This window comes from Lachnellula hyalina (genome assembly GCF_007821495.1).
Source record: "Lachnellula hyalina strain CBS 185.66 chromosome Unknown contig00192, whole genome shotgun sequence".
NCBI classification, from domain to species: domain Eukaryota; kingdom Fungi; phylum Ascomycota; class Leotiomycetes; order Helotiales; family Lachnaceae; genus Lachnellula; species Lachnellula hyalina.
In genome coordinates, this window is record NW_022157306.1 from 1 (window position 1) to 55,625 (window position 55,625).

A 55,625-nucleotide genomic window follows, 5' to 3' on the forward strand; every position below is an offset into this window, starting at 1 on the left:
GGGGATAAAGTAATAACGAACGGAATCTCTAAGTATAGGGATACCTTGGGTCTTCATTTCAATTTGCTTTACGCGATCCTAGTTTATGTATGTAAGCATAGAGAGTTTGGCTCTTGTAGAACTATCAGAGGTAGTGCAGAGGTAGGGGTATATTATTCAATTTTTGTATTCACAGAATCACAGCGATAAAATCCACCCTAAGCTTGCCCTTAAAGGATTTGAAAGTGAATCTATCAATTGCTTTCAGCTCCGACTCCCGCATAGTATTGATTGAGAGGACGAGACTAAAGAAAACCAAGAAGTTTCATTTTCCCAGAGGCCATCTTATATTTGAAAGCAAGTTATACATACCTAAAGTACCTAGGTAAGTTTATGCGAGATTGAATAGCGGTTAGCGGTGTGAAGCGCTCCTAGCTATAAAATTTAATAACTTCAACCTGTCTTTCTATTACTTGAGTGCATGAGAATGACATCAGCTTTTTGACTATCCATGGACACCTTGCCATTCTGGGACGAGCTCACTACACTGTGGCATTCACATCTTGGTGTGGTGTTCACTTTTGCTCTGGCATTCACTATGTAAAAGACTGAATTGGTGTAATGGGGCTGAGATCTCCCGAATTGACTACGCTTTTACTTACAAATATTTTGTACTCTAATGGTAAAATTCTTTCTTTTCTTTAAACACTTTTAAGGACCACGTTAAAACATAACAACACCTGTCTGTACTAGAATATTGCTGGACCAGGATCAATTATGGCGACAGTTATCCAACTCATCATCAGCACTCTAGCTGCAATTGGTTTCCTTAAAACTTTCCTGGGCTTGGTACGTGGTACATTTGTTCCCGTCTTACGCCCTGAGATTTCAGTATCCATACCTAGAATTTCACTTTCAATATCCAGCTTTTAGGCCTGCTAATAGTTTATGCCAGACCGTTACTACATTTCTAGCGACGGCTGTATACAGAGTTACGCTCCACCCGCTTGCAAACATCCCTGGTCCTCGCCTCTGGGCAATAACCCGTCTTCCCTATTTCTACAACCTCGCAATCGGACGCCTCCACTTTCGAATACATGAACTCCACGAACAATATGGTCTGGTTGTTCGCGTCGCGCCTGGAGAAATAACTCTCATCACCGAGTCTTCATGGTCTGACATCTACCTGAAGCCTCCGGGAAAGCCAGAATTTCGGAAGGAGCTTGCACAGCATAGCCTAGCCATTCCAGGTTTGGTTCTCGAAGGTGATGATTTACATCATAGCCGCAAACGGTATGTGAACTCCTAAGCTTTGCAACAAGTATATAGTCTGATTCGAGAAGAAAAAACTTTGGAAGCGGCTTTACGGAACCTGCAATGCGACAGCAGGAGCCTACTGTTATCAAATACATTGACCAGTTTATTTTCTGTCTTCGTGAGAGAAGTAGCAAGGCTATTGAACTCAATGAGTGGTACTCTTTCCTTGTTTTCGATATCATGGGAGATATTATATTTGGCGAATCTTTCGATAGCTTAGAGACGGGTCAGACTAGCGTAAGTCGTCTTAATCTCTCACTACAATATTCCAATTTGCGGCCCAAGATCTTTCAACTTACAATCGACTTTAGGAATGGGCCAAAAGTACATTCTCGTACGCTGCCAATCTCATTATCGGTGGCGTTGTGCAAAAGCTTTGGCCTTTCCATAAGATACTAGGATACATGGTCCCCCCTTCCGTGAGGAGAGGTGCCGATGCCCATGAAGAATGCACCAAGGTAAAACTTGACCGACGACTGGCAAAATCCAATCCCAAACCCGACATGTTAGTATCCGTTTCCCTTGCAACGTTTCGCGCTGACCTTAAAGGATCACTCCTTTGCTAGAAACTCTAAACACACCATCGGGAGTGACCTACACAGAACTTCGCAAGGCAATCATTGACATAATCATCGGAGCCACCGACACAATTACTTTAGCCTTAGGCGCAATGGTATACTTCTTGTCGCACAACCAAGATGTGTTCACCCGACTGACCTACGAAATTCGTATGACTTTCTCGACAAGTGCTGATATCACCAATGACCATGTCAAGCAACTGCCTTACCTCAATGCCGCAATCACAGAAATGCTTCGCCTCTCCCCCCCTATTCCAGGATTCTTGCGCCGCATCGTCCCTCCCGCGGGCTGCTTCATTGGCGGCTCTTACGTTCCCCGCAATACAATCGTCAGCTATGATCTATGGGCAGGAGGGCACTCCGCAGAAAACTTCTTCCGACCTAACGAGTTCTTGCCCGAACGGTATCTTGCCAACCCTCCCGATGAATTCAAGAATGATAAGCGAAAGGGGTACCAACCTTTTTCGTTTGGGCCGCGAAACTGTATTGGCAAGAACTTGGCGCTCTTGGAGGTACGGTTGATTATTTCCAAGTAAGTGCTTCGAATGTTGGGTAGATAGCTCGTAGACTAGAGTGATACTAACATGGGTTATTCCTGTAGGTTGCTTTGGGAATTCAACTTGGAATTACAGGAAGAGAGTCGAGACTGGATACAGCACGGTGCATTTGACCGACCACCACTTATGGTCAAGCTTACTTCTGTTCGCAAATAGACCGTGGCGGTAAGAATTTTGTACTTGTTTCACAGAAACTCAACTGGTGTCATTTGCAGTGCAATAAGAGATAAATGGATTGAGACTTGATAGAGAGATAATCGAGTTTCACTCACTCTGTACCGTAGAAGGTTCAATGAACTCTGAATTCTGATACCTTAGCATGGCCCTTTATGCTCGTTTTTGGCATTCTTAGACCTCGTATTGTGTGAGCAAGTGTTCAGCAACGGACTCACATGTGACTAATGGGTCCAAACGTGCAGACAAGAACAGATTTAATACCACAAGGTAAATGAAAAACTAGAAAATAAAGGTCCGCGCTTTGTTTGAAACTAGGCTAACATTATAGTAGCTCGTTCCTTACATCCTCCTCCTTGATACGATATGGTCTCGGGAAAACTAAGACTCTAAATTGCCCTATATGCCAGGGGTGGAACGGGCTACCACTGAGCATTACTTGTTGGCCCCAAGGAAGAATCAGGCAGTTCCCAAGGAAAGCGCTACCACGTGAGAGAACGATTTGACCCTACTACGGGACGGAATCACTGGGAGTACCAAGGCCTCGATATCCCGATGCAACCAACAGGCCAGTTGCTTGTCCGCAACACTATCGCAAAGTTTGAAAATCCCAACCGGCTAGAGCAGGTTTCATCACGAGTGGGGCTAGTGCAGGATGCCCCGAACTGGAGATGCCGACACTGGGTCAGGCGCGGGGTGCTTGCACTCCAAACGGATGGAAAGTCTTTGGGAACAGCTCAGTTAGACTGGGACTACCTAGAACAGATGGCTAATTGGTTTGTTGGGCTGAAGAAAAGTCAGCATCATTTTGACGGGCAAGGAGTTTGGGACACGATGAAAGTTCCTACTTATGATGTCCTGGAGGGTAGAGAGACGACGGAGTAAATGATTGGATCTTGATTTGTATTATATGTATTAAGGTTTAATAATCTTCAATCAGAACTCTCCAAAGAATTTTCGTCTTAAGCCCTTCATTTCAAGTTCTTTAGGATGTGGATCCAAAAACTTGCTAATTTCCGACTTCCAAAAGTCGTCATATGGGTTGACATTCATCCCTGCGACATAGTCCCAATAGGAGGGCATAAATCCGCTGAATTCGAAGTCAATCATCGCGACCTTGTTCCCTACAACAGGGAAGTTCGAACTACATGGATCGCCGTGAGAAAATCATACTGTGTATTGATTCTCCTCTTGCATCTGTATCAATTGTTTGACCTCATCTGGGGTATTGTTTGAAATCGTAATATTGTCGCGAAGGAAGACGTGAAATTCTTTTGGACTCGAAAACGGCCCGAATGGTTCGGAAGAGATGCGATACTCGTATAACTTTCCCAAGTTTGCTGCTGCTACCATTCCAGGAATCGGATGTGGAATTCTTTGAAGCTCGATAAAACACTGACGTAGCTGAGACAGCAGATCTGCTTTTGACTCTGCTGTGCGACTATCCCAGTTCCTACCGATAGGAATCCCGTGGATTCGCTCCATGACGATATATGTTATGCCCTTCCTTAAGTGTACCGTTGTACCATATTTGACGCAAATTTTGGAATTGAGGAAGAGAATACGGCCTGAGCGCGGTCGAAAACGCTTGAGGAGGGCAACCGAGGTGATTGTCAAGCTTCGACGTAACCAGGTATTGTTGACCGTTTCAGTCATCTTGAGCTCTCAAAAATTTCCAAGGAAATCTAGGGTTGACTGGGAGAAATGATCCGCTGCTGGCGTATGGTAGGGAGAGGCCTGTCGTGCTTCGGACAGGTAATATACCTATCTAAAGGCTTTAGGTCACAGAAAATATTAAGAATGATGTGGAGGGACAACACAACCGCGGACTCTAGGCTAGGATCTGACTTATGGTTTTATCATTGTATAAATACATATATTAAATAATATGTATAAAAAAGTGTGTTGTAGAATGGGTGCTGGACTAAGTTTATCGAAGTGTCCGATTTTATAAGGTATGGTGCAGTGCTAGCTGCATACCCCACTTCACGTGACAGCTCGTTTTGTCCCCACCACAATATAGCTTTAGGTATCACGATAGAGATAACTCTATAGTGACTGTCATATCAAGTCTTCTTCCACGTCTAGTCCTACTGTGAGAACCATTTACTTTCTGTGAGAAGATGATAGGTCAATCACATGCCTAGCCTTGGCACCACCCCCTATTCTTTCAGCCTCGAGAAGTTTAGACGCAGCAATACACGCTCCATTTCACCCTGTGATACGCTAACCTTGCAAGCGCTTTTATCTATATCTTTAAACGTCCTAAAAGTCGAACCTTATGATCGGAAAATAGAAAAGTGGATTTCATTATCTTGGTCGTGGTCCGGCTCGATGAAGTGTATGATATTCAGGATTATAAGCAGCAAATAGGAAGAAGAATCATAAGCTACCATTTATAAAAACCTTTGAATAACCCTTAATAATGCATTATACACTTATTTAGAACAAGCCAGGACTTCGATTCAGAGGGTTATCTTGGCATGATTCAAGCTCCATCTACTTCATTTCGTACCTCCTGTCTCCCGCCAATATTCGATATGACTGTTTGCATGGAACATCTAATAACACCACGTCGACAATCATATCCGGTGCTCTGGTTACTCTTCGACTTGAAGGCTTCCCGCCGTGAATATAAAAGAAGCCTTGTTATTTCTTCTTTCTACTCTCCTAATTCTTGACATCCAATACTCTACTAAACACTATTCCTTGAACGCAAATCATGTTCAAAGCATATACACATAATATTCCAATCTAACACTACCTACACAGCTCAAATACCTCCACGTCAACATGGGATGGTGCGAAGGCTGCCTCAAGGAGGTAAAGGGCAACTTTTGCGTCAAATGTGAACGCAATACCGGGCCCATGCCGAAAGAGAGATTCGACCCTCAAAGAATGACTGACTACGAAGAGGGTGTCCAGGAACGGTCAGCCGATCCGGAAGTCGTTGAATCTGTTAAAACGACACCGGAGCTTGATGAGATTGATTGGCCTCATGAGGATTGGGAGGCTGAGGCCGGTTTAGAGAATGTGAAAACGGAGGAGGAAGATGTGGAGATGGAAGATACGGAGTCAATGCTAGCGCTTCAGGCGCAAGCCGCTGCTGAGGCGGATGCTGAAGAGTATGATCCGCAGCAATGGGAGCAATATAAAGAGGAAGAGGAAGAGGAAAAGGGAGAGTAGATTTGAGTGGAAGATAGAAGGATAGAGTTTCTTGTCTGCTTCTTGGATATAGAAGGCAATATAAGGCAGTATCGCAACTAAAATAGACTTCTGCTTGTAGGACTTAGCGACCAGTTTGCGAATATACTAGGACAGACATTTTATATCCGACTTCAAAAGTCGGAAGGCAAGTATTGGCACCGGTCTCTTTTGGCTACAACATTGCCTCACTTCAGCATTTTGTTATTAGTAGTAGCAGCTCCGATTATTCCCGCGGCCCTAATACTCTTTGTACTAGAGCCCAGATACTGCATGTGCTATTTTTCAAATGCAGTGTCAAAAATATGCGGGCTAAAGAGTTGTCTGAGAGGCAAGCTGGGGACATTTTGCTTGCTTTGATAGGTAATGATGGATTTATTAACGCATCTTAATTGGTTGGATAATGCTGAAATGATGGCCATTGATATAGAAGTTATCCGTCCTGGGCTTATGACGGTATTCGCTGCTCCTTCCACATTACTAAGCTTTAACTCAGTACTCTTAGCCGCATGCTCAAACACCCAGAATTCACGTGAAGGAAATGCATTAGTCTATCTTTGTGTGTTTGTGATTATCTTTGCTTCTGAGATATCTAATGCTGATGGGGTGGATGCAAGACTTTGCTGTCTCAAGATTCCATCTATACCATGCCGCTAGTTTTAGTATCAAAGCCCGCTATTCCAAAGCTCATGGGAGAAGCTAGCCTCATGCTATCTATTATGCCAGCACGTCTCCTTACAGCAAGAACGTTTCTTATCCTTTCTGGAGGACTACCACTCATTTGATTCCCTCCCAATCCTCCCGATCCTTCCTCTCCCTTGAGTTCGGCACCCAAGACTCAGCCCTTATACGGATCTCCCATTCACACCCACCCGCGGACTGCTCTTCTACAGTGTAGCCCCCGTAACCATGATCCTTGGCATCAGTTTCTTATCCCCCTCGTACCACCTCACCAAATCCGCGTCTGAAGGCTCCGCCTGTCCAGCTTGCATATATCGTTCTCTCACCCACACAATATCCGCAAGCACCTTCCTCTCCAACTCTTCCTCTGAAACCCAGATCCAGTCATAGTCTTTATGTTCCATGCCTTCCTTGAAGGCGAAGTTGAATCTGAGTTTGGAGCGGTAGAGTTGTTTTAGGAGGGCTTTGGCGGGGGAATGTAGGGAGGCGTTTGCGAGGGGTGCACGCGGGTCCCAGGTTTGGAGCAAGAGGGGTTTTGGGGGAATTTGGATTTGGGGTGGAGGGGGGAGTGAGGAGTAGGAGATCCTCCTTGGTTTTAGGCTTGAGGGTCTCGATTCTTGGCGCCCATCGGAACGCGACGAGTCGATATCGGTGTCGAAAAGCCTGATTGTATCATGTCTTGGGAGTTGGGGAAGGTGATATCTCTTTGCGGAGGGGCTGCGAAAGATAGTGGGAGGGTTTTTTAGGGTGAGGTTGATGGGGGCGGTCTTGACAGAGAACGTGGCGGATGGTCGACGGCGAGAGTCGGTGTCTAAAGGTGTATCGTCATGCTTTCGGGCCGAGAAGATACGTTTGAGGTTGAACATAATCGAGTCGGATGATGGAGATTGAGGGTTTTGCTATTGAGTTGAAGGTTGAAGGTAAAGAAACAATTGAACGGTAGAAGACATATAAACGAAACTTAACGAGACGTGACTTTTGTTGGACTAAGGCGGCGGGAAACCCTCGGCGGTCAAATATGAATATTTGAATGGAAAATTGGGGTGAATTACGGTGTGCTAATATGTTTAAAGTATAGTATCTTCAAGATCCACGAAATCACTGATTATGATGGCTTCACTGCAAACTAAGCTACATTTTTGGAAAGTAGTAAACGACTCGCAGAACTTGAATAAAGCAAGTCCCAGCTTTACTAAATTTAACGCTTATATACAATTTACACACAAAATGTACAACTCCAATATATGGTAGATAGCAAAGTGCATATAGCAGAACAGGAAAGGAAAAAATTAAGCAGTTTTCTAGTCCAGCGAAACCTAGCAAGTACCATTGGCACAACATGCAGGCGATTCTGGTGTACATCCGTCTTCATTGCAATTGCAATTTTTTGGGTCCGCTGGCAATGTAACGACTGCTGATGCGCTAGAAGTTGATGTAGGAGTGCTCGAGTCTTCATTTGGCGGGTCGACATAATCGCAAACCAGCGCACTAGCATCCGAAGTATCAAGTACTAGAGCTCCATGGCAGTTTGAAGGCCAGCTCGGGGTCGGCAAAGTTGCTGGATCTGTTTCTTCGTCTCCAAGATCGAGAGTATCTGCTTGTACATCGTCTTGTCTGACAATGAGGTTGAGGTCACGTCCGAGTGGTCTTCCTGGATAGGCATTGCCCGTGCCTGTCCATCCCCATTGACTTCCGTACATTTTGTCGACAAAGTACCAGACATAGTTCTCCACTATATTATGATCAGTGCCTGTATTCATAAAATCAAATAGCAGGTGGTCTAAGGGGAAGTTTAAGCACGTACCATTAGCAACGATCTTTGGATTAATGTTCATTTTATTACCCGTCATGAATTTCCACGCATAGTCTCGCGCTTCACTCATACCGTAGACTCTCTATTGCAATTAGTCTAATGTGGGAGAAAACTGTATAAGGTAACGTACACGTTTTGGGCTATCATCATCGATTTGATCTACGATATCCGTAACTGAGATTGGGAATTAGCATATGCTTTTAATATAGAAACATCTATAACTTACGATGTTCACTGTAGCCCATTATGTCGTTATGCAACCACTAGTTTGAACATTAATTAGCTTCGCTTTCATGTAACAAGGTTCGTAGATGGGGATTGTACTTACTTCGTGAAGGATTATTTGCTCATATGAAACATACTTAAGGCCGCTAAGACTAGCTTCAGATATTTTTGGACCAGCGAGAAGTTCATTTAGATATGTCCCAATCTGGAAGAATTTATCGCAAAATACGACTGTCCATCCTGCAAAAAGTTATATTAGACGTCTCCGAGGAAATAATTTTCAAACTAACTTACCCTCGGGGCTAAAATCTGTATTCACCGTATATGCAGCACTTCGTTCGTCAGCCCGATATATCAAAAAATAAGTGGAAATACTTACGCAGGACCTGCGCATCCCTTAGTATTCGAGGGTAACGTCTGGGTATCCTTGCATTGATATGTGATACGTTGACCTCTTCTTCGTCTACCAGTCCCATCGAGTGGAAACCTCGAAGGCAACAACATGTTATGATTGATCGAGGCATAAGTGTTCTGAGCGTTCTTGCTGGACTGAATCATTTATAAGCATCTCTATAGAGGAGCATGGAGAACGGAATAAGCACTTGTTACTTACTGTCCATCGCCCACCTGACGGGGCTATGCTATTTCGAACAAAGAATTTGTTGAAAGATCTGTCTTCCTTGAGTAGATCACTTCCTTGATATCCAGCAAGCCTTACTGCGTTCCGTGTAGCTTCCCTAATGATATTAAAACTCGCAACCTGCAAGAGTAAGGGTTCAATAAGCTGTTGTATGTAGAGATATATAGTACCAACTTACATCGCATCCACCATCTTTCGGGTCTCCTCTTGGCGCTGCTCCTCCGGGATACGACTTATCCCACCAAATTCCCTCGTAGGCATTGTTAAGATCATCGAGCATACCTCTCTCGCTAGGATTCAGAGGATGAGTGTCATCTCTACCGTCGAGGGTATTGTTGAAGGAATCATCGTCTCTAGCATCGAGATACTCGGAAGGTAGTATTGCGGATCGAACCACAGAAGATTGAAGAAGAGCTACTAACGTGACTAGCTTTTCGTGAAACATTTTGATAGGCTTTTGAAGAATGCAAACCTTTTGTCACAGTCAATAGAAATGTTATTGGATGTAAAGAGAGGGTTCAAATTGAAATTTCACACTTCGATGCTAACTACTTGTACATTTTCTCAGACACCAGCCTCGCCACAATCTTTTAACTTCCTGCATCTCGAATCTGATCTCGATAGCCTTAATTTCGTTCCTGTACGGGGCGCTGCCTTAGCAATTGACTGTGAAGGTGAGAGAAGGACGGTTTCTACGGCGAAGTAATAATGCCAAGTCCTCCGCATTCCTCATGATGATCCTGAATCATAATTTGGGCATGATTGTAAAGTCTAGTAGGGGTTAGTAGGATGGGAGGAAAAGGATGACCCTCCTGGAAATGAGGGAATTTTCTATTTTGCTTGTAGTTGTTGTAGTTTACTGCAGTTATGCGGCGAGTACTTAAAATTAAGGTTAGTGGAGTGTCGAAAGTTTGAAACCCCCCCTGCTAGCGCCCGCTAGCGTGCTGTTAAACACGTACTTTCGGGGTATTATGATTCAAAGTGCGCTTTAAAATGCCCTGAACATATATGAGCTAGCGGGCACTAGCATGTTGGGGGGGGGGGTTTAAACTTTTGACACCCCACTGTATGCAGGAAGAGATGAAGATCGTGGCTAGATGATAGGATTAGACGGAGCAGCGAATCGGATTAAGCTGAGAGGTGAGGCTTATAGGGTAGGTCTGAAAGATGCAATATGTATGAATACCGAACCGGGAATGTCCTGTTTGACTGCGCTTTCAAGCGATAGGCCCTGCGCGAGAAAGTCATTATCTTCGTGAATAGGAGGTAGGGAGTAGTATCAAATCTGTTTAAAATAAGATCGAAACATAAAGCACTTATAGACGAGCCTTTAGAATTTTTAACAGATTGGTATACCAATAGGCCATATAAACTACCTGTGCCACATAGAAGAAACAGGAGGCTCAGGCAGGCCTGGTAATGTTTAATTGATGTGACCAACAAACCAACCAACAGGGGGCTCAGAGGGTGTTCTGGGTGCTATTAACCCCTGTTGCGAATGCTCTATTATTAGTTGAAACAAAAAAACTGCAAGGCCTGCAATTCTACCAATAGTCGGTCCTAGTATAAATCGTGACCTGGGACATTCGCTTGCACGAGATATTCGCTTGCGCCAACTGTGACTAAAGGGAGCTAAGAAGGAAGACCGACTACTCGTACTCTTTCGCACTCAGCCCCCACATGTCTGCCGCAATGATTTAACCCGCAGCGTTCCGCAACTGCTAATAGCTGCGCCTGAATGTCACTTGCTTATCTCTCCCCCTTTAGAGAGCTTGTTTCTTCACTCAATAAATATTAGATAGTCGAGTAGCTTCGTATTCCTTTTTTAGGTCTAACCAATTGCCAATTTTCGTCACGATGTATTGGCGCTCTACGTACATTCTCACAGGCGTTCTAGCTACGTTGAACCTCATTATTCCATCAGCTGGAGCCTCCTCGAGTGAAGGTTATCGTAAGTTATATCCTCTCGATCGGTATTTATGATAGTCAGTAACTTATGTGCCTGTTAGCAATTGGCATTAGCCTTGGCACAGACTATATGTCAGTCTTCCAGCATAGTTTCAGATAAGAAATACCAGCTTTTACTAACGTTTTATCAAGAACATCGGCATATATCACGGACAATGATGATTTCGTAACTACGGCTAGTGTCGAAACGACACAAGGTTGGAAGGACTTTTCTCGTTCTCTTCTTCAAATCAACCGCGATGTGAAGTATGTAACTGTTCAATATATACCCTTCCCACACCCTGTCTACTGACCAAGGCACAGTGAGAACCGAGAATACACGAAACCCGAAGTAGATACACTCCTAACCGTAGTGTTATCCTCCATTCAGCAAGCAACCGAGACCAAACTCAACCGCAAGGTGGAAATACTAGGTATCACCTACCCGGCGTACATTGTAGACTACGGATATCTCCGTAACCTATTAGACATCGCCATAGAAATACTACCTGGCATGAACGACGGCACGCAAGTCTGGCCTTATCTCCATAGCATCCGACAAGCATACGGGCTCAATACCGCGGAAGCACTTGGCTATCCTGCGGGAACGGATATTGACGACGAAGAGAATCTCCTATTACATTTCGACTATCAAAATAGTGTGCTCAAGGCGTCAATTACTGCCATTACGGAAAGAACTACTAACATCGAAAGGCATTTTCGAATAGTTGATTTTGGTGGGCCGAAACAAGTTGCTTCTGTAAGAACATTCCTTTTCTATCATTGAAACCCCAACGGTGTTCAGCAAGCGCGCGACGCATCATGCTTTTTCAACTACATTGCTATATTATCCCCTGGCAGAATTATCCAATCTCCAAGGAAACAACCAGCTAATCAATCATCACAGCCAAAGAGACTTGAATATCTAAGCCTCCGCACCAAAGCCCTGATCAACGAAGAACTTTCCATACCCTCCAGCGCTCCCGTCCAGCTTACAGATTTCAAACGCATCATCTTCAGCGGCGATGCACCGGCTTCGGAATTCAAAAAAGTGCGCGAGGCAATTATAAAAGCCGTCCCGGAGTTTTCCGATCGGTTTCTGGATGATATCAAGCCGGGATGGGTGGGTGCTGTAGGGGCGGCGAGAAGAGCAAGGGAATATAGGTTAAATCCGCCAGTCATTGATATTGCGGAGCAAATTTATGATAGTGACGGTTGGCATGATGAGCTGTGAAGATATTTGGGGATTGGCCTCAAGACAGGTCGGGGTGGACCGAGTAGAAGGTGACTGAAAGCTTATGGTTTTGGATATAAGTATTACAAAGGCCGCGGACATGCTTAAGGAGCAATCTGAAACCATACCAGAGGCTTGATCTAAACCTATAGAGAGGAGGAGCTATCACGTTATGGATCTGACTCGCTTGTGAAGTAGCTCGTGCTTTTGAGGTTATCCCCAACTTCCTACTTCTATGCTTCTAAAGCTTTTGCGTAATTACCTTAGTCAATAAAGCCCTTATATTGATGCTCTAACAAACCATGACAGGAGCCTTGATTTGCTAATTTATGGTTTGAGGACCAAAGCCGTCTAGCATTCATCAACATTGTATCGTAGCTTTCCAACCCCACCATCTAAATGGCTGTCCCTGCAACGCAATCGACATCACAAACAAAGCTACATTCAGTACTCGCAGTGATAAACAGTAAAAGCACATTTTTTCCAATGAGAAATATGCTATTCTATACCCAACTCTAATAGGGTATACCAACACTTCAATATCCTTGAAAACGTACAGCATAACCATCTGAATCTATTTATTTCCAAACAATTTATGTATTGTACGCTGCGCAGAAGCAGACACGGCGGGGAGTGGCTGGACCTGCTCCTCCCAATTCAACTCTGGCAACATCTCCGTAATAACCTCGGCTGCAAGGGTGAGTCGCGGACCATACATTTCTTTGACTGACAATTTCTCTCCCTTAGACTGACGGGAGCGCTTTGAGACTTGGCTGGCTTGGTTCAGAGTATCCATAACCATGACGACAAACATGCGAGGAGTGATATCGGTGTTTTTGATCTCGATTCCCAGCTCCGACTTGTAGCGTTCGCTGATTTGCATTAGTAGTCGGCGGGACTTTCGATTGATCGTGATGAGATCGACATTCATTCTTTGTATGATGGCCGGAAGCTTTTCTCGTAGCTGGGTCAACATCTCAATATTCGAGCGTGGTTCCTCCTGAATACCAGATCTGTTTTTCGGCTGTGGACACAAGTTCTTGATCAAGATCTCTGCCGTGTCTTTCCCCTCCAGGTATCGCGCGACGTGCTGGGATTCCTGCGATAGCCTCATGAAATGATCTTCTTTCTGGGAAGGAGTCGAGATGCCCTGGAATTCCTTTCTTCTTTTGTTTTTCGCGAAGTCCTGGGCTTTGAACCCAATATTCAACTTGAATCTCGTGAGCATACTCTCGATCTTGAGTGGGAACTCTCCCTTGAATAACTGATCCTTGTGGATTTCCAGAGCCACTTCCATTTCTACCCAACCTGCATCAATGAGATCCAACCGCGCACAAGCATGATATAGATACCCAGCTGCAAGAAGCGCAGTGGAGAGGTTGACCAACTTGACACCGAGCTTTTCCTGTTCGACCGCTAGCTTCCATGACTCCATTCCGCAATAAATCGGTTGTTGATTGAACCAGAACGCAGGATCAAGCGAGGGGTGGATATCGATGTTTTCGGTGAAGCTCTGGTGGCTCGCAGCTTCTGATTTACTAAGTTCATCTCCTTTACTCATTGCATATCCTTTCAAGGCGATGAATGGATTATCCCCAATCACAAATTTGACTGTAGTAATGAAGTCGAAAGCTATACCAAGTAGATTATTGTCAACCCAGTCTCGCTTTAACGTTCCAGTGTCTGTAATCATGTCCGACTTCGATAAATTCCTTCCTTCGACCTTATTGTACTTGATTCCCACAGCCGATTCAGCTATTGCCCCTCTCCTGCGAAGCTCCTCAAATGCTCCGAGAGTACGAGAACCAAGCGTTCGACGAATATCCAAAAGTACCTGAGCGCTAAAAATGGTCGAAATATCCAAAACTACGTTTTCGTAGGCATCTTCCAATTTCTGGGTTAACTTGTCGCGGAATGGCAATCGATTCTTCGAGTCCTTGGACAAAGCATCGCTCTTTGTTGCTAGAGGATGTCTGAAATACAACTCTAGCATCATCTGCTTTAGAAAGATGTCCTCATCATTCAATCTGGATTGGATGGTATTACAGACCACTTCGAAGGGTGCTTGAAGTGGCGCAAAATGTTGTCGTAAGTTTCCTTGACGAAACGCAAAGTTGGCAGGGTATAACGAATTTTCCCCTTTAGGGACTCGAAGACATCACGGTTGTGTGCTGTGAACAGGGAGTTGTAGGTTGAGCTGTACACGAACTCGTCATCACTCATGACCCTCATCAAGCTCTCGTCACTGAGATCTTGACTGTCACAGATATCACCTGGGCGTTCCTTTGCGCTAGAGCTTATGTACGTCTCCCGGTAAGGATGTAGTTGACCTCCTTGGGCATTCGGCACCATAAGGTTGCGCTCTGCCCTATCCACGAGGTCTAAAGTAAGGTTTGTGATAAGAGATGAAACCATCAGGTCGGACTGGGTGTCATAAGTGGTCTCCCAAGTTTCCTTCAAGAACCTCCTGTGATCGGACAAATCCCGGAGTAAGCAGAAGATTTCTAAAGAAGACTCTGATACTCCATCCACTTCGAGTTCGTAATGGTCGCTGCGAAGAATAGTGGGCGTTGGTTGAACTGGTTTCTCCTGGAGAGTGGCACTAGGTGGGACCGGTATTAGAAGGCTTTCGGGAGTAGGCAAGAGAGTTTCTTCGATGGAGAGGGGAATGAATCGATTATCGGTGGTTGATTTAGACGTGGAGGAGGACACGTTGTCGGCTTTGGTTTTCTCCTGGGTGTCAGGAAGCTCTAAGATATTCCTGGTCTTCTCAAGAATAGCGACAAAGTGCTGATGGTTTTCATCTGCTACCTTGAAACTCTTTGGTTCTTTAGACTTAGAGTGTAGTTTTCCAAAGTAGACCACGCATGCCTTGCGGAGCAGAATAGCGAATTGCAACGAGAACTGCACGTCAGCGGGAACTTTGACAGGGCCTTCAGAGTGTTCCATAATCCACTGGGCTTGAGCAAGGAGCGCCCTTGTTGGGACAACATTCTTAGGTGTTCCGTAAAATTGTTTGCCATTTTGGGCGTTGTGCTTCTTACGCAAATCAGCTGTGGCGTTGCTACTGGAGTCCTTGTAGCCTGTTGCTGCCGCCCTGCCAGCCAGCCAGCGTATAAACTGATCGGTATGAATTTTGTACGCTTTGTAGTTGCCTATGGTATGGTTTGGTTGTTGTGGTGGCATTTTGATGCGACTATGCGACTGGGGAGAAGGAGATAGAAAGTTTCGTCCTGTTGACTGGCGTGTAAGGAGATTAGGCTATAGCGAACAACACAGCGGAAAGGTAGATGTTCTACAATGGATGTTGGACAATTCGGAAGGGTGTTTCGACGCGGCAACCACGCGCTGCGAGTGGATGCAAAGGCTCCATCGATCAAGCGAGGTTCGATTTGCAACGGAAGCAGCTAAGGATATGCGATGAACATAAAGTACTACCTAATAAGTCGTTGAGAGACTCTTGGTGACTTAATTTCTCTTCAAGCAGCTGTCAGAATGAATAAACGGCAAGCAGACTCTCGGAGAAGGGTATTTACTGACCATGGTTATTTCGGCCTATAATCGTGCCTGCATAGTTAAGCTCTTCTTCCCCCATGACTTGAATTGCTTCCGACGACCGAGCATACTAATATACTCCAGTCTTGCCGAAGCATAAATTTACCCGCAAAAGTCTCAATCTATACAAATTATGCCCTGTATTCAAGTAAGTGTATCCAAAATATATTCCTATAGCTAGCAGAATGCTAATAATCTCAGACATCAGAAGAAAGGGCGTAGTACTTATTCTTCTTCCTAATAGCAGACCTCCAGCAAGCCTACCTACCCCTCAGACAGGCGCAAACGAACGAGCAAGTAAAGATCCAAACACAAACGAAAATGATGGTGCCAGCGCAAGAAGAATCGTCAGGCAATTGGAGAAACACGGCCAAGCTAAGCACTGCATCAAACAAATACCAGGCGAAGAGAGGTCGTAATCATGCAGAAACCATGAGAGCACGAACACGAACATGAACATGATTGAACCGGCGTCAACCAGCGCGCAAATGACCAACGCACATCGAAGAAGCGATAGGCTTGGCACAACAGATGAAAGCACAGTATGGCACGAAGACATCAAGGCTGCGGTATCGTTTGACAGCGGGAAGGATACACATCCGCGAAAGTATGCATCATTTGTTGGACAGTTATCATTGAGCTGGAAATATGCTAATAGAAGTAGGGTCATGTCGAGAATGTGGAGGTAGGAAATGCTTGTAGGAATGTGGAAATTTTGTTTGACCAAAGGCCTCGCCGTCTTCAACATTCCACGGCTCTGCTTGTCTGTTGTTCGGCGCTGATACTCAACAGAATCCCTCGAGCACGAAGATCATTCACGAGCGTACAATGTGTCCAAAAACCGAGCCACCGAGCTCCTATTAATAGTTTCTGGCGAGCACCACATTGGCACCACATTCAGTAACCAAGCAAGGTCATTACATATAATCTGCACAACAAAAGACCCACGAAGCACTGTCTACCACCCGCCGAATTCTTCGATCATACACAGCATCTACAAACTCTCAACTTGAGAATATATACGAAAGATGAGAGATCAAGAGCACAATAACGAATGGGAGAGAGCTTGGAGGCCGCCAAGCCATGAGGGATAGACGATAAACGACACATGGTCATCCGAGGCGGGATGAAGCATCACGGCTGATATTGTGAGCCTGACTGGAGGCTACAGCAAAATGCCAATGCCTTCCAGGGAAGACGGAGTGGAAAGGATATGTGGAGATGTCTTGTGGATAGCGTGCAAAGTCCCAACGTAAACTGCCTGCAAGTGGGAGAGCGGTCGAAAAGGGCATTTCCAGCGCTTAAAATTAGGTGCAGTGAAAAGCAAGTTTCGAAATGACATGGTTGGTAAAGGCAGAAAGCGAGTTGCTGGATACACGGTCAGAAAGAGCAGAAAGCAAGTGCAATTCCAGCCTCGAGGACACGGTCTACACCAGCATAACTCGCAGGAGCAGTTGGAGACTACAGAAGAAAGAATTAAAGCGAGCCATAAAAAAGAAACAAGGATGGATGGAGGGTGGCATTACAACTATTGGTTGCGGAGTTGTAGGCAAGATTGAAGTGAGAAGGATGGGGAAACTGAAGTTGGGGTGGGTGAGATCACTACGGCAAGAGCATCGAAGAGAAGGAATGAAAGCGCAAGTGCATCGTACATGACTATCGCTGGAAGTGCAGATAGCTGGGCCCTGGTCACGAAGAAAACAAAGGGAACGAACGACACACAACAGTCGCTGAACTGAAGCTGCAAGTGCAATAGAAGCAGGCATGAAAGGGGTACTCTACCCTGAAAGCACTTCCTCAGTACCTCGCCACCTCCCTCCCTCCTATACTTTATCGGGAGCCGAATATCCATTCCTCATGGTGAGCGCTGCAAGTATCACACTACCAGCCATCAAGTTGAGGCGAGGCGAGTCAGGGCAGAAGTTCGTACGTGGCCACGAAGCGACTTTTGGGCCGAAGTGAAAGATCTTACCCCGGGAGCAATCAAGGTAGTCGTCACCACATGCTTCAGCTTCAATGCTCATATCTTACACTTTTCACATTCCCCATCTCAAATATCCCCCAGCCAGCCATCCACTATCTCCAACTACCTGCCACAGAACCGTGCAACACGGTACCATGGCGTACTATATTAGCTGAGATAGGCCAAGCAAGAGGGCTAGAGAAGAAGTTTTACAGCTCAACAGCGAGTTCAGCGAACAGAACATGGTTCGTGTACTGTTCTTTGTTTTAAAAATGTATGACTCTGCGAGGAAATATCAGATGAGTACAGTACGGTGCATTGTACCTATCTTTAGCCGCACCCAATTTTCCAGACTTGGAAGATGAACGGGATTTATAATAAAACCAAGCCGTCTCTTAAGCTTTATATATTGTCATTGGTGTTGGGAGATAGATAGACTAGGTCAAGGAGTTACAATGTCGTTGAGATAAAGTTTCGAGGCAACACTAGATGTGGAGCAGGCCCACCGATGATCTACGGAGCAAGGAAAGTGGTTTTCTGGTGTTAGTAGGCACGTGCTTTGAGAAAGGGAGGTATGAAATGAAACATGGTAGGGATTCAGGACTTTAATACATCTAGGGAAGAAAAGCATAATCCAGGGGTGAAGGAACGGGGAGGGGATGTGATATGAAGGCGGAAGAGGTATCGGAACACGTGATCTACACCCTACTTTTCTCCAGTTTAATAAGTCGAGGCGAGTTATAAAGCGAGGAAGATCATTGGCATGGTGTATAGACAATATTCATTGCAGGTATCTATTTATCTATGCCCTAATATCAAACAACCTGATATTCCCCCCCTCGTTCCCCACCGCCAAAAGATCACTCCCCCTTCCAAACGCAACCGCCGTGATACGCCCCAATGGCGTATTCCCCGTCGGCCAATTCTTATAAACCGTACAACTCGGTAGATGCGCCAACCTCAGCCCATCAGCCTTCCACTTGGTGCTAAACGCCAAGAGCTGCCCATCAGGACTGATCTCCAGATTACTGATCGGCTTCGTGAACTGATCGAAGCTGCGTTTTGGTTCTGGCCGTTCGGGGATGGTGAGTTCGCCTTTGGGAGAAGTGAAGGTCTTGCGGTCGTAGATGTTGACGATGCCGCTTTGGGAGCCGATTACGACCCAGCGATCGCCGCCAAGTGAGCTGGGGCCGTGTTTGCCGCCGAGGGTCAGGACTGTAGGCCCGTAACCGTCGTCTATCCAGCGCGCGATATAGGAGCGGGATTCTACGCTCCATTCCCCTACTTCGCCGCCTTTGCCGACAATAGTAAGGCCCTGCCCGTCACTCCACCATGCGAGATCAGCGACACCGTTCTTGCCTTCTATTCGTGCGGTCGCTATCCATTGGGTTGAGTTTGCGTCGAGGATATTGACTGTACCGCCACCTTTGCGTGATGAGCCTATGAGCGCCATGTATCGTCCGCAGGGGCTGAGCTTGAATCTCTCCATGCTCTTTTGTTCTTCTTTTTGTCCATACACGCGCGTTACTTTTTGGATATTTCCGGACGGCAAGTCCCAGACATGGAAGTATTTCCGGCGGCCTGCAAAGAAGATTTTGTCGCCTTGGGGGTAAAGGAATGAGGAAGTGTGGATGGGTGTGTGACGGACGTGGACGGACGTTAGGAGGGGATGTGGTGTTGGATGCGCGTTTGGGGCGATGTGGTGAAGGTAGAGAGTTGATGCTGGGCCTGAGGAGAGGAGGACGGGGTATTCGGGGTGGAAGGATAAGGAGGAGATTGAGGATGGCTGTGAGGGTATGTCGCGGGACCGTTGAATATCGAGGACTTCTGGGCGGAGTTTTGGTCGTTTCGTTGAGCTTACTGGTGTCCTTGTAAGAGAATCAGCGTCTTGAAGCAATCGCGCGAGTGGTAGAGTCGAAAGATCAGAGTCATCCACATCCATCTCGTTTGATGATATTGAAGAATCTGAGGCCGCAGACGATCTGCGCCTCCGTTTTGCAGGTCGTGCAGAAGGAAGCGCCCATTCTGGCACTGGGTTTAAGCGCTCGAACTGCCTCCTCAACCTCTTTGTGTATTCCCTTCCACTGACAATATCCTCATCCTCATTAACTCGCAGCTTTCGTAATCGAGAGTTCCCGGCGAGTGAAACTGCTAACCGTTCATCGTCGCTGTCCTCCCAAGCTGGCGCCCCTCCTTCGTGGTCATCATCAGAGCCTAGTATCAAAGCACTTGGATCGACCGCGGATGGTCCCGAGTCGAGGAAGAAAAGCTTCCAACATGTTAGTCCAGGATAAATGCACAATTGGTGGGGTTGTCCTTACGTCTGCATCGTCGACTCCCTCTAAGCCCCCCTCACCGTCATTCTCATCTTCCAGTTCCTCTGCCACATCGGAGCCTTCCTCGCTATCCACATCCATTCCTCCACCCAATTGTGCCATGAAGGCTGACCCATCCCCAAGTACCAGCTTGTCTAGCTCCTCTTCTTGCGCATCCTTCTCCAAAATCTCGAGATCTTCATTATCGCTTCCAAATTGTTCGTCCTCATTGTGGATTGCCGGCACAGGCTCTTGCACAGTCTTTTGACTTGCAGATAATTTTTTAGAGCGTTGGCGAGGCATTATAGGTGGTTGAAACAGAAATTCTGATTATCGGATTTTCTAGCAAGAACTTTTTGATGGCTTGGCTTGGAGTTTTCCTGCAGGGATCAGTACTGAGTAGCGTGTGTCGGCCCCGCGGTCGCGTCACATGATCACTTTTCAACCTCACCCTCACCCTCAACCTACCTTAACCTATCTCACTCCATCCGCCTCATGTTGACTTTCATCTGAAACCAATCAATCAACTACCATGAGTGAATAGTTGAGTAGTATATCGCGGAATATCCATACTACCTTAACATCGTTGAGTGTCGAACAATCATCTTGTCTGTCCTCTCGAGCGAGGCGACACGGATATTTCTGTTTGCAGATGTGTATTCCCATAGTTAACATACTTCGTTTTCCATGATGTGCTGTTTGCAGCCTCATTTATCCTAACGCTGCCGCGACCCGAAGAATCTTTGGGAGAAACTCTACTACCTACCTACCTAGGTACACTTCTGATACATGTACACCCGTGCATCAACATCTTCTTTTGTGTGAACTGCGTATTGTCGGTGGAAGATGGCTTCTTTGTTTCTTTCCACTTGTTTCTGCGCCTGGCAGATTTCAAAAATGTAGACAAACAAAGCTCAACGTTGAAGCAGCCGCCGTAACATGTCGTGGTATTCACTTTTCCTTTGTACTAGCACGTGCGTACAGTATATAACAACAGCTTAATCCATCCTGCGGACAAGTCTTGCAATTCATCCTAGCAAACTGACTACCCTACCTACGAGAACACGTGTCTAGACCCATCGCGATCGTTCCTTCCCTGGTTGCTTTCCCGCAGTTGGCTTTCAAGTGCTACCTCTCATCTCCATCTGTTGCTAACTTCGTCGACATCCAGCATCTGCAAATCAACTTCCAAAATGCTCCCCGACAGCCTCAGCGAGAGCTACAAAGAATACAAGGCAGATACCAATGCCTTCGTGACTTGGCTCTCGATCACGGCGATATCGTGTGGATATGCGCTTGTATCAACAGACGACAGCATCGCCGCATCCAAATACCTCCTACGGGAACAAAATGGCGGCGGGCAAAGCACAAGACTGAAGGGCAAGGCCCGCAAGGAGGCAAAAGAAGCGGGGAATCCCATCAAATCCAACACCAAACCTCAATTACCTTCAAGAAATCACATTGTTTCTCTCAAAGAGTTGCTGTGCCAGGCAGAGTTCGTTGCTGCTTCGAAGAAACCTCGGGTGAAGGTACCCCTTGGAACCCAATATGTTCTAAAACGTGCCATCAACACTCGCAGAAAGTGTACCACGTGGTTCCAGAACTTCATGGACGACGAGGAGTCTTCGGTGCATGTCTCAAATACAACCCATCAACACTTCACCTCGGTTCTTGAGAGTGCATTCAAGATTCTCTGTCCGAACTTTACCCCACCAAAGTCTTCAAAGGCATCTCGGTCGACCAACTCCACACCAGCCCAGACTTTACGCGGCGCGACTCCGCCTGCAGATGCCGCCAATCGTTTCGAGACCCTGGAACTTGAAGAGCTTGACGAGAAGACAGTAGACCTTTTGGTGGAGGAGGCGACAAACATCACGAGGCAAAAGGCACCCGGTAATAAGTCAGGTCCTGAAGCAACAGATACATACGAGTTGAAGGTAGGAGTCAAGGAGGAATTGCCGCTCCTTGTCTGCTGCTTCTTGGGCGATATTCACAAGCTCCGGGATTTCATAAAGCAGACATGGCAAAGCGTTGCAGATGGACAGTTGAACTATATGGTCGCATCCACGGTAACGAACATTGCACTTAAATGTGTTTTGAAAGCCGAAAGGGAACTTGTATCAATCTGGCCTGAGCCACTCCACCGGAATCCATACAGTTCTATATCGAAGTTCGTTTCTTCGCAGTCGGGTCTCAAGGGGGCTCCCAGCCACGACGGTGCTAAGCTAGAGGACGACTACATGTACATAAACACATTTGTATCCATCGAAAAATATGTTCGACATAGCTCATTGAACCAAAGGACCCATCTCCCCTGGACAATGCCCGTCAGCGGCATATATTGGGTACTTGGAATCAAGGCCCCATCAGGTCAAGAATGGATTGCCGAAGACAAACTCCTTTCTCTACATCTTCATGAAGTAGAAATCAAGAATCGATATTACGGAAAACACTACAAAACATTCAAAGATCATCATGGGCCAATCATAGATGCAATCACGGACGCTTTTGATGTACTTCCGGGGAGCAATTGTATTCGATTTCAATGTGTTTTCGCTGGACGCGTTTTGCTGGACATCCACAAGATTATGGGAGATCGGATCGCCAATAGCTGGAGAGATTTGAGGCAGAGAAGCGCTCGAATATCATCGATACTGGGCGTTACTTGGTCAATCAAATTTGACACAAAGTCTTCGACTGCTATGTTGCTGCCGGATCAGTGTAGCCATCAGCAGACAAATGAGTGGGGAGCCGAAGAGATCGTCGAAGAGGTAGTTGGGCTGTCTTTGAGAATAAAAGAAGCTGTCGAGAAAAACCCGCTTGTGGGCTTCAAACAACAATTGCTCGAGACTCAATGTATCCCTAACGAGGTTGACCCAGCCGATGTCATTGTCCCATCGGCAGATCCTTGTTTCACGTACAAAAAGAATCCCTTGTACTGTGGGCTCGAGTCCCTATATAATTCCATCAGAATGCACGAGATAGAAATCGAGTCAGCAAACTTCTTTTGTTACTTCGCAGGGGTAGCGCATATCTACAACGCTGTAAAACAACTCAATTTGATCCAGGGACGGTGGCCAAATCTCGAAGCCGCTATGGGCATTCACATCGGGCCTTTGTTCAAAGGCAGCTTTCCAAGCACGAAGCAACAAATGTATCACCGATTGTGCTTCATCGCGAAGATTCCAGCCTCTAAATTTGCCCACGATGCTAGAAGATCAGATTGGGGACTGACATTTGCGAACTGCGAAAATCTTCTTCGGAGAGACGAGCTATGTACCACCCTATCTGACTGCTTTGAACTGAGCTCTTCGCCGGAACAAGTCTTATCGGCGGTAACCACGCCGAAGAACCAGTATTATTCGTCCAGAAAACGAGAACTCACGCAAATCCAGAAGCTCGAGCAGCTCCGCGATGCTATTTCCAATCTCCTCCCCAAACTAGACCTGGATCTAGTCACGTTGTCCCGAAAATGCAAGCAACTGCTTGTTCTCATCAGAGAAGCACTAAAATCAAAGGCCAATCGCGACAACATGGAAGATGGAAGAGAGATTGGGGATTCCTACGCTAAAGCGGCACTCATGACTGCTTCCGATGTCATCACCTATACCTACGATCGAGACTGTGTGGCCAAGTGTACGTGTGGACACCACAAGAAGCACGTGGCTATCATTCATGGCAACGATATCGAGACGCCTGATCGGATGCAGATCGCGGCGGATGTCATTGAGGGGTTTTTGGAAGAGGCGAATAGCACGGTTGATGTGGAGCCTTTTGATGTTGTTGCTGCTACGAAGGGATTTGGTTCGGGGGCTTCTTGGTGGGCGTGAGAAGAAAATTGGCAAGATACTGTGACTATGTCGGTCAGTATATGGGTATGGGATGTATGTATGTTTTGTTTTGCAATTTTGGGCGTCTTGCCGCATGGACTTTTGCTGTGTATGAATAAGTAGCTTAGCTGACATTATCTTCCATTTTGCTTTTTCTTCCTCAAGTAGATAAATCATCGTGGTTGTTATTACACGGACCTTGTACTTATACTTGTTTATTTTCCTGTCTCCGTGCATCCATTCCTCAACAACGAAACGAATCCGCAAGACCCACCAAACTCACCCCATTCTTTCAATCTCCATTTCGACTCTCGCGTACGACACATCCTCACCCTATCCATCCTCAACCCATCTATTCATTCCCTCTCCACCTCCATAAACTGGACCAATAATCCAATCCCTCTATCCATCCATCCCCGACTCTACTCACTCTTCATGTACCCGCTCAACCCTTGGCACAAACCCCCACGTAACTCCCATGGCCACAATCAGACCCGCTACGATCGGCGGTAGAACTTGCACGCCAGCGCGCGCGGCGATGAGTCCGATTAGTGAGGGGAAGATGGCTGCGCCCGCTTGGGCGGTTAAGAATATTAGACCTAGAGAGGGGGAGAGGGTTAGTTGGGGATCGTGGGAGGAAGGAGGGGAGGAACGAACCGAGTGCGGCGGCTTGGATGGAGGGGGGAAAGAGTTTAGATGCTACGGATACGCCCTAGAGTATGACCGTTAGTTCTGATTAATATTTTCCATGTCAAACTATGGAAAGAAAAAAAGAAAGATAGAAAAGGAAAAGAGAATATTGAAAAAGGAAGTAACCCACAGCAGCGAAAAACGGTCCCATCAAAAACCCCATCAGGCTAAACATCACAATCGTAGTCGCGAGATCCTTGACCAGCCAAAATACCAACTGCATAGCGAAAGACAGGATGGAGTACAGGAGCAGCATGCGGCGTTCGCCGTAGCGGTGCGTGGGCTCGACGAGGATGAGACGGCTGAGACAGAGGCCGCCGTAGAAACCTGAGGGGACGTAGCCGATTTTGTGGAGGTCGCCGTGGCGAGTTCGGACGAGGAATTCGACGACCCAGCCTAGAAGGGAGGGTGCGATAGTTAGTTAGATAGAGGTGGGGGTTGAAAGGTGATGGGGTGAGGGAGAAAATGGATTTTGATGGGGTTTGATGGGGAGGGAGACAAACCGCCTGATGTAGAGCAGACGCCTAGATGAAAGAAGAAGAACAGGGCGAGGATATACAAGTTTTTCATGCCGAGTAGTTGCTTCCACTTGCTCCAATTTCCCCTCTCGCCTTCTACCTCCCCATCGTCCTGCACACCATTCCCCCTCTCCCCATCCGTAGAAATCCTCCAAGCCGAATCGCGGAATGCGTATAATACGCCCATGATGTTCAAGATGTCGATTCCCGTGAGCCAGAGCCAGACGCGTTCCCATTTATTGCCGCCGCTGGGACTGGCGCGGTTCGCGATGCTGGTTGCGGTGAAGGGGGCTATGAGGAGGCCCAGGCCGTACATGGCATGGATGAGACCGAGCGAGCGGTGGCTTTTGCCAGTGGTGCCCCCAAGGTTTAGGGTTGCGACGAAGGTGTTGCTGAAGGAGTCTTGAATGGCTTGGCCGAGGCCTGTTAGAAAGAATGTGAAGGCAAAGAGCGGGAGGGATATGATGGGCAGGGAGCGCAGAGTTTGCGATGCTAGTTGCAGGACTGCGCCGAGGGTGAGGAGGGATGGAAGGGAGAGATGCGTGGTGAGAAATGGGGAGGTGAGGGCGCATAGGAACCAGCCAAGGAAGGTGGTTAGGTAGACGAGGGAGATGTAGCTGGGTGAGATGGAGTAGGTGGATAGGATGTAAGGGATGAGGGAGCCGAGAGAACCATCGTTGGCGCCAGCTGCGAAGAAGGAGAAGGCGGCGCTGAGAAGTTTCAGGAGCTGATGTGGTGGTGGTGAGGGTGGTTCTGGGGAGTTTGTGCTTTTACGGATGGTTGGTGCTTCGTTTGAGATGGATTCTTCAGGTTGCGGTTGTCTTTCTGGTAATTCGATGACATCTGATATGCTAGTTAAATTTGCACTTTGAAACAGTCAAACACTTACCTTGTACGGCAATAGAGTCTCTGGCGGCCATGTTTCAAAGGATCACTTGTACTTATATGAAAGAAAGGTCTTGCCAGTTGCTCTAATGAGGAAAGAGACATCCAATTTTTGCTGTAGGACTGGGACATGCATATGAGGTTCGAAGAGGGGGTAAAGATGTAGATATCTTTGCAGACTCGGCAGGATCCCAAATGGAAAACAACCTTCTGCTTATGCGAATCATGATGACGGTTGATCTTCGGCTGGCATTCCATGTATGAGCGTCACTTTGGTTTGGTCAAGCTGTGGGAAAGGGGTAGCGGGTAGGTCTCGCTTACACTAGCGCGAGGCTGATCCGGGTTACCGGCCCGCCTCCCATACCTTCCTCATTCGTTCGTTCGCTCTCATTGTTCTCCTTGACAGTCAGATTGACGAGCGAGATATATATCTGCATGTCTTTTCGGGAAGCTGAAGGACTTTGGTTCACGGTATGTTCCTTTCATATGACCGGCTTGGTGGGCAGGCCTCTAACACTGACACACTCATTCCCACTCCATATTTGACACCGACGTGTTTTACGTTGATATTCCAATAAACGTCCAATCGCGCAGAGTTAATAGAAGTGGTCATTTGACGGATCAAAATTCTTAGCCTCCTGTCGCTTTGTCTTTTCGAATCGGCATCTTCCTGCTTCCTACAGGCCTCGTCATCTTGTTTGCCGATAACTTCAAGTTCTCTGCGAGATTCAGCACACCTTATCCATCGATGCGCATTTGGCAATTACCAGCACCATGACGGCTACTCCAGGGTCGCCTTTATCTGCTCAAGAGGAGCTTGGGGTTAAGGATGTCTCTAGTCCCAACGATGGCGAGAAGGTGGCGGGGAAGTATACTGAAGGTTCAGACAGCAAACCTTATCATCACGCCATTGTTGGCCGAAACGCCGTCGACCGAAACGATCCATCAACATTCGCTCCCTTCTCAAAGTTTCCCTTCGAGCTTCGCCGCAAGATCTGGAAGGATGCATGCTTCCACACCCAGATGATTGACCTATCGCCTGTTCTTCTGAAAACACTGGAAACAAAAGATGGTTGATCGATGTTGCTCCTCGATCAAGTCTCTGACCACCAAGAGAATGCCATCTTTAGATATGCCAATTGTACGCCTGTTCCCTCTGTACTTCACACGTCTAATGAGAGTCGTTCTACCGCGCTTGAGAACTACTCGCTGGAATTCGAGATTGACAAGAACCTACACATCAGCGGCGTTGAAGTTACATTCTCATTCCCACTTCGAATCTACGTCAATCTAGACTGTGATGAATTATTCCTTGATGAACTGCCCGAAATGGCCAACAATTATCAATGGTACTACTTCATTAGCACTCTTGCATGTGTGATATGAGACCTAGGAACTCGGCGCCTCGCTAAAGTTTTCGGTTTCTCCAAAAATTATGTTTATATTGATTCGCACGAACTGTACCTCTTGATTGAATACTTCCAGTCATCGGACTTTAAGGAGGTTATCATCTGGGACGTTCTCGTAAATAAACCTCCGCTTACCGAACTGATGAAGACTGGATCTCAATTATATATGGATCTTCGTCTCTTTAGTTATGATCATCGTACCCAGAATCAGAGGTTGTATTGGACAGACGACGATCAAGAGGAGCTCGAGGTGCGTTTGAGGAATATGGACGGGCGTTTCGAGGATTTGTGCGGCCAATTCGAAGAACTGAATAACCCTGAGCATGATATGTATAAGAAAGACTGGTCGCCCCGAGTACTTGGAATGAAAATTGCGGAGCGACATTGGTACACACGAGGTTGAGCATAGAGGGTTGGATTTTGCGAAGCAAGTTGAGTGGATATTCACGAGAAGCGATATTGGAGAAGATGGTGAAGGAAAAGCGGCTAAGAAGCACATCGATGCATTTTCAAGCGCTACAGTTCGTAGTAGCAGTCCTCGAGCCCAAGGATAGGGCTAGGTAAACCTTGTTCCTGTTAATGAGAGCTGCACCAGCTGGGTCTAAGACTTTAGCACGTAAGAACTCAGAGTCAAGAAACAAAATCTTATATCCTATCCAATGCTATCATGTGAGGCGTGTTCTTTTCTGTCTACGAGACTTAGTGAATTTGGGAATTACTACGCATCAGTCCTAGGATATGCTGCAAAATGCCCTGTGGACAATGTTGATATTGACTTTCAGTCAGTCCAGGGGAATGAATAAGCGCACCGACACACAGCGAAGACTGTAATGTAACAATAGGATAGTCTGGACACAGATGAAATAGAAACAGCATGTAGTCGGTGAATCCGGGCCAATTCATCCACAAGAAGTCGTTCCTTCCGCTTTCGGAAAAAACAACGAAATCTTTTGCAAAACAATAAGAAAACAACTTCCCTACAACTTCCGCACAACCACCTCCCAACTTCTATAAAAATCCACAAAATGTTCCTGGAGATCAAAACCACCTCTCGACATCACCGAACTTGTACCCAGACACACAAAACTCAACCCTGAAACCTCGACTTTCTCAATCCAAGCGCACCAGAAGCACAACAATGGAGGACAATCACCTCTCCAGTCTTCTAGGCTCCATGGAGCTAGAAGAGAAGAACACCAAGAAAGTTCCGACTACCTTCGACAAGCTCCCCATAGAGCTTCGTCTTAAGGTTTGGAAGGAGCTTGGTTACATTCCTCGCAATATCGATGTCTGGGAAGTTGTGGAGGCTGTAGATAATAAACCCTCGGGCAGACGGTTACCGAAATACAGGAGCTACAACGCAATTCCTCCAATACTTCACGTATCGCACGAGGCGCGCACAGTCGGTCTTGAACACTACAGGCTGTCTTTTGGAACAAAATCCCGCTGGAAGGAAAACCTGTGGGTCCGTCTTTCGGAACGAAGCCATATGCGAACTTTGAAGTTGACTTCATCTGCCCCATGGGCACATCTCCAGAAAGATTCATGTTCCAGAATTCTTTGATTTCACTATTGGGGAGTGGTGTACCACTGCGTCGATTAGCGGTGTTGTGCAACATTACCTTCTATCATGACGAATGGACGTATCTTGATCTCATGGAATTCTACAATATCGAGGAGCTTGTTGTTTTTGGCGGAAAGCTCGACACATTCCAAAGCCTCGAAAAAACATTTCAACAGACCTCCTCGCCTCGATTTTCTTTCGACTTCATCACCCTAGACGAGGCGAAGGAGCGAGGCCATAACATGAGTGCCGTGCATGATCTGGTGCCTAGGGAGTTAATATCTGACCAGAAAGAGGTACAGTCCAAGTTTGAGAGGTACTCAAAATTCCTCCGGGTACCATTGTCTGTTCCTACCGTCCAAATCATGTATATGCTAGCTCCGACGGAGAAGACATGATATGGGTTCGGAAAAGGACCAACATGCAATTGCCAGTGCAACTAGGGTCGATAGTTGCTAAAGGTTGATATTAGATGGCAGAGTGCATTAGACTCGGGTGGGAGCGTCTTGATGAGACAGTCCTTTTGTGATTGATTGACTTTGGATGCATACTTTAGGGAAGGATTCAGCGTTGCGTCTACAGAAGAAATGAAGGAATGGGGTTATTGAAAACAGTGGCAGCACTGACAGAAACAAAGAAAAACATATAAGATAGTCACTAGCAGAAACACCAAAAACAAGAGTATTTTTAAAATTAATGTTCCTAAACTAAATGCCTGTACTGATAGTAACTGTGTGACCTGTGGCTTAATATAGACTTGATCATACCTAAAACTTGCGCCTACAACCTTTAGGCAAAGGCTTGCTTTAGGCTCAAGCACGAGAGATGAGGCAGGTGTAATATAAAAGGTGAAAAAGGGTGAACTTAGCCATCTCGTAATATGTAGTATCTGATCAGCTATTCTTAACGCTCACTGCATATAGGTAAAAACTAACTAGAGACGCTAAGTGTAAGGTAGGTAGCTTACGGCTACGTCACTTTTAACTTCATGTCCATTCCTACTTCTACACTTCTACATTGCAACATAACTCTGTTCATACTATAAGATAAAAGCTGGCCACTTACTAAGATCCAACAGAACTAATCAGAATTCTGCTTAGCGGAATATCACAAGTTAGACTTGGAGATCTCGCATAGCCCTCAAACAATCGCGTTCTCTGACCGAAACTACGGTGCTTGGTGAGTACGGACTTCTTTCACACCTGTTGTCTAATAGATAGTCCTACATACTTAAGCATTGCCTCCAAGCAGGCCGCTTATCCATCACAATTTACCTAGCATGGAGACCCACCCATCGCTGGCCTCAGAAGCCAACAATTGCATGACTGTTCAGTCTGAGGTTTCCGAACAGCCGGAGTTCAAATGCTTCCCGACGCTTCGACTCGCTCCGTCTTCCGATCTGAAAAGCCTACTGTTTCATTCCCCGCAATGTTACTCTCTAGTTTAAGCCCATCAATGGATCTGCCACCGACAAATACAGTACTATTCCCACGACGTGATTTACAGACCACTTATCTTCTCGATGAACGATAAACGCCCCACATATCTAAGGATGCGAGACAGGTGGGGCTGACAAATTACACTTTACACTCTTGGTAAGTCACTACACATCCCGGATTATATATGTATAACGAAGACTTCCATTCCCGCATCCAACCGAAGATATACTTCAACTTTGACGTTGATTGCTAGCGCTAGTTGCCAGCGCTAGTGGCTACTCCTCTAACGCGTGACCTAGATTTTGGTGGATTAACTAGGGGTACAGGGCTAGAAAAGATGAATAGAGTCCTTTTTTAATGCTATATGAAATAGACGGATCTAATTAGTCATAATTATTAGCAGTGGAGCAAGGGAACAAATCTAATTGGCTTAGCAGTAGTAGGAGCGTTTCTACACGTGTTCTTAGTCATCTCCCCCCTTATAGGCGCAATTATGTTTCTCTCTCACTATAGCATTTCCGCTCTCTATGCCTCTCTACCCCTCTCCCCTCTACCTCCCTTCCTAAGGCGAGGTATGATTGCGGGCGCAATTGTGCTTCCCTACTCACGAGCGCAGTATACTTCCCTTCTCACTATAGCATACTTCCTCTGCCTCCCCTAAAGTGTGCTGGCACGTCTCCCCGCGGCCTTCTTACGAGATGTGGAAACTGACAGCGTACCGATTGCCGTCAGTAGCCTGAAGCAGTCGATGACACCACTCCTTAGGGCCATCCTTAACGTGCCTCGTGGTGTTCACATATGGTATCGCATCCCATTCGTCAGGCTTTGTGCCGAGAAAGCTCAAGAACAGCAAAGTATTTCCCTATACCACTTTCTCAAGCGAGAGTGTTCGTTCTCCTCGTAGCTTGAGCTTTCGGCGTCGTAAGTGGGGCATCTACCCAACAGAGGTCTCAAAATCTCATCTTCGACTGTCTCTGTTGAAGCGTTCGGCGGTGAGTCGGGTGAACTCATCTCATGAGGCTGTTTTGGGCGAAGGCTAGTGCTCGCCAACCCGGACATCGTGTGGTAACCGGAGTGGTTAAGCATGAAGGCCGACCTTGCAGTTGGAGACGAGTTAGATGCAGCTTGAGGGCTTGTTTGATCAGTTGTATGATTGTTGGCCAGAGTATCTTGATTCATATTTTGTTCTTTTTGTTCGTTCGCTGGTTCCATTGCTCGTTGCTCTCCGGAATCCATTGTATCGACCAGTCTTGTTTCTATTGGCTTGTCCTGCGTTGAATATGTCCCATAATCTGGAGAGTGGCTGGCTCGAACAGTGAAGCTATGCTTTGGTGCGTCTTGCTCTTCCTCCGTCAGTTTCCCGGCGTCAGCGTCGGACATGCCTTCTTTGTTCTGGATCGATCCAGAATAGTCTTCATCAGTATCGTCGTTATTCATTACAATACCCGAGTCTTCTTTCGCGAAGTGTATTTTCTTGGGTGAGCTTATTTGTGAATCTTGCTCCATGTTCGTGTCAACCCCCTCATCCACATCATCAATTATTGGTGTTGCTTTCGTTATAGGATTGCTAGAGATTTCTAGCTTGTGAGCCGGCTGTGTTACTTCTCCTGTGTGGATTCCTAGTTCCCGTGCCCTAGGTGCGCTTATAGTCTCGTGCTTAAGATGACGGCTATTTGGCGTAGTTAACCTAACATTCGGAGCTTCGTTGACTTTACTATACTTTTCTGGGAATGGCATGCTAGGTTGTCGGAGGGGGGCTGTAGGAGTCGCCATCAATTCTGATAGGTCTGTTGATGATCGCCTCGGCCTTCGAATCGGCACAGTACAATATCCGTTTTCCCGCAAACACTTTCCATTGATCTCCTTGAAAAGTTCCACAATCTCCCCGCAACTTGCTCTTTTAGCAGGGTCCATGCGCAGAAGTTTGAATTGGACTAGATTAAGGAATTCTAGGAAGAACTCAGTGGTTCCTAGGTCACTACGGAGGTGTTGAAAAGCCTAAGAAAGCATTAGAATGACGGAATACTGTAAACACATTTAAATGTATGAGGCATCTCCGACAAACTTCAGGCAAGTCTTACCTTCTTTACCGATCTCTTGAACCTGGTACCCTTCTGCGACGGATCGTCCTCGATGTAGTTATAGTAGCCATCCAAGCGCATTTCAGGACTGCCCCCTTCGTCGATTCGGCTGTTTTGGAAATCCTTTACTCCCTTCCACCCAAGAAGATACCAGTGTAGGAACTCGAGTAGGACACATCCCAAACTCCAGATATCACATTTCTGGGATACTTCCTTTTGGACATCGTACTCCGGTGGTCTATATGTCGGCGACCAACCAAGTGTCTCCGGATTGACCCGCGATCTCGTTAATTCACGATGAAACCTTGTCAAACCAAAGTCTGATATCACAAATGATCCAAAATGGTCGGTAGATCCTTCAGCGGAATGTGGTCTATTAAACCAAAGAATATTTTCTGGTTTGAGGTCGCCGTGTCGTCCGTGAATACGAGGGTCAATAGGATCTTGTGTATCGTGAAATGGAAGGTTGGGGTCTGCGGTGTAGGTATGAATGGCTTGAAGCCCCTCTACAACGCCAAGCCATTGTCTGCTTACCCATTTGGCGAACTTGCCGTCTCTTGTGGGAGTATGAGGGCTCGGATGTCTTGTCTTCCAATAATCCAATAGATTGCCATCCGCCCAGTGGAAGAGGAGATGATAATGGCCTCGGTAATGATAGGTGAGGAGAAGATTGATTAAGTGTTGGTGTTTATTTTTCCCGCTAAATAGCTTCAGGGTCTCAACCTCGTTATCGAAGGCACTGGGATCATTTGAAGAAAGTCGCTTGACCGCAAACGAAGGATTATCAGCCTCGTCGCCCTGAGACACAAAGTTAGCTGTTAGTATTTGAAGGAGAAATCCAAAAAATAACGTACGGTCATGTATAAGTCTTGGTGGGCCCGGTGGATCTTGACACGTCTGACTTCTGCAGATCCACCGTATTGTGCTGGTGGCTCATCCACTATGTGGTCTTCGACAAATGGAAGGACGATATGGCTATCCAGGTTGTAGTGCGAGACTTTCGTGCTATCCTTGGAGGCCAAGGAGAAAAATGGCGCCAGTAGCTGCCACTGGTTTTGATGGAAGGCTTCCAGGGTGACATCTTTCCACTTCTGGAAAAACTGAAGTTCGATCTCCATATCGGGATCCCCATTCCGTTGTTTCACCTTCCGATAGACATTGTAGGATCCCTCACGCTCGCCAGTTCCTTCTTGGAAGACAAACGGCAGGTCACGGTCGTAAATATTTTCGCGGATGAAGTCAATAATTGCGGGGACTTGGTCAAGTAGAACAAGGATAGCAAAAATCCTGCGCCGTGTAGTCAACGAAGATGTTCGAAATTGCCCAGCCTCCCAAATCTCATTTACTAAGGAGGCGTCACTTCCCTGTTGCTCTAGTTCCTCATGGATCGCTTTTCTGGTGGTGTGCTGTTCAAGTTTATCGAATGGCAAGAATTTTTTCCCCTCTCCCTCCCATGATGATATCTGTTGTGCAAAGCGAATCTTGCGTCCCAGGTTCTGATACGTGTTTCTTGCCGCACTCTTTTTGTCTTGATGTTCCAATGATTTTGGTTGGGGCAAAATATCGGAGTCAATGCTGCCAAGTTGGTTTGTATTGTCTGGAAAGCTGGTCCCAGCGTGAGAAACCAATAGACCCGTCCTTGTTGCAGATCTAAAATGGCCGCGATCTCTGGTCTGGGCAAGCTGCTTTGCATCACCAAGGTCACTGATAACACTGCTGATGTCCGAGTCTGAGGTATGGACACCAAGGGAATTGCTGCTAGCATTTGGTGGTCTGAGGGAGGATAATCCTGGAGCTTGAAACTCTGCCTCTTTGTGCCATGGTATTGTTGGGAGCGAGTGGTTCTGCAAGGGAATCTGTCAGATCGCTCTGGTGCTTCTATTCTCGTACTGGTGCCGAGGGATGGAACGCCTACCTCCTTATATTCTGCCCTACGGTTCGGCTTCGCCAGTGTTAGCTATTTTCTTTTGAGTGCGGAACTAGTAGACGTACCTCCATTATCATCTAAAGCCCATTCGAAAATTTTAAGTTAAAGATACGGCATGCGGCTCTAGGAATTTTGGAGGTTATATCGAGTTTGGCCTGGATTGATGCGAGTGTGAAGACAGACAGTTGCCACGCCAATTTAGCAGATTATTGGGCCTTGCGGCTATAAAATTGATATAAGAATCCTTATTGTGTGGGGATCGGGGCTCTGCTTTCCTTTGTTCGGGGTGATGGGAAGTAAGCCTCAGCCTGGGGCCCCCAGGCTGGAGAAGCATTCCTTTTTTCGGGCTCTTTCTGGCGAAGCAGCTCAGCCTCTGCAGTATCATCCTAAAGCTTTCCAATGAATTTCAGAATGTGGTATCTAAATTAGACTACATCTGCAGACGGTAAAGCGCAATTATCCAATACTTCGCGAGTGGCGTCACACATATCTCAAAAAAGCCTACCTCTGTCCATAGTCGTGCATGGAGCTGAATAGGAGCCAAAATTATAAATGCACACTGTCTTCCTGATATAAATTATCCATCATTGGATGTCATTGTGGTGTGGGTTGAGGGTGAGTGATTAGGGTGAGTGATTACGAATGCCTATAAAAAGGGATCGATGGTGAGTCTGCGGAAACGGACACATCCCCCATGCGCTCTCCCGACGAGACATTTTATCAGTCAAATATGTTAATTTATTATAACCTCCCCCAATATTTACTTTTGGAAAAGAAAGCACAAGGTCTGCGCTGTTTTTTCCCAGTTGATTTTGGTATCTTTAAGATTAGTCTGTTGGTTTTGCTCGACACTGAGGAGCAGAGCAGGAGCAGACACCTGACAACTAGAACCTATTTGCGTAGATTATGAAAAAGATAAGCCCCCAAAGAAGGTGGACTGGCTAAGACGTTGATTGGCTCCGCCATCGCCGTGGTGGTGGCAACCATCCACATGAATCCCTGAAATTACACTGCATGCAGCCAACTTGCGTCTTACCCTCGACCAATACTTCTTTTACGGCATCCCGTATGTGCGGCTTCGATTAGAGTCTTCAACCCTTCCTGCATTGCATGATTCGGTGAACAAAGAGAGGCAACGGGAGTTTGACGTTGCATACGATATATTCGTTCACGTTCCCAAGCCTTGTGGCCACAGATGAAAAGCCTTAGTCAGGTTGCGCTCTGAATGCCTAACAACAGCGCCTGGATTGCGCGCCCGTCATATACTGTGAAACCCTGATACGGCATAGCCCCAAAATAGAGTCATTCCGCTATTGTACAAATGGGTTCCGTGTTGCTCTTCATTCGCCATCTTTTAATACTTGATGCCAGAAAGATTAAATGGTAAGGACTTAACTTAATCCTTGTTCTTTGATTTTCTCCTGGAATCGCAACTTAGTTTAGTATCTTCTATTTAACTACTATCTACGTCGCCCTCCGAGTCTCCATGTCAACCGCTGCCGAATTGCACTTCGACGATTTGACTGTCGAAAGGAGCCTGCACTCGAAGTACGTGTCAAGTCCACGCAGACTATCCACCGAACTGAAAGACCTTCTTGGGCCAGGCCAGTACAAAGTGGAGATGCGTCACAATGTCTATAACATCCGAACATCTAAAGAGTTTGACTTGGTAAGTTGAGCCTAGCATGAGTTTTGGATTCAGAAGCTAAGTCGCAAAATCAGAATGAACTCATGAGCCGGTTCAAATACCTGCCTCGAACCGGATCCACAATTCCCACCTGTCAAATCCGTTCGAGCCCCTGACTCGATCCATCCTACTGCCGTGGAATACCTCTTTCATTCGAATAAGTCGCATAGATGGATTTGGAAGGGAACATGGTCTCATATTTCCTGTTTTTCTTTATCATTTCCTGTAAAGATAGATCTGTTCAGCTAGTATTGTTTGTTTGCATTCCAAAGGTGTGGCGAAGTGTAGTTGAAGGAAGCAGGCTTCTTTTTCGGGTTTCTTTTGGGACATAGCATCTTGAACCAGGGCTATTGATAAATTTCCGAATAAAAACTATTGCATAGTAGAAATGATGAATGAAAGAGACCTGTACTATGCCTAACACTGTATACCCTAATGCTCGAGTAATTTACTGCACTTGGATCTCTGTCCTCTCCAGGACATGTACACCTCGGCGGTTAATCATACTACTACATAGCAGCTCCTACACAGTTCGAAACAATCCCCTTCAAATATCGTTGACTCGGTTTAGCAAAGAAATGGACCCCTTGAGTGAAACTCTGCTGAGTCCGTCGTGTATTTTACTGGATGCCAGTCTGGACGGTCTTTCTGCAGTTTCGGGACAGCTGTATGGAATTCAAATGCCTAAAATACTAGATCAATAAACTTCTATCACATAAACCACATTTGAAATGATCTACTTGCTAAGATCATAACTAGAGAGTGTGCTCAAATGTGTTGGACAATGCTGGTCACAGAGAGGACGATAATTAGGGTCACAGCTAGCATAGACGTGATGGGCATATAATTGTGTGTATTCAGAGAAGGACAGACTAGTGTGATGAAGAGATTTATCCCACAGAGGCTTATGTAAGCAGCTTAGTCCGACAAAATGCGACTCCCAATAAAAGTGACGTGCTGCCAACGATAGGCGACTGAAAGAATATCGGATGAGGATATGAATATGGAGGAAGAACCAGTAGCCTCGTAACTCGCTAGCAAGTTCTACACTTTGGTAGGTTGCAGACATATAATCTCAGACTGATTATAATTGGCCTCAATGACGAAGAGTTGTAATCAAACTAGAGCCTCCTCTTCTGACTTCGGTTTGCTTGGCCTCGATTGCCGCCAAATGACAAAGTAATACCAAGTCCCAACTGTGAGAAGGGTAAAACAGACGGTGACAAGAATATAGATCCAGATATACCCCGAGACTTCGGCGCTACCGTCCGAGTTGGACCAGTTGAAGAAGGTCATAGAAAATACGCTCTAAGAGGAGAGAAGGTAGCTCAGTAAGCTTTCCACATCGCATGGACTGTTTTACTTACCGCAAAGAAGGTTCCTGGTAGGAAGACCATGGTGAGCAAGGCAATGGATCTCATATGCCTCGAGTCACGGCCAGTAGCAAGAGCAATTTCGACATTGGTTTCACCTTGAGCCTAGATCAAAGATCCTGAAGTCAGCTTCGGTATTTTCAAGTTTTTAGAACCTTTTTACCCATTGTGTTGCCATAGCCATCCCATCCACTCGCATAGTACAGTCCCGAATCTTGTCCTCGTATTCGTCAATTATGGCTTGAAGGCGGTCCTTGATCCTACCACCAACTCTCCGCATTTGTTTATTTGTCGGGTGAGAACTATACTTTTGCATGGCAACAGAACAATCGCTCGATTCATCTCCGTTCTGATGACTGATTGACACCATGGGCAATTCAAAAGGCTGGCTGTTGAACTTAGCACCGGTCGTTTCAGGGAAATCTCCAGAAGCGAAAACATTGTTTTCGAGATATTCTGCATGCTGAACCATTTTCAATAATTGCGCACTCCAGTTGATAAGTCCGTTTCTGAGATATGCAGTATCAAGATATGCCGTCCGCTTCTCCTGATTTCTCCTCTCAGCGCTTGAACTCTGTGCCCATTCTGTCTCGCCTGTGTGGAAGTCCAATTCAAAAATCTTGGTTTCAAGCTCGTCAATCATGGCTTCAACTACGTGAACATGCCGAGTCCTTTCCAGCTCGACAAATATGCCAGGCAACAATAGAGGGTGTGCCGCCTCGGCTGTTGCAAATGACAGCCGTTTGATGATTTCCTCTTCGACAGATAATGGGCAACCGAACAAAATGGCAAACGTCAAGCCGCAATGAGGGAAGCAAGTAGCGGTAAGTGCAAGATCCATATCCCAAGCGTTTGATGTCCGACAATTATAGACTGCGGGAACTGTTAGTGCGGGGTAAACGTGACCCCTCATTTCCAAAGGAAGCTCACCATCTGCCATATAAGTCGGTCCATCAGATTCTCCCATCTCAACTTCAGAGCAGGAGAAAGTTTGTACATCTGCTCGACTAATGACACGGGATATAGACCCATGCGTGTGAAAGTTTTTTGTGATCATTCGGAACACCTTCTCTGAAAAGGGAAGTGTGCGTACACCCCGTCTTCCGCTTCCTAGTAAGTTTTTGGGACTGCTGCCATCCGTTGGGCTCTTCTCTGCCAATGAAGCAAAAGTCGAGGTTCTTTGAGTTCTAGATATGGATGCTATCTCCTTTTTGTATGTGTCCAGCCATTCTCCTGATCCAACTCGGCTAGGAGCGCAAAATGGACGCTCTCCCGTGCGTTTTGCTAAGCTAAACTGGCGGTTAGTAAAGCACTGGACTTTGGTTAGTAAGTATTTCATACAGTAGAACGTAGCCAGGCTTTGGTCCACAGATGCGCGGCCGTTGTTCCTACACGCGTGATCAGCAACGTTTATTGGTGGTGCAGGACAGTATTACTGATTGAAACCAAGAAACCCAATCTTCCTCTGACTTTAGGGACAATATCAACGGTTCCTTCCATTCTGTCAGTCAAAGAAAACTTGAGCTGAGGCACGATTCACACCTTTTCGCCAGTTGTCATCTGCACAACGGTGGTGTGCGTCTCCTCGTACCTATAGACGTTTCGATAATCATTATCGCTAATACCCGTTGCATCTTGAGCCCAGTCCATTTCTCAAACTGATAGTGTGCATGTATGAGTACGTTCAGAATTGTTTTTAACGTTGATGCTTAGAAGTGAGGCTGTGTGAGGCTGCGAAGCCAAGAAAGGCTTAGCACCCTGTGATGAGCTGGTCTCAACGCCCCTCGTGTCCTGGTACTCGTACTCGGTACCCTGTAGAGACTACGGAGACCACCTGTAGCCTCGGACCCTTACGAGTACTTCTTAGCCGCGCACCTGAATAAACAGTGGTCAAATTCAAAATAAAAGTACATGGTGGAAAAGCTGGGCTAAAAAGTGTTCACGAACAAGCTTGCTTTTGGCTTTACGGTTTTACATACGAAGAGGTTAGGCCTTCGCCTGATAATTAACGTCAAATTTACATTAATAAGCGTGTATTACAAGATAGGGGGAGAGGACCATTTCGATCTGGCCACGTCGAGATATCATGCTTAAATCCTCTCTGCTACCTTCAAGTGTTATACGGTAGCATGACAGCGCATAATGCATGTTACAATTACTGATTCGCCTCCGAGTATGGCGGCATACCGAAACGAAAGGCAGACCAGGCTGCTGACTGGGTTCGCAGGTCGCTGCGCGCCTCGTTGATTTTCATGTCGCCTTCCGCGACGCCTCCGGGTTTCGCCGTGAGCATTCTGTGGTGGCACCGACACTGGAAAAGAACGGTAGGATTTCCTTGGGCAATAAAAACATGATGTCTTTTTCTTTAATCCCGTCTAACTTGTTCAGTTTTGCCATTCTCGTTCCTTGTCGTGAAAGGAAGCATATACAGTTATTGTTTTTAGCCTATTCTCCTAGATCTCGGCTTATTGTCTCTTGCTTAGAATGGCTGTCATTGTTATTGTTAGGGCAACATATACCGAAGAGCGTACATTAGAGACATTTTTCACCCAAATCTTCGGTTGGGGCAAGTCTACCATCCTTGTGAGAAATTCCACCTGAGACACGATTGAAAATCTTACGACTAATGCTATTACTTAGTGGAAACGTGGCCGATTTCAGTGCACCATCCCTCGACAACTACGAGCAGTATGTATTTCTCTCTTTACGAATTGTTTGTTTGCAAATGTCCTGGTTCACTTTTTTTGACATGTTCGTGTAAAGGATGAGGTTACCCGCCTGACGGAAGCTGCCCAGGTAGAACATTACGAACCAGGTTCATGATTATATACCGACTCGGTGATAAGTTTGGTCTCGATTTGCGAGTTTCAATACAGCAATGTGGCGGTAGCGATATTTGAGGCTGAGGATCTGGTGTTATTTGCAAGCGGAATAGGCCACACGAAGACCTTGAACAGATAGGGAGGGAAATGGAGGGATACAGACAGTTCTTAGCTGATTAGTTCTTGCGCCACAAATTCAAAGGTTCAACATGGGAAAGCGTCGAATTTTATTTCATATCGCTGTCTAATTGTTCATGTAGGAAGCCAGAATGTAGTAGGAAAAGACGCCTTAGAATCCGCTATTCCAACGAGACAATCAAAGTTTAGGTTCCCTCAACATAGCAAGAAATGCCATACGGCGCATTGAAGGTCACAGTGATGAAGAATCTACTATAAGAACATATTATGTTGTCAATAGTTAAAACAAAATGGAATTGGCCGTTTCTGTCATTACCAGGACTAATCCACATTTTCCAGCTCCTCTACTCGCGGCGACTTTTGTACCGGCCTCTTAGGTACGTGGGTCGACAATCTCCCCCGCATATTATTCTTCGTAACCATGTTCATTGCATTTTCGCTGAGCCTTGCTTCCGTTCCAATTGGCGCTTGGAACGTTCGCTTGACTGGTGTCTTCTTCATACAATAATCCACATCATCTATGCATTTTTGGTTCATCTCGTTGAGTTTCTTGAGCAACTTCGGAGATCTCGTGCGTTCTTGATTGAGAACAACTATCATGTCTTTTTCTATAATTTCAAGCATGTCGTGGATATATTTTGTGCAGTTGGGATGATTGTGGAGATCGTCGATCATCTGCGTCAAGGCATCTCATGTCACCTCATATTCACAAAATTGGGATAGGGATAGGATATCCTGATTTCGCCTAGGAAGGAGAAAGGGGACGTACCCTGACAACCTGCGGTTTGATGAGCGCTATGAAAGTCTCGTTTGTTTTGTCTTCTCCATTGAGCTCAAGGTCGAAGAATATGTCAGCTCTACTTCCTGTGATATAGGTTGTTGTGCGATCTGTCTCGAAATTGTCTTTCAGTTTCCGTCCTCCCAGAAACCAGCATGTCATCTCAAGATAAAAGCAACCCAAAGTCCAGATATCGAAGGCTCTGGAGATTTTCCCACCTTTAATGTCACATTCTGGTGGCCTGTACCCAGGAGTGTAAAGTATTGATTGGTTCGGGACCATTGAGCGACTGACTTCACGATTGAACGTAGAGAGCCCTAGGTCCGAGATGACCCAAATGCCTCTGTCCGCTTCGTCTGGTGACTTAAACCAGAGAATATTTTCGGCCTTGATATCTCCATGGCGTCCATATAGTGTCTCTTTCGGCAGAGTCTCGGGATGCTTGGGGTTATGAATAACATTTACAGACTCCATAATTCCTCGGCACTGCCTAGATACCCAGCGTACAAATTCGATATCCTCTAAGTTGGGCATGGGGTTTATCTTTAACCAATAGTTCTCAACGTCACACTCAGCCCAAGGAAATATCATGCTAAACTGTCCTTTGTACGTAAATGTCCCTAGCAGCGTGACGAGGTGGTCGTGGACAAGGCCATTGAACTTCTTAAGCATATTGACTTCGTCCTGGAATTTTATAGCGTCTGAGTTTTTCAGTGTCTTCACGGCAAACTGTCCACCGGAAACATTTATCTAGTGATAATAACTCAGTTTTAGCAATGATCTGAAGATGATCTTCAAAATGACGGATACGCACCGCTTTCAAAGTCTCATGATAATCGTGACAAAGTGGATGAATCTTCACCTTTTTCACGCTTCCATAGCCGCCAGACATGACTTCATTTTGGCTTACCGAATGCTCTTCATACCAGGGCAATATGTCTTTATCGTGGAGATCATAATGTCTAATAGTTTCTTTAGGACCAAGGGCGAAAGTTGGAACGCGTAGACGCCATTGGTAGTCATCGAAAGACTCGAGTTCATGATCCACAAAGCCATCGAAACAACGCATTTGCTGCAGCTCTTCACCGCGCCGTAGTTCCCTTTTGCCATCTTCGTCTTGATGCAGTTTCAAATTAGGAAGATCTTGATCACCAAGACTCGTATCCTTCATTTCCATAAACTGGTATATATCGCAAACCTTATCCAACAGAGCTAGAGTAGCGAAAACAATAAAGTACGTCTTTGTACCCCCTGGAAAGTCCGCAGAATCATCGAGCGCCTCTTCTTCGGTCTGAAACATAACGTCTACAGTTTCAGCAGTGTAACGGTATTCCTGGCTCTTTAGTTCGTGCTCGATGACTTCCCTGGACAGGATGTGTTCCAGAATTGCCGGCGGTAGAAACCCTTTATTATTGTTCGTGCCAGCCTCCTCCGTCATGCATTTTCTCAACATTCTTCCTAGCGATTCGAATTTCTGGTATCTGGGTAGCTTATCCCAATCGAAGTAAGGTGCATTCGGGAAGGTTTTCGAACTACGCAAGGAGAAGGTTGGTGCTCGAATAGGTAAGGAATTGAGCCTGAGCCGTGGGGTAGTATTCTCCATGCTGAGGAGTAGGGCTTTGCTAATGGTATATCGATGCGGTGCGAGTGCTCTGCGAAAATACTTGCTTCAGTAGTGTGTGAAGTGATTCGAGTCGAGGCAAGATGGTATGTCTATGCTGGTTTGAAATTCATCGTAACCCACCTCAGGTAACACTACTCGGTACATAGTATCACGTGTTGACCCCTCTCTTCCAAACATTTCTATTCGTATCACTGCATTTTCCACCAAATCTTCCTGCAGCAAGCCATAAAATACCATTTCAGCCGCACCTGTAAACTTAGACAGACATCTCGCTTAGGTTCCCATTTTAACTCCGCCCACATATAAATGGCTATAATCACACCCCTTACCCTTTGCCAATCTAGGTAAATAAATAATCACTAGATAAAAGTTAATATCTTTAGCAGCCGTTATGAGCGCTAGCATAGCGCAGACTCCTATCAAGTATGTCTAGAGCCCTTGAAGCTCTATCTTATACTATAAAACAATTACTCATTTTAGGTTCATTCATGCGTGCGGGATATGGAACAAAATGGGCTCTATTTTTATTAATATTTATATTTATATTTAAAATTCACAGACCAAGGTAAAGTACATCAGGTACCTTCCACCTAAGCCAAAACTCCATCTCCGACAGACTTTACCTTGATTCATCGTCTACCTCTCCCTCCTAGTGCCCTACTTCTAGGATCACTCGGAAACGCAATCCCCAATTCTATGTACTCCTGGGAAGTCAACGGCCGACTGCCATGCGGGGTTTCAATGGTAGGCATTGGCTGAAGCACGGGATACCGTAGGGGGGATTGTCCGGGGTGGTTGCTATGGTAGCGGGTTGGAGGATCATATCTCGTTTGCAGTGATCAATGCTCATAACGCGGTTGCGGGTGATGTCGTTGCAAGTGGCCATGTTGCGATTGAGGTGTACGTGGATGAGATGTATAACCCCCTTGTGGCGGCTGTATCGCATAATGTTCATATCCATGCACAGGGGAAGGGGAAGGCCGAGTGTTCCCGCGATTAGTACCAGGCCTGAGATCTGGGCCGAAGTTTGGAGGCCCGTCACCATCATAGTCGGGATTATTAGACCACGGGAAATCCGGTCCGAAACGTGGCGGCGGGTCTGCTTGAACGCCATACCCATACACAGGGGGAGAAGACCTGGTGGTTCCTCGATTAGTACCACGCTCGGAACTACCCCATGGAAAAATTGTCACGCGAGGTATTTCCTCAGTATAAAGGGGTATCTGGGGCGACAAAGCTCTGCCGGGTCTCCCCATGCCGAAGCCTGTTAGGGCTGGGGGCCGGCCACGCGGAAGACCTGACTGGCTCTGAGTTGGTGCACTTCCTGGAGAGGATCGTCGCCGAACAGATGACCCTCGTCGACCAGATGATCCTAAATTCAGGCCCTGCATCAACCGAAGATTCTCTTCTTCGTCCCTTTGTAACTGCTCCATACTCGGCTCCGCGAAGAAAGGATCCTCATTCTCATCCTCCGCTGGTAGTGGTCTCCCGGCGGCCTCGGCTTTAATAAAGTCTTCCCGCCTCATAGCATCATCATACGCCTCCCTGAACTTTTCGTCCTGGGTCTCGGGGTTGATAGTGTGGCCTTGTAGGTCATCGCTATATTCGCGCCGGCACTGCGGACAGCTGATGTTTTCGCGGAGCCAGCGGTGGATGCACCCACTGCCGAAAAGGTGTTTGCAACCTGAGAGACGGATAGGGTGTTCGGTTTCGCCGTGGTCGTTACATTCACCGAAGGTGGTGGCGCAGATATTGCAGTCCTTTTCGTCGTCTGGGATGGTTGCGGGGTCGGCGCTTTCGCTGAGCATACAGATTGCTGCTACGCGCGAGTTTAGTGGGAGATTGCGCCGGGCAGGGTGCCGTCTCGAAACACGTGGCGTGGGTGCTGGTGCTGGCTGGGGATTAGAGGGCGCGGCTTGATGTTGAGGTTGTGGAACGGGTTGACTTGCTTGTGATGCACGAGCAGATGATGCCCCTGAATTCCCTCCTTCGGGCGAGATGGTATCTCTCAGCGAGATCGCCAACGCACGCCTAAGCTCTTCATCATCAGACTCATCCTCACTAGACTCATACTCATCATACTCATAATAATCTCTTTGCCGATCCCTAGAATGCTTTTGGGCTGGGAGACCGCGATGCCAGTGAATTGTATAATCTTGAGCCGTTAATCTTTCAGCCAAAGCGCGATCATCGTCTTCATAGTCGACAGGACCATGTACTTGTAACTCTTCTGCCATACGACGGTCGATCTCATCATACTTAGGGTTACCATTGGCTTCCGTCTGCAAATTTGATGCGAGCTGAGCGTCTAGTTGTGCTTGAATTTCGCGTACATAGGAGCTGTCTGGTATTTGGCTTCTTTGAGGAGGTGGTGAGACGGATGCGTTTAAGGATGCATCGTTGACTTGACTGGCGAAGTGGCGCAGACGTGCTTCGCGTGTTTGATTTGTTTGGGATCGTCGTCCGGACATGATGGGTGGTGGTGCGGTGCAAATACCGTGTTCTCGTTATGCTTTCTTCAGGCTTACGGTCAGGCGTGCCCTTCAAAATTTAATGTGGAGGAAAGTCAAATAGAGAAGAAGAGGGGAGTCTGATCTTTAATAAATACCTTATGAACTTCTGTTTTGATTTGTTCTTGGGTTGTTCTTACACTGCCTAGTTGTTCCCAACTCTGGGTTGCGGAGAGGTCATTGGGTGTAAGAAAGGTGAAAGTTTCAAACAGTCCCAGTGGTATCATTCATCCAAGAGAAAAGTTTCAGCATATTGTCAAAAATATGTAGTCAACGATGGTCGAGGGTAAGAAGGACAGCATATGCTACATATGGGAGTCACAGCCCGCATCGCGCATATATAGATTGTGATTGAAAGCAACAGTCCTTCAGACATTGCATCTGACTTGATTTTGGAGCTTCTTTCCTCCATTGTTCATTATCAAAGTTATTTCGTTGTTCTTGGGCTTCCAAGCTACAATGACTTTGTTCGCGTGAAATAAAGAAACTCGTGTAATAAACAAGACCCAATTTTCACAAACAAACGTAGGATATGATCAAGGCGGATTCATAGCGTGTAAAGTAGGTAAAGGAAGGTAGCCAGAGGCAGGTAACTTGTTGTTAAAAGATAAGGAACATGGGGAAATAACAGGAAACAACAATAAATAGCGAATCAGAGCCTCCCAGCTTACCCCAACACAATCCCACATAGAAACAGCAAGAAATTCAAGGAGACTAGGTCTAAAACCCGACGACAGCCCTGCTTATTGCATCAAGCGCCAACCCCCCACCACCTCGGTGCTTCGCAGCAGCACCACATCTAAAATCCAGGGCCAAAACCAACTCTTTCCAAACGTGCACATGGTAAGCTTTGCTTTGACAGCAGAAATGGACTTGACAGCAAAAGAACATCACGACGCAAAATTCGACCATGTGAAACGTGAGAAGTTATATTAGTCATAAAGAGTATAAAGGTGTGATGGAATAGAAACGGCTTGTGGGAGGGGTTTTGAAACGTCAACTGAAACCAGGAATATCCTGGACAGGTTTTTTCCCCGATGAGTGGTGTTGATAGGCTGCTGCTATATATACTGCAGCGAGAAATGAAATGTGGATGGATATGTGGAATTAAAAAGTAGTTCGTCGTATATATTAGATAATACAGTAAGCGAAGAAGGAAGGACCGACCTTTCGAGGGGGAAAAGGTGGCGGGATGGAAATCGTGCGCACTGAGAAATACCACGAGAGTTTGCGCGCGTACTTCAAAATACCGCAAACTCATTTCACCCCATTTTACTCACCCCGAGAGCCCGACTATCATGCGCAATGAATTATCAATTATTCATGTGTTTTTCGCATATGTTCATTCGCTAGAAGGAGGTACCAAAACCGTTGACCTAGAACGCACAAAGGTCAGCATTAGAAGGTAATCTTCGCAGCCAACATTTTATCTCAAAGGAGTACTTACGCGCTCTCGCCACCACTACCCTCTTCCCTGTTCCATTTCTCCAAATCAAGAACCTGCCTTCCATTCCACTTCATCATATGACTTCCCCCCTGACTCCTTGCCCGCTTTTGATACCAATGCGGCAAGCCCTTGAAGAAGGTCAACAAATTCGCGAATCCAGGCAGAATGACTTGGCCGCTATGTCCAGACAGCACTTGCTTTACAATACTCTCCGCAACAGTATCTACTTCTAGGGCCGGTGCTAGGAATTTAGAATCACTGTTATAACCCTCAAATAACGGGGTCTTGGTATATCCCTGATTGACAACCACGGTGCGAACTTTCGGGGCATCGTACCTCGTCGTCAGCTCTGCAGTGAGCCCTTCGTGGAATGCCAAAGCTGCTGCTTTTGTTGCGGCATAATCGACCATATTGGGTACCGTCACATAGGCGGCGATAGAAGCGACTGTGACTACCATACCATGGTTGTGCTTTACGATGGAGGGGAGGAATTCTTTTACAATCCAATAGTGTGCAAGGCTGTTAACCTCGAACGTGAACCGCACATCTTTCTCACTGGCATCGAGGATGCTTTTGCCGCGGGCGACGCCAGCATTGTTTATGATGATTGTAGGGTCGCCGACGTCTTTGCGGATTTGGGAGGCGATGGAAGATATTGTGGTAGGCGAGGTGATGTCGCATTTGTAGTAGTAGACGTTGGACGCTGTGGGTGGTGTATTAGTCTGGTATTCTGGAAGAATGTTCCAAGTCAGGGGCGAAGAACTCACTCGTCTCAAATGACATGGGAATAACATCCAGCACAACGACCTTGATGCCCTTCTCTGCCAACAACTGTACAACCTTCCCACCAATGCTTCCGGCCCCACCGGTAATCAAAACAATCTCCTTGTGCCAGTCATACGTGTCGGCTGTCCAATTGTTTAGCACACCGTTATCAAGGTAGCCCGAGGCCCAGCGGACGAGGCCGAGATAGAAGAGCTTTCGGATTCGCGAGTGGGAAGTCTCGTGAAGGATGGACAAGTCGTTCCCTTTCTTTGTGTAGCGGGCCAGAAGTAGGAAGAGTATAGTGAACGCCGGGTTGAAGGCAGTCTTCTTAAGGAATCGTCCAACAGGGTCACTAGTAAGCCCTGCGGCTTGTAAATAAGTGTCAATTGGTGAGAAAGAGCAATTTTACCTTCACGGGGAAGCCAGCCATTGCGTATAGGCATGTTGAATGTCGTGGTGTGGCGTTGAAAAGGGCTATCTTAGCTTCAGGTCCTAGTGAGTGAGTGAGTTGCTACGTAGTAGCTGAACTGAACGGTGGTGGGACAAGGCGATTGAAGTTGATTGAAGTTGTAAAGAGGATAGAGGAGAAGTTGCTCTGCTTCCCCGCATACTAGCTAATGTAACTCGACCCTATGTTTCTATATCCGCATCCGTAGTCTAGTTCCTACCTACCTAGGTACTACTAGGCCAGTTCTAGTCCAGGGAGGCACTAACCGAGGATTTTGAAACGCGGGGGCTATCCACGACCCCGCATAATCACGTGATGTCTGATATTAATTAGAGGGGTAATTGTGTCCCTTCTACTCGGGCGCGTATTTAGTCTATCAGTAGTCTAAGATTAGAGATATGGTGGAGCAAGAAGAAATATGTTAGGTGTTTTGCCAAATATGAATGACCGGAAAATCAATTGATACCGATCTACGTCTTTTACTAAGTAAATAGTAGGCAGTAGAACGAGGTCACATAGATAGAAAATCAATCAGGGTGTTTTATACAGAACTGATCTCTACCACCGCCGAGGTGGCGAGAGATGCCCTATTACTCATTGATTTAGGAGTACGTTAAATGGACGGACTTAACTATCCCTATAGACTAGGACAACCAGTTATTCCGACTCCGAATCCATCGATCCGTCTTGCAAAACAAGGTTGAGGCTCTGCATTATCACTTCGGCTGCACCCGTATGACACTCAGAAAGACAGGTAAAAAGACCATGCTTGCTTCCCGAAACACTCGCCCTCTACCTCCTATGCAGCCGTGTCTACTTCTGGGGGGGCCGCATCAATGAAGCATCGCCTGAGGTCCAGATAACATTCAACACCAACTTCTTAATCTTCCACACACCCGCTTCGTCCTTGATCAGGTCAACGGAATACTCCCCGCCCACAGTGTACTTAGTTCCGTTTGGATCCCTGCCTGTGCCGGAAGACGCATGTTGTGCTAGTGAAGTAGCAGTAAGAGAAGCAGTATCGGCTCTATCCTGGTAATTTACACGGACCATGCTGATATTGTGCGTGGTATCCATAGGACCAACTCTATTGAGAACATTTGTGCGAATCAGGGAGAGGCCCTGGAGGACTCTTTTGTTGTCATCATGAATTTCCATAGAAACGTCTTCTCCGGCCCATGCCGAGTTGAAGAGTGCGGAGTCATGATGATCACTGGCAATGGCGGCTCGGTACAGGGCGTCGGCAATAGCCTCACGCTGGCTGAGATAGGGGAGGGTTTGCGGGAACGACTGCGACATTTTCGCGGCTTATGTTTGATAGAAGAATAGAAATGTATATTGTTGATTGTAGTTATGTTCAGTTTATTTATTTAAGTGACGGATTATATATGTTGAGTATGGGGATTTTATGTAAGTACGGCGTGTGCAAATCTTCCCGCGGAATTCTCGGATTTTATCCCTGCCACTTATACTATATTGCGGACTGCGGGGACTGTGGCTACCAGCATAAGGTACGGTACTCCGTATGAGTAAGCTTATTCTGGTTCGTGCGCTGTGGTTCCGGGACTTAACGCATAGGTGCAAGCGGCATTCAAGTCTGATAATGGCTTCTACAAATATTTGAGAATGACATGACCTGTTCGAGTCAAGAACTTGGCGGCTGTCTCTGCAGTATGTCTCTTCAGCAAATCAGCACCCCGTCGAATGGCATCTCTGAGAAATTGCCGCTTGAACAATTGAGCTCGGCCATTAGTGAGAGTGCCGGCATCGTGAGCAGGTACCTCGCGACAAACCACCTCCCACAGCCGTCTTTCGAGGCCGATGGACCCAGCGTAATCGTCCCTGTAAACGCACCACCGAACGTTCAGTTAGCAAGACAGAAGCTCCTTGCAGCATCGCTTGAGCTCTTTTAACTCGCGACAGGGCCCAGCGACTTCCTACCCAACCTGGCCACCGGTGTAGGTGACCCTTGATAAATGAGTTATCTACGTGGAGGTACATAAATTAGCAAAGAGAGTATCAAATGCAGCTCTACTGCTATGTCTTTTTTAACAATCCGAACAAATGTAGCGTCTAAGATGGACAAAAATGTTCAAAATTTGGGCAGTGATATCAAAATATCAAGCTAGGAACGTGCGTTTCAGAAGTTATTAACTGAAGGAGATATGTCTCAAAGAGCATTTTGTGAAATGGAAGAAAATGGGTAGCAAAGATTCATCTACGATTCATCTACATAACCAGCTACATTCAAGAAACTCTGATCCAGGTACCTTTCCATACAAATTGAGCTGCTCCTCTACATTGAGCATCATTTCGTCGATAATATAGACGTGGCGATGAGTTGAATTGAACGCACAAATACTTCTTTTATGCCGCATGCTCTCCCTCTGGTGCAACCTCGAGAATTAGCTTGCCCCTGGCTCTGCCCGTCTTCAATCTTTGGTATGCTTCCCTTAAATCTTCAAACTTGTACTTCGAGTCAATAACAGGCTTAACCTTGCCCTCAACCATCCACTCGGCAATCTGCGAGAGGCCTTCACGATCAGGTTTGGCGAAGACAGTTAGATGCTGTCTTTTTGCACCACTCAGGAATCTTGGCATATATTGCGCCGCCATGATAAATCGTACAAAGCTCAGGTGGTGACTCGCTGCCACTGTGAAGAATTTTGCATTGGGACTCGTGTATACGTCTGCTTTCCAGAATAGATTGTGATCGTTGCCAACGTAGTCTACAACAAGGTCGTACTTGTACGGCGAGTCTTTCAGAGCCTGTAACACGTTCTGTGTCTTGTAATCGATGACTTCGTCGGCACCTAGAGATTTGCAATGCGTGACACTGGCAGTAGAGCAGGTCACAGTCACATGGCGTCCTTCAGCTTTGGCAATTTGGATACCGAAACTTCCCACCCCTCCAGATCCGCCATTCAAGAGGACTCGCGAGCCCGGCTTGGAGTAAGGTAAGATAGACTGATAAGCAGCGAGCCCAGCTATAGCGATACCGGCGGCATTAATGATGGACAATCCTGTCGGTATAGGAACTGTATTGTTGAAAAGCGCAATCCCATACTCCGACATAGCCCCTCCGTACATAAAGTTTGTCCCGGCGCCTCCAAACACGAGTTGTCCTGGCTTGAGCGTTGAACCTGGCGCAGGCTTGACAATATAGCCAGCAAAGTCATTTCCAGGAGAGGCAGGTTTGGGAAAGGCCACCTTATGGAGGAACTGGAATTCGGAAAGTCTGTAGTCAGCTGGATTAAGACCAGCAGCAAGAATTCGAACCAGGTGCTGGTTGGCCTGGGGCTGGAGCATAGGAACATTGTTCAGTGTCAGGTTGTTCTCGAGGCCACCTGCTGTGGATCTGTATTGCCAGCTGCGAAACGAGGATGGAATACCCTTGGTACCCATAATAATCGTCTTGTTTCTAACTGTGAAAGTTCGTTCTTGTGAAAGCGTGTTCTGGAGCTCAAGTTAATAAGCTCCGAGCGTCAATCAAAGAACAGTTGAGTGAAGAAGAGGAGAGCACCTTCGTGGTCGTTTCGTTCAGCTGCGGTTTGAAGAAATGGGTAGTACTGGATCGTAAGATTGTGTCCAGAAGCTAGGTTGCAAATAGCTGAGGGCATGATATATCATTTCTTTTTAGCCAAGGATTACTCGGCCCGTGAAATCCCCGTGGAATTTATGGAAAATAGCCCGCGATAGGGATGCGCACCCCTGAGAAAGGTACCGAATTCCTGCCAAATCCTCAGCGAGCGAGTGCCAAGGTGCGTATGTGGCTTGGACTAGAGCCGTGCCGCCCTGCCTGAAGGATGCACTAATCACACTTTCAGGGCTGTACTTAGAATATTTGCAGTTATACGGAGGGAGAGGGCTTAGAATCGGCCGTTTTCTCAGTACACCCACCTTGGCCAAGAGGGTAGCGCTAGGGGAATCTTGCCAGGGGTGTGTTGTAGTTTTTACTTGCCCATGCACAATTCCGGGCGCCAGGCGTTGACCGAAGCACTGAGACCAGCAACTTGGCCACCCCTGAAGTGCCCTGGAATGGGCCATCGCAAATTAAGCACAGAGCCAACATTACTCATTTTCATCCACGTGCGTAGATGTGTAGTCGTCGTCTTTGGCTGATCGTAGGGCTTAAACTGGTGCCAGAACATACGGGTGAGTGCCCGGGGCCCTTGTTGCTGAGAAGTCCGGACGCTCAATGGAGACCTCAAGTTCTAACCGTTAAACTTCTATGTTTGGTCAGCCCACAAATCACAAATCGACCAGCATGCCAGTGTTCCAATCGACGGGCTTGAAGACAGCTCCGGTATGAATGTCCTGCAAGATCTCATCAAACATAGCATTCTCCCACTGCATGTTGTCCCAATCATAGCCTGATGTGGCCTCTCTGCTCCCTTCGTAAACGCTGTCATGGGCATCGGTCAGCGGGCTCCTCCCCTCACCTGCCGCCATGGCGACCATCTCACACCATTTCTCGACCCTAGCCTTCTTCATCTTCAAATGTTCTGCAGCAAAGTCCCATGTATCATTCTCCCAATCCACCCCCTGCGCCGCGGCCATCTCATTCTTTGCGGCCTCAAAACGAGCTCCCATAGTGTCTAAGATGCCGAGGATATCAACCTGAAGATTGGGTTGCGCTGTGACCTTGGCCCTGAGCGTGTTGAGTATCTGGGCGGACACGCCTTGGGTGGATAGTGAGGCTGGAGGTCTCGGCAAGCTCAGATCTGGACATGAAGGCACGCCGCTGAGAGCAGGCATTGGTCGCCAGGGAACCGTGAATTCTTTCTGCGACACGGCCGTGCCGACACTGGAAAGCTTGACCGCGCTGCGGCCGGCTACTCTTATCCATCGAGAGAGCATCATGGCGCCATGGACCAATTGGACGTAGGCAGGCTGAGGCATGTAGAAGTAGGAGCAGACTGGAATGGCAAGCCAATTCTCGAGCCAGGCCTTGAGTGCGGCAGTGAAATGTGAGAAGACATCGGATATCGGCACGCCTGAAAGCGAGAGCGAGGCGAAGGATTGAGATTCGGCATCTGGTAGGTGTGAACCTGCAAGTAGAGGCTCAAAGATCCGGAGGTAAGCACTATTGTGATAGCAAGATAGAAAGTCTGGGCTCTCAGACTAGGTTAGCAAAGCACCGGCGGCGACATTTTGAAACATTTGGGGAATCATACAATCAGATTTAAGATTCGGGGGTAGTGCGTTCCGGAGGCTATCTAGCTTAACTCGGAATGCCTCTAGACGCGCCATCGTTAAAGGTTGGGGCGAACCTAGCTGTTCGTCCACCGGTGAATCACTACTATGGAAGTGAAAGATTTTCTCGGTGAGTTGCTGGATGTGGACCAACTGTATGGCAAGTTGGTCTGTCTTGTATTCTCTAGCATCGTCAAGATCTCTGAGGCATTGGTCCATATATTTGGTATATCTTGTGAATGCTAATTGTTTCACGACAAGGCCAGCGCTGCTATCGAGTTAGTTTTGTCCTTTATAAAGCTCTATTCAGGCGTTGCGAGACTCACTTTGAGCTCATATACCAGACGCCAAGTAGCGCCCTCTTCTCTTCGTTCGTTCTGGACACGGGCTCCTCGGCACGTACCAAAGGCAGCTGACTCCTCCTCTGTTGAGGCTTGGGGCATGTACTCAAATCCATATCTTCTACCAAGCTGACTGCTAGGCGGATCAGATTGTTGAACTGCGCATGAGCCATGCAATGGTAGTGGTAGGATCCTAGAAAAACCAGAATGCCTTGGAGGAGATCCAACGAGCGCTCAGATCTCATGAGTATGGCATTAGAGATATGTTCCATAACGGCGCGGCTTTGTCCCCTCACCAATCGAAGATGGCGGACGGAAGCTACCATTCTGATTACCTTCATGAGAAATGGACGAGTTGCCTGCAGTTGTCTTGGCGTTGTGCCAGCTGGAATGATGACAAAAGGGAACGGACTAGACAGCTGATTCCTGTAGATGGACAGCAAAGTCTCGTCAGACTCCACGGGGACAAGATCTTCCATGTCTACTGTTGCCATGCAGGTGCATGTTAGACCCGTGGGTGGGCTAGAGGTGAAGTCATGCGCTGGGGTGTTCAGAGCAGTTTCGTCCTGGCTCAGAGTGACTTGAGCTTGGGGTCCGGTGCTAACCGATGATGCCGCATCGTTGTTTGCGAGGTAATCCAGACTACCATTGGATGAACTGCCATGTAGAGTTGAGCTTTCCCCTCCCGGCGTCTTCGATGAGTAAATCAAATTATTGGGTCCCTCTTCCGGCAGAGCCATTCTCGTGTCAAAACTAGCACTGTTCAAGCAGAGTCAACAGTGGGTCCAACGTAGATGAGTTTAAAGCAGTTTAGCGATTGAATTTCAGTTGAACCATGACGAAGATAATCGGGTAGTAATAAGGGCAGTGGTAAAGGCAGTGAACTCCCCAGGGACAGAGCTGATGCTCACCCCACGCTATCGCAAGGCGTTGATGCGCAAAGAGTATAACAGGCATGAACATGGACTTACGAGGGCTTGGCCTGTCTCTTCTTCCTTGGACCAGAAGTTTGACCCACGCAGTCTTTCTCCAAACTTCGGCATCGATCACATTGTTGTGGCCCCGAAGACTGGGTGCGAATGCAGCGTGTCTTTGCTGCCGCACACGGAGCGCAGGCCGCGCCCCATCTGGCGCTGCGACCCGTCTTTAGTCTATCCATCTTAACTCGACTGCTAATATTCGTCTTGGCCTTTACCGCGAAATCGTGGCGGCTTCTGGGAGCATACCGTTGTTGTACGATGCGCACGCCGCGGAAAGTGAAGACCACGTTGGTTTCGGGAGTCACCAGGGGTAGTCGGAATTCGTGCGTCGCGCCAAGACCCTACCAAAAATGACTATCTATATATCGATATTATTATCCAGCGAGCATCGGGCGGGCAGCGACGCGAGGCGGTGTCACGGGTGAGTCACGTATACACAGAGGCTCAATATAGTATTTAACAAGTTTAATAAAAGAGAGAGGAGCATCTTTATCTAAATCCAAAGAAAAGTTAGCGCTCTCCTATTAAGGCTTAGTAAGCATAGGTAGTAAGCATAGGTATAGCTAGTGCTTTACTTCTAGGGCTTGCCTTTTTATATTATCCCTCTTTCTTTACTTATTTATAGGTAGTAAATATTCTAGTATAAACTCTAATAGCAAATAATTCTAATCTATAGATTTTATATTACTATTCCTCTTATAAACTATCTAGGCTTTATTAGATTTAGAATATAATCCTCTTAAACTTAATATAGCTCTTTTAACTTTTACTTTTACTATTATTCTTATTTAGTTATACTATTTACTTTATAATATTATAAATCTATATAGTATTATAAATCTATAAATAATAGAGTAAATAGTTATTAATAAGCAAGTATAATATAAGAGATAAGCCTTAGAGGTAAAGCACAGGCTATGTCTGTGCTTACTAAGCCTTAACCAGAGAGCGCTTACTTTTCTTCAGATCTAGATAAAGATTTTTCTCTTTC

General features: G+C 46.6%; 14 protein-coding genes across 14 annotated transcripts; 4 read left to right on the top strand and 10 right to left on the bottom strand.

Annotated features, from left to right (window-relative positions):
• Positions 1–756: 756 nt before the first annotated feature.
• Positions 757–2,587, top strand: hpm1 (Cytochrome P450 monooxygenase; the record flags this gene model as incomplete). Its single annotated transcript, XM_031152860.1, has 6 exons — positions 757–828; positions 935–1,272; positions 1,323–1,533; positions 1,608–1,801; positions 1,846–2,406; positions 2,476–2,587. The coding sequence occupies 6 exons, from the start codon at positions 757–759 to the stop codon at positions 2,585–2,587; spliced, it is 1,488 nt and encodes a 495-aa protein (XP_031002043.1).
• A 954-nt stretch (positions 2,588–3,541) lies between these two features.
• On the bottom strand, positions 3,542–4,261 carry LHYA1_G007938 (uncharacterized protein; the record flags this gene model as incomplete). The annotated part of the gene is made up of 2 exons (XM_031152861.1): positions 3,542–3,721; positions 3,779–4,261. The coding sequence occupies 2 exons, from the start codon at positions 4,259–4,261 to the stop codon at positions 3,542–3,544; spliced, it is 663 nt and encodes a 220-aa protein (XP_031002045.1).
• Positions 4,262–7,806: 3,545 nt separating this feature from the next.
• On the bottom strand, positions 7,807–9,613 carry LHYA1_G007939 (uncharacterized protein; the record flags this gene model as incomplete). The annotated part of the gene is made up of 9 exons (XM_031152862.1): positions 7,807–8,222; positions 8,295–8,385; positions 8,434–8,477; positions 8,530–8,566; positions 8,632–8,768; positions 8,823–8,860; positions 8,908–9,077; positions 9,142–9,288; positions 9,347–9,613. The coding sequence occupies 9 exons, from the start codon at positions 9,611–9,613 to the stop codon at positions 7,807–7,809; spliced, it is 1,347 nt and encodes a 448-aa protein (XP_031002044.1).
• Positions 9,614–11,025: 1,412 nt separating this feature from the next.
• On the top strand, positions 11,026–12,349 carry LHYA1_G007940 (uncharacterized protein; the record flags this gene model as incomplete). The annotated part of the gene is made up of 4 exons (XM_031152863.1): positions 11,026–11,119; positions 11,247–11,382; positions 11,440–11,875; positions 12,023–12,349. 4 exons carry the CDS (start codon positions 11,026–11,028, stop codon positions 12,347–12,349), a joined length of 993 nt encoding a protein of 330 aa, XP_031002047.1.
• A 6,320-nt stretch (positions 12,350–18,669) lies between these two features.
• On the bottom strand, positions 18,670–20,485 carry LHYA1_G007941 (putative U3 small nucleolar RNA-associated protein; the record flags this gene model as incomplete). The annotated part of the gene is made up of 2 exons (XM_031152864.1): positions 18,670–20,136; positions 20,189–20,485. 2 exons carry the CDS (start codon positions 20,483–20,485, stop codon positions 18,670–18,672), a joined length of 1,764 nt encoding a protein of 587 aa, XP_031002048.1.
• Positions 20,486–24,438: 3,953 nt separating this feature from the next.
• BSC6_2 (Bypass of stop codon protein) lies at positions 24,439–26,140 on the bottom strand (the record flags this gene model as incomplete). Its single annotated transcript, XM_031152865.1, has 4 exons — positions 24,439–24,611; positions 24,829–25,098; positions 25,206–26,063; positions 26,110–26,140. 4 exons carry the CDS (start codon positions 26,138–26,140, stop codon positions 24,439–24,441), a joined length of 1,332 nt encoding a protein of 443 aa, XP_031002049.1.
• A 5,247-nt stretch (positions 26,141–31,387) lies between these two features.
• Positions 31,388–34,596, bottom strand: LHYA1_G007943 (Serine/threonine-protein kinase; the record flags this gene model as incomplete). Its single annotated transcript, XM_031152866.1, has 5 exons — positions 31,388–32,515; positions 32,599–33,396; positions 33,453–34,454; positions 34,514–34,540; positions 34,591–34,596. Coding segments are annotated over 5 exons (2,961 nt in total), but the record flags the coding sequence as incomplete, so codon positions are not given.
• Positions 34,597–36,011: 1,415 nt separating this feature from the next.
• On the top strand, positions 36,012–36,260 carry LHYA1_G007944 (uncharacterized protein; the record flags this gene model as incomplete). The annotated part of the gene is given in 2 exon segments (XM_031152867.1): positions 36,012–36,194; positions 36,210–36,260. 2 exon segments carry the CDS (start codon positions 36,012–36,014, stop codon positions 36,258–36,260), a joined length of 234 nt encoding a protein of 77 aa, XP_031002051.1.
• Positions 36,261–37,328: 1,068 nt separating this feature from the next.
• LHYA1_G007945 (uncharacterized protein) lies at positions 37,329–39,235 on the bottom strand (the record flags this gene model as incomplete). Its single annotated transcript, XM_031152868.1, has 7 exons — positions 37,329–37,520; positions 37,580–37,690; positions 37,749–38,458; positions 38,516–38,874; positions 38,927–38,973; positions 39,022–39,078; positions 39,128–39,235. 7 exons carry the CDS (start codon positions 39,233–39,235, stop codon positions 37,329–37,331), a joined length of 1,584 nt encoding a protein of 527 aa, XP_031002052.1.
• Positions 39,236–40,069: 834 nt separating this feature from the next.
• LHYA1_G007946 (uncharacterized protein) lies at positions 40,070–40,408 on the top strand (the record flags this gene model as incomplete). The annotated part of the gene is made up of 3 exons (XM_031152869.1): positions 40,070–40,168; positions 40,226–40,273; positions 40,349–40,408. The coding sequence occupies 3 exons, from the start codon at positions 40,070–40,072 to the stop codon at positions 40,406–40,408; spliced, it is 207 nt and encodes a 68-aa protein (XP_031002053.1).
• A 458-nt stretch (positions 40,409–40,866) lies between these two features.
• Positions 40,867–42,926, bottom strand: PERK8 (Proline-rich receptor-like protein kinase; the record flags this gene model as incomplete). The annotated part of the gene is made up of 3 exons (XM_031152870.1): positions 40,867–41,220; positions 41,315–42,073; positions 42,138–42,926. The coding sequence occupies 3 exons, from the start codon at positions 42,924–42,926 to the stop codon at positions 40,867–40,869; spliced, it is 1,902 nt and encodes a 633-aa protein (XP_031002054.1).
• A 3,873-nt stretch (positions 42,927–46,799) lies between these two features.
• Positions 46,800–48,112, bottom strand: RED2_0 (Dehydrogenase; the record flags this gene model as incomplete). Its single annotated transcript, XM_031152871.1, has 4 exons — positions 46,800–46,833; positions 46,905–47,607; positions 47,672–48,031; positions 48,079–48,112. 4 exons carry the CDS (start codon positions 48,110–48,112, stop codon positions 46,800–46,802), a joined length of 1,131 nt encoding a protein of 376 aa, XP_031002055.1.
• An 818-nt stretch (positions 48,113–48,930) lies between these two features.
• On the bottom strand, positions 48,931–49,416 carry LHYA1_G007949 (uncharacterized protein; the record flags this gene model as incomplete). The annotated part of the gene is made up of 1 exon (XM_031152872.1): positions 48,931–49,416. The coding sequence occupies one exon, from the start codon at positions 49,414–49,416 to the stop codon at positions 48,931–48,933; it is 486 nt and encodes a 161-aa protein (XP_031002056.1).
• Positions 49,417–50,484: 1,068 nt separating this feature from the next.
• On the bottom strand, positions 50,485–51,522 carry LHYA1_G007950 (Zinc-type alcohol dehydrogenase-like protein; the record flags this gene model as incomplete). The annotated part of the gene is made up of 1 exon (XM_031152873.1): positions 50,485–51,522. The coding sequence occupies one exon, from the start codon at positions 51,520–51,522 to the stop codon at positions 50,485–50,487; it is 1,038 nt and encodes a 345-aa protein (XP_031002046.1).
• Between the last annotated feature and the right edge of the window lie 4,103 nt (positions 51,523–55,625).